The sequence below is a fragment of the Bufo bufo genome, chromosome 8 (assembly GCF_905171765.1).
Source record: "Bufo bufo chromosome 8, aBufBuf1.1, whole genome shotgun sequence".
NCBI lineage: Eukaryota > Metazoa > Chordata > Amphibia > Anura > Bufonidae > Bufo > Bufo bufo.
In genome coordinates, this window is record NC_053396.1 from 195,007,693 (window position 1) to 195,079,781 (window position 72,089).

General features: G+C 43.2%; 2 protein-coding genes across 2 annotated transcripts; both read right to left on the minus strand.

Moving 5' to 3' along the window:
• Positions 1 to 6,850: 6,850 nt before the first annotated feature.
• LOC121009340 (3-galactosyl-N-acetylglucosaminide 4-alpha-L-fucosyltransferase FUT3-like) lies at positions 6,851 to 17,088 on the minus strand. The gene is made up of 2 exons (XM_040442391.1): positions 16,864 to 17,088; positions 6,851 to 8,051 (listed from the first exon to the last, which is right to left on the minus strand). Exon 2 carries the CDS (start codon positions 8,042 to 8,044, stop codon positions 6,944 to 6,946), a length of 1,101 nt encoding a protein of 366 aa, XP_040298325.1. The 5' UTR covers positions 8,045 to 8,051; positions 16,864 to 17,088; the 3' UTR covers positions 6,851 to 6,943.
• A 16,103-nt stretch (positions 17,089 to 33,191) lies between these two features.
• Positions 33,192 to 34,148, minus strand: LOC120978153 (3-galactosyl-N-acetylglucosaminide 4-alpha-L-fucosyltransferase FUT3-like). Its single transcript, XM_040406380.1, has one exon. It carries the CDS (start codon positions 34,146 to 34,148, stop codon positions 33,192 to 33,194), a length of 957 nt encoding a protein of 318 aa, XP_040262314.1.
• Between the last annotated feature and the right edge of the window lie 37,941 nt (positions 34,149 to 72,089).

Consider the following 72,089-nt stretch of genomic DNA (forward strand, 5'->3'; position numbering starts at 1 on the left):
GAGAAATGATGGCACAGTTTTAGTAGACACCTCTGCAAAAGTCGCTGTAAGACAATTTTCTCTACAAAAGTCACTCCACTCATTTATTTGCCTTCCTTGCCAATCAATAGTGGGGTTATGTCTAGTGAGCCAGGGTAACCCCAAAACTAGAGGAGAAGGCAATCCGTTAAGGGCAAAACAAGATATATCCTCCACATGAGTGTCACCTACAGCTAGCCGGATATTGTGAACAATGCCCTTCAGGGATCTCTGTGAGAGTGGAGCAGAGTCAATAGCAAAAACAGGTATATCCTTTTCTAATGTGCAAACCTGAAAACCATGCATGGCTACAAATTGAGTGTCAATAAGATTGAAGGCCGCTCCACTATCGACAAAAATCTCACAAGAAATGACTTTGCTCTCTAGCGCCACCCTGGCAGACAGGAGAAAACGGGAACTGCAGGTCAGAGGAAAAGCATCAATTCCTACATCAACTTTGCCCAAAGTAGCAGATGAAGCAGAATATGATGATTTACCTTTTGAGGTATTTCTCTTATTATTGCTCTTAGTACAGTTCAAGAATCTCCTAGACGGACAAACATTTGCCAAATGAGCTATGCCCCCACAACAAAAACACACCATACTCTGAGGACTAAATCCTCTTTTATCAGGGGCAAGTCGACCTAGCTGCATGGGCTCCTCCTCAGAGGGGAGCGAGACAGGATGAGGCCCCTGCACACTGAATGAGTCCGCACCACTGCCCCTAGACTGACAATGGCTGGACAGAGAGGTCTCGTTTCTTTCTCTTAGACGCCTGTCAAGGCATACCGCCAATGACATGGCAGACTCTAAGGACGTTGGTCTCTCATGGAAAGCAAACGCATCTTTCAATCTCTCTGAGAGACCATGACAGAACTGACTCCGGAGTGCAGCATCATTCCAACCTGAATCAGCTGCCCATCTCCATAATTCAGAACAATAAAGCTCTGCAGACAGTTTGTTCTGGCATAAAACACGTAAGTTAGATTCGGCCAGAGCAACACGATCCGGGTCAACATATATCTGCCCCTGGGCCACAAAAAATCTTTCCACGGATCGAAGGGAGGGATCCCCTGATGCAGCGAAAAAGCCCAAGTCTGAGCATTACCCCTGAGCAGGGAGATGACAATCCTCACCCTCTGCTCCTCCTTACCAGAGGAGTGGGGACACAAGCAAAAATGGAGTTTGCATGCCTCTCTGAAGCTAACAAAATTCTCACTGCCCCCGGAGAACGTTTCCGGAAGTGAGACCTTTGGCTCGCAACAGACTCCATGAGCCGGAGCAGAGCCCAATGCTTGAAGCTGAGACATAGATTGACGGAGATCCGCTACTTCCAAAGAAAGACCCTGCATGCGGTCAACCAGGCCAGAAAGCGGATCCATGTCAAAAAAGGACGGTTTTGGTGGATTATAATGTCACGGCTGTATGTGAGCAACAAGAGCATACACAGTTAATAGAGCTACTGACCGGACCCAAACTAGGGAGGATAAAGGGTGACCCCTGTCAGACCCTCAAAGCTCTCCCTATGCTGCTGAAGCACATGCCCGAATCCAAATGGTGGAACGGGGCATGCCCACGTACCTAAGACTGATGACCACTGTAACCCCTACAATAGTGGAAGGGGCACGGCCACCGGTGCCCTGCTCAGAATATGGAGGGAACCGTGGCCGCCTCAGATCCAGTCAGAAAATAAATGGATACACTACAATGTCTGCACACTTAGCTGAAGGTGCTGCAGCCGCAGAGAAGACGGATCCAAGGACAGCTGGCAATATCCGGAGTGCTTGCTGCAGCAGAACACAGGTCCAGTGAAATGATAGCTAACAAGTGAAGATACTCAAGCAAGAGCTACAACTCAAATGAGAACTATAATCCACAACCTAGAAAGGAGGAGGGGTAATTTAAAGGCAGGGAAATCAAACGCAGGAGGAACAGCTGGGAGGACTCCTCCAAGCTCTAGTAGTGACATCATCACAGGGGTGGAGAAACAGAGCTGTGAGAACGTCTCAAAACTCTGGTAGTGACATCCTCCCCTGTCTGGCGCTGGAGGGGTTAACTTCCTAGCTGGGTGTGGCCACTTGGGTTTTATCCCCTGTGGCTTCCAGGCTGGAGTCAGTTGTACTCCAGCCTTGGTGTGCGCTGGAGTTATGCTCCTGGTCGGAATTTGTCATCTTCCTGTGTGAGGGCCACCTTGTGGGACATCAATGTCTCTCTGATGTCTTCTATGTCATCCCATTTTCTACCTTCCCTTCACTACCCTTGCATATGTTTGGTGATGTTTATGTATGGGTGGTTGTTGTCTTGTCTAGTGGCTGTTACATGTCTGGTCTGTTGGTGTCTGTAGTCCAGCATGTTTGCTAGACATGTTCCCTGTGTCAAAGCCTCCGGAAGGGGGTTTCAGGGTTCCCCGGAGGGGGAACCACAAGTCAGTGTGCAGCTCTGCCAGGGGTCACCATGTATCCTGTCTGAATGGGTCTCCGGTTGTTGTTGCCACGGCAGGTAAGTGCGTGTTGTTTCTGGGCACTTGCCTGCCGATTCAGTAGCTGTGCACTGTCTGTCCCTTCCCTGGCAGCTAGGCCAGTGAGACTCCTGTTCTTCCGTGTCTGGGATGAACAGGTCGTCTCAGCCCTTTCTTTATTTGAGGGATTATCAGGGCGACTAGGTATTTGGGTATGAGCCGTCCTACCATACAGGTCTGCTCATACAGTGAGGAGAAAGGGCCAGGATTAGGAAAGCAATAGGAGGTGACCTGCTCCCTTATCCTATGTCTCAGGCCTAGTTGCTCTTCCCGCTCCACACTGTGACAATACCCCTTTATAATGTGCACCAGTACAAAATATACCCCCTCATAATGTGTGCAAGTACTAAAACTACTCCCTTATAATGTGCACCAGTACAAAAAATGCCCCCTTATAATGTGTGCAAGTACAAAAAGTACCCCCTTGTAATGTGCACCACCAGAACAGAATATTCCCCCATTATAATGTGCACCAGTACAAAAAATATCCCCTTATAATGTGCACCAGTACATAAAATGCCAACTTATAATGTATGCCAGTACAAAATATACCCCCTTATAATGCACAGTACAACCCTCCCCCCCTTATAATCTGCACCACTACAAAAAATTTCCACTTATAATGTGTACCAGTACAAAAAAAACCCTTACATACAAGCTTACCTTTTAGATATGATGTATTGTCTGGAGGTTATATCAGCACTGGAGCATTATAAGAGGAGCGGCTGATATCAGTCACATATGACTGTGGATAGGTCATCAGTATCTGATCGGTGGGGGTCTGGCATCCGGTACCTCTGCTGATCAGCTGTTTGAGAAGGCATCGGTGCTCCTGTGAGCTCTTTGCCCTTCTCTGTTCTTTTCCTAGGCCATGTGACGTCACATTCATTCACATTCACTCAGCCCCATAGAAGTGAAAGGTGCTGAGCATGATGCCAAGCACAGCCGCTATACAATGTACGGTGCTGAGCTTGGTGAGCTGTGAGGAGGCCGTGGTGCTACTGCGATCACTTCAATAAACTTATCTTTTGACTGGGTGGTTCATCTAGGACAGGCATGCTCAACCTGCGGCCCTTCAGCTGTTGCAAAACTACAACTCCCAGCATGCCTGAACACTCTACAGCTATCAGCCTACAGCAGGGCATTGTGGGAGTTGTAGTTTTATAACAGCTGGAGGGCCGCAGGTTGAGCAAGCATGATCTAGGACATGGAATGTCCACGTGTGACTGCTGTCCAAACTACTGACTGTACATAACAGACACAGTTATCAACTAAATGAGTTGCTTAAGGGTGCTGGATCCGGCAATCTGGACGCAAACGGATGCATTTGTGAGACGGATCCGGATGCAGATCCGTCTCACAAATGCATTGCAATACTGAATCCGTCTTTCTGGTTGTCGTCCGGAAAAACGGATCCAGTATTTATTTTTTTCACAGATTTAATGGTCTGCGCATGCGCGGACGGAAAGAACGGATCCGTTTTTCCAGAACACTTGGGGCCAGATCCGGCATTAATGCATTTCAATGGAAATGAATGCCAGATCCGGCATTCCGGCAAGTGTTCAGGATTTTTGGCCGGAGAGAAAACTGCAGCGTTCTGCGGTATTTTCTCCAGCAAAAAAATGCAAGAGAAACTGAACTGATGCATTCTGATGCATACTGAATGGAATGCTCTTCATTCAGAATGCAATAGGATAAAATTGATTATTTTTTTTCCTGGTATTGAGCCCCGAGGACGGAACTCAATACCGGAAAACAAAAACGCTAGTGTGAAAGTACCTTTATGGGAAACAATTTGATATAGTGCAGTGCCCAATACTGTTCTGTTATGCTAAAATGCATAGATTAATGTGCATGAGACTGAAAAATTAACGAGTAATATCTCCAGCTCTAGGGTGGCCCCCCAAAATCAATTCCACTGGTGGGCACTAGGCACCTCAGTCCGACACTGAATCAGTCCCCCATATCAGACACCCATATTAGATCTTTAGATCAGAAACCCATATCAGACCTCAAATCAGAACCCCATATCAGACCTCTAATCAAAACCCCCGATTAGATCCTCAGATCAGACCCCCATATCAGAGACTCAGATCAGCCCCACATATCAGATCTCAGATCAGACCCCATATCAGATTCACAGATCAGCCCCCATATTAAATCTTCAGATAAGACCCTCATATCAGTTCCTCAGATAAGACCCCCATATCAGACTTCAAATCAGACCCCCATATCTGATCTTCCAATCAGACCCCCATTTCAGATCAGACCCTATATCAGACCTCAAGTCAGAACCCTTATCTTCAATGACTGTCCCCCTTTACCGTTATTTAGGAGACCTACCTGCTTTGACCTTCGTTTTTTAGCATTTTTTGGGGATTTGATTTTATCTCTTTTGCCACCCACTGTTCGTTTTGTATTTTTGTAGATTTTATCTCCTTTTTACAGATTTTATGATAGATCGATAGACAGATGGATAGATAGATTTTTTTTCTTTGTGTTTCTAGCCATGGCAGCGTGCACCCGCGCATTGGGATGTGCTGACTAACCCCCTTTTTCTTTGCAGTTTGGACTGGTGGTGTGGCTGACTCCATTTAGTCTTGCACCTCTGACCAGCCTGTCTGCCCCATAGGCTGATTTTAATTAGTGTAAGTATAAAGCTGTAGCCTGCTCTCCCTGCACTTACTGGAAGCCTTTTGGCATCAGGAGAGGTATAGAGTGGACTCTCATTGCATTCATTGGAAGCCGTCTGGCACAAGGAGAGGTATAGGGTGGGCTCAGCATGCATGTTGGTACCTGCATCCCCTAAATTTAATGGAGGCCATTTTGGCACCAAAAATGATAAAAAGCAGAGTGGACCCAGCATGCATGTGGAACCTGCACTCCCTGAATTGTATGGTGGCCGTTATGGCACATAACAGGTAGAATTTAGTGTTAGGTTCCCATCTTACAGAGATCGCCTTGACGTGTGGCAGACAGTCCAAAATAATTGTGTACAAAATGTATTTGCCAAGAATCTAAAATTTACAAAATAAGCGTAGCATTTGCACCAGAATATTTTCTATTGCTGTGGCATGATTTTTTTCTTAGATAGATAGATAGATAGAATGGATGGATAGATCGATATTGCTGTTGCATTGTGTTTTTTGCTTTAGAATATCTAGCCACAGTGACATGTCCTTTTGCATTTATTAAATTGTACAGGTTATGCTGACTTTGTCTTTTGTTTTTGCAGTATGCATGTGGAGGTGCGGCTGCCCTCATGTTGGATTTAGGCTGGGTTCACACCTGAGCGTATTCGATAACCGCTGTTTACAGGCGTTTTTATCGGTCGTTTTTTAGGCGTATTTTGGGGCGTTTTTGTATTTTGGAAACGTGCGTCGTACGCGTGTTCTTGCTATTGACCACAGAGGCGTACAATGAAAAACAGAGCTGTTACGCGCGACAATACGCCCCAAAGAAGCTCCTGTACTTCTTGGGGCGTAGGGCGTTTTACAGCGCGTTCGTACGCGCTGTAAAACACTCAGGTGAGAACCATGCCCATAGGGAAACATTGGTTTTTGCCTGTTGAACATTTACAGCGTGTAGGAACGCGCTGTAAAACGCTCAGGTGTGAACCTAGCCTTACACTCTAACCAGTAGCCACCATTGTTCTCTGATTTCATGTGAAGCCCAGTGGCACAAGGAGGGGAGTCAATCTAGAGTAAGTTCACCTCGCCATGGTAGATGGGCAAATATAATTTTTTATCAAAATGTATTTGCTTAATACCTTGTTTATATTTATATAGTGAGTGCAGCATTAGTAGCATTTATAATCCATGTATTCAGTATTTGCAAAGAGCTGTTACATTGTGTTTTTGCTATTAGATTAATAGAAAGACAGACAGACAGATAGGTGGTGTAAAATCCAGTCCAGAAAGGACCCTTTGGGGCGCACATCCCATTGTTTGAAAAAAAAAGTCTATATATTTCTACTATTAGTAATGGACTTACAAGCTCAGCTTGACTCTGATGACCACACACAGCTAAGAACTGATGACTATCAGGGGTGTAAAGAGAGAAAATGGCCACAATACAGTTACCCTTCACTTTAATTATATTCACTCCTCGTTCCATTGTGAAATTTAATTTTCTGATTGTGAAAATGTAATTAACACTCGTACATCAATTATACGAATTATATATAGAGTCATGACCTAGTGACCGAGAGCTTCTGAACCACCACAGCAGCTGATATAACACTGAGTAGCACCAGTACTCATCCACTGATACTGTAGCTCCTTTAAGGGATTCCTTCCACTTCGATTTTCACATGTCCTTTATCTTTATGGGGTCCTTTAATTTCAACCTACTCATGTTAGAGTAGAGACAGTAGAGATATCTGTTTTCAACTTTCCAGGTCAAAAGTTACACATCTTCCAGAAACCACTTTTCCACACTGTGAAGGACCTGGTAAACGGGACTTTCTCTGATGATTGCACATATTTTGCAGTAGACATATGATGGTCCTCTATTAAAAGCAACACGATATTGAAATCTCCAGTTGAAAAACTTCCTGTACTTCTCATCGTCCTTGTCCAACTCTAGAAGATAGGCTGCCAATTCCTTAGGGCTTGGGAAATCATCGACGTGAATGAAGGCATCTCCAGGGACAAAACGTTCATAGTTCTTCCGAGATGTTCCCAACACAACTGGAACCGCCCATGAGCCAAAAGCATTGGACCACAACTTCTCGGTGATATAATCCTTGTAGACTGAATTCTCAAAGGCGAGGTAGAACTTGTACTGAGATATGGTGGCAAAGAAATCATCCCAGCTCAGTTTCTTGTGCTTTGCTCCATATACATCAATAGTGATGTGATTCTTTAGCTCCTCATAATATGCAATGCGGGGGGCACCAGGGTACCACTTACTGACGACCCAAGAGACCAGCTTGGATTTTTTTGGAATGGTAAAGTTTTGCCCTCTCTTTTTTAATGGCTCCATCTGACCATATGGACAATGTATATCTGAATCGCGCCGGAAGGTCATGGTCATGTTGAATAGGTTATCTAACATTTTCAAGTTCTGGATAATCCGTGGTGGTTCCATATTGTACCAGATCCAACGCTGAAAATTAGGTTTTGGCTCTTGGGGCAAAGAGTTTTTGTCATACATAATATCTGCGTGATGAATGAGGACAGCATCGGCAACACCATATAGACTTCTATCTACTGTCAACTTGCATCCAAATATACCATATTCATGACACTTATCTAAAGGAGATTGATATCCCCAGGGCCACTTCCAAATGAGGACAATAATGTCCTCCTTGTGTTTCTTTGGGGGGGTTGTGCTTTTAACTGCTGTCTCATTTTGGTTCTCTTTTCCTTGACAAATCAACTTTTGAATATTTGTTGACACCCCAGAGGCGATACTTGCTCGTTTCCATACAAAGGATAAGATGAACAGGAAAAGAAAGAGGGCCAATATATTTAGATGTTTGTAGTTGACTGAAGCCAAGATCATCTTTAGTCTGTAAGGAGATGGAGAATCCAAATATTAGTTGTGTAGATTAAAAGGTTTCTGTCATCAGAAATACCTAAATTAAACTGGCTGACATTAACGATGTACTAATGTCAGCTAAACCTAACTAGCCTATTTCTAGTTTTATCTATGCCCCCGTTACTCCTTAGGCTACTTTCACACTTGCGTTAGGTGCGGATCCGTCTGGTATCTGCCCAGACGGATCCGCACCTATAATGCAAACGCTTAGATCCGTTCAGAACAAACGGATGCAAACGGATCCGTTTTGACTTTACATTGAAAGTCAATGGGGGACGGATCCGTTTGAAAATTGAGCCATACTGTGTCAACTTCAAACGGATCCGTCCCCATTGACTTACATTGTAAGTCTGGACGGATCCGTTTGCCTCCGCACGGCCAGGCGGACACCTGAATGCTGCAAGCTGCGTTCAGGTGTCCGCCTGCTGAGCGGAGCGGAGGACAAACGGAGCCAGACTGATGCATTCTGAGCGGATCCGCATCCATTCAGAATGCATTAGGGCTGGACGGATCCGTTCGGGGCCGCTTGTGAGCCCCTTCAAACGGAACTCACAAGCGGAGCCCCGAACGCTAGTGTGAAAGTAGCCTAAATGTAACTTGTATAATATGTAAATTAGCCTCTAGGAGCAGGGGGGTGTTGCTCCTGCTCCTAGAGGCTCTGTTCTCCCACCTCTGTCACCTCTCTCCAAGTCTTGATTGGCAGGCCCAGGCAGCGTTCACGTCTCGCGTCTGCGCAGTGCCGTTCAGTATTTGGCGCAGGCATAGTGAAGGAAGGACGCTCACTGGCTGCCGACTTCCTTACTGCACCTGCGCTGAATACTGAACGGCACTGCGCAGGCGCGAGATTTACCATGCACTCAGGACCAGCAGGAGGATGTGAACGCTGCCTGGGTATGTCAAGACTTGGAGGGAGCTGTGTGTCTCCATGGTAACAGACTACAGATAATCCCTGCAAGTAGTCCGATCTGGCAAATATGCTCTCTTACATCTATCAGCATTGCCAGTTTTGGGTGGATTCGGTTGATATATACCATCTCTAACTCTGACCTCAAACTAAAGATATTACATTTTACATGTTATTGTCAATATATGATTGACCCATTTTGGATCCTCAATTTTGACAATGATGTTTTCATTTTTGCAATAACATTTTTATTGTTTGATCAACATATCCATCTATCTGAAGGCTTGTTTTGTTTGCAGGGTAAAGTCATGGTGTAGAATAGAAAAAAACATTGGGCCAGATTTATCATTAGCTCAAGTCAGAATAATGGAGTGAAAAAGTCGCAAAAAAATGCTCAAACGCTAAAACTGCGCATAAATTTGCGACTTTTTTCTGCTCTGCACTATGCTCGGCAGTTTTCTGAAAGTGGGCGTGTTTTCTTATGTAAATGAATCTCTAGACAGATTTACTATTGGGACTATTTAAAAAGTTGCAAAAAAGTCGCAAAAAAATGCGCAATTTCACTCCAGTGAGGACCATGCTTATCTTATGAGACTTTTTAATAGAACATGTGACTTTTTCGTAAAAACGTGCGACTTTTTCGTAAAGATGTGCGACTTTTGTGAAGCTGCTTACTGACGGATAAACTGCTACCGTCAAACCACATTTATTACAGTCTGAAAGGGCCGATCATAAATCTGACTTGGCTAAAACTGACTTTAGCCATATGTGACAGTGGAGTGAGCTGTCAGAGTAATGATAAATCAGGCCCATTGTCTTTGGAATTCAAATGGATGCCTCATTCATTGAGTCAGCATGTTCATGGTCATGACAAATTTCTACTCTAGTTTTGCTACTCTTTAAATTATTATTTTTTTAAAAATCTTCGTGTCCCATTATTTTAACACCCCTAACTTTTTTTTCTTCCCTTAACTGAGGTGTGTAAGGAAGGAAGTAAAAAGTCTCAAGGGAATGTTCACATTGAGTGCAGTAACACCTGAAGAGTGTGCCGTTCTGCTATATGCGCAGCTGAATATACAATAGAAAGTTTGTTTTACAGCTGTGCACACCTACTATTAACTTTTGAGTTGAGGGTGAGCTTTAATTTTTATCTTTTATTCCATTTTTGGGATCAGTTCTGATACTCCTTTGTACAATACATTGCAATACTACTGTATTGCAATGTATCATGTTGCAGAAGGACGGGTTTATGTAATCAGCGACAGAGGGAGCCCTCCTTCTGTCTAACCACAAAGATGCCATGTTACAGATGTGTCCACACTTAACTGATCACTTATCTCAACATGTCCTGAGATATGTGTCACGAAATGACGTTATATCTAAATTGGATAAATTGCAATACAACGTTCAGACAGCAGGTGGCACTTTTTCACTACAATTCTATATGCCGTATACTATGATTTAGTATAATGTCAGTATACAGTGCTAGTTTAGTATTATATTTATTATATTCAAAATAACACACACCAACCACAGTATTCTGCAGAGATTATTATATACTTTTAACAGTCCCATGTTTCAAATGTACATAATACAATTCAGACACATTGGGTGTTAGTAAATACCACAATTTTTGCATGACATTTAAAATACTTATTGATTATTGATTGTCTGCTGAGCTGTGCATCTAATCATATCATGTGTGATACTGTCTGCTGAGCTGTGTATCTAATCCTATTATGTGTGATACTGACTGATGAGTTGTGTATCTAATCATATCATGTGTGATACTGTCTGCTGAGCTGCGTATCTAATCCTATCATATGTGATACTGCCTGCTAAGCTGCATAGCTAATCCTACCAGTTAAATAGTTATAGAATCCCATTCATGTTGCTATTGGAAAACATAACACAAAACATTCTTAGGCCCCTTGCAGACGAGCGTGTCCGGATTAGGTCCGGATGCGTTGTGTCTGCGATCAGGAAAAATCGTGCGCGTGCGTACGCAATTTCAGTCAGTTTTGACTGCGATTGCGTTGCTCAGTTTTTTCCACGTGAGTGCAATGCGTTTTGCACGCACGTGAGAAAAAACTGACTGTGGTACCCAGACTCGAACCGGACTTCTTCTCTGAAGTTTGGATTTGGGTTTGGTGTTCTGTAGATTTTATTATTTTCCCTTATAACATTGTTATAAGGGAAAATAATAGCATTCTTAATACAGAATGCTTACTAAAATGTGGTTTGAGGGGTTAAAAAAAAATAATAAAAATTAACTCACCTCATCCGCTTGTTCGTGCCGCTACCACCTTCTTCTTTCAGGACCTGCCAAATGACCTTTGATGGTGTAATCGCTCTCACCACGTGGTGACGTCAGCGCAGGCCTTGCTGAATGAAGATAGAAGATTCTATCTTCAATCAGCAGGACCTGTGCTGACGTCACCATGTGGTGAGCGCGATTACATCATCAAAGGTCCTTTGGCAGGTCTTGAAAGAAGAAGAAAGAAGAAGATGCCAGCTGCGCGAACAAGCGGATGAGGTGAGTTAATTTTTATTACTTTTTTTTATCCCCCTTTGTTTCAAAGGTGAAGGAAGCTTTTCACACACTTGGTAATGATATACGGGAGGTTACATCGACTGTTTCATTCTCTGCATTTTGCCTGTGCATAACCTTAAGCATGACAGGAAGATGGTGTCTGAACCAAGGGTTTGGCTTTGTGTCTCATGTTAGCTCTTGTAAAAGAACTGTACAAGAAAGATGGTTTCTCTCAAGGGAACGAATGTCCTCAGTGAACAGTTCAAAGTATTTTCTAAGGAGCATTTAAACTAGGAAAGGGGGGCAAAAGAGTGATAATCCCGCAGTCCGCCTGCCCCCCGGAACAATGCCAGAAGATGCCAGTAGCACATAGGTTAAGAAATGACAAGATCAGAGTCTTGTCTACAAATGCTCGCAGTTTAGGGAATAAGATCAATGAACTTGAGTCTATAATGGCATCTGAGAATACAGATTTAGTGGCTGTTACTGAGACATGGTTCAATGGGAGTAATGACTGGGATATAACAATACCAGGGTTCTCTCTATATAGGAAAGACAGAGAAGGCAAGAAGGGGGAGGGGTGGCCCTGTATGTGAAAGATAGCATCAAATCTAATTTAATACAAGTTAGTGAGACCAATTTAGAGTCAGTTTGGGTTACGTTGCAGCATGATAATCATAAGGTAACTGATATATAGACCACCTGGCCAAGTCAAAGAATTAGATGATCTAATAGTTGAGGAAATAGCTAAAATGACATTGAACGGAGAAGTTATCATTATGGGAGACTTTAATCTTCCTGATGTAAACTGGAAAACCAAAATAGCTAGTTCTGCCAGGAGTACAGATATTCTAAATTCCCTACTGGGATTATCTCTACAGCAAGTAGTTGAGGAGCCAACCCGGAAAGGGGCCATTTTAGATTTAGTATTCACAAATGGGAATTTGGTATCTGATATTACTGTAGGGGAAAGCTTGGGATCTAGTGATCACCAGTCAGTGTGGTTTACTATAAGAAAATGGATTGGAAAGGAATTAGAAATATACAGTAAAGGAAGGATTTATACTTGTGGCTGAAAATCGGCTTTGTTTAACCCTGGTATGTCAGCATTTAGCATTATAGCTTCTCACAAATGTCCCATCATCTAAGTGTCCAGGCCTCATATTTACTGCTTATGTCAAGGCTCTGACTATTCACCATTGTATCCTGCTTTTCTTTGATTAGTCCCTGATAAAGTTAAATCCAGCCCCTCCTCTATTGTTCACACATAGAAGTGTAAATGTAAGGCTTTAGTAAGGATTAGATACACAGCTAAGCAGACAGTATCACACAGGATAGGATTAGATACACAGCTCAGCAGACAGTATCACACTAAATAGGATTAGATATACAGCTCAGCAGGCAGTATCACACATGATAGGATTAGATACACAGCTCAGCAGGCAGTATCACACATGATAGGATTAGATACACAGCTCAGTGGACAGTATCCCACATAATGGGATTAGATACGTATTTTAGCAGACAGTATCACACAAAATAGGATCAGATACACCGCTCAGCAAGCAGTATCACACACAACAGGATTAGATACACATTTTAGCAAAACGTATCACACGATAGGATTAGATACACAGCTCAGCAGAAAGTATCACACATGATAGGATTAGATACACAGCTCAGCAGAAAGTATCACACATGATAGGATTAGATACACAGCTCAGCAGAAAGTATCACACATGATAGGATTAGATACACAGCTCAGCAGACAGTATCACACATGATAGATTTAGATATGCAACTTTGCAGACATTATCACACATGATAGGATTAGATACACAGCTCAGCAGACAGTATCACACTTGATAGATTTAGATATGCAACTTTGCAGACATTATCACACATACTAGGATTAGATACACAACTCAGCAGGCAGTATCACTCAAGGTATAATTACAGAGATACACAGCTCCGCAGACAGTATCACACATGATATGATTAGATACACAACTCATCAGGCAGTATCACACACAATAGGCTTAGATACACGACTCTGCAGACAGTATCACATACAGTATGATAGGATTAGATACACAGCTCAGCAGGCAGTATCACACATAATAGGATTAGATACGCAGCTGAGCAGACAGTATCACACATGATATGATTAGATACACAGCTAAGCAGGCAGTATCACACATGATATTTGGATTCTGGATTTAGTGTTACTTTATTCTCATGTGTTTGACTTTCGCACATTTAATACTCTCAATAGATCTCACCAAATCTAGCTAGGTCTCCCGCTAAATATCTCATATTTGAGGCTAGCTTCTCTGCAGCCTAAGCACAAAGCTAAATGTGGAGCACTCACCACCCAGTGGTTGTGATGTGTGATGCTAACTTCCAGTTTGGAGATCAGGTAAGAAAGGACGCATCTGTACTATTGAGTGTATCTGAAAGGTTAATTTTATCACTGATTCCTGTCACTGCCTTCACATGGACATTTTCCCATGTAGCGATACCAATTATGTTCTTTTTTTATATTTTTATTTTTTTCATATATTTTAAAAACATTGTATATTTTTATTCCACCTAAGGAATTTGAATTCACTGCAATACTTCTAATTTTACCAGTATCGTTTTACAATACCTTTCCAGAAGCTAACATGGCACAATTGCATAGAGGGAGACAAGAATTGGTGGTTAGAGTCACTTTATAAGATGCGGTGTAGTGCCCTGGAGCAGGGGGTACTTTGACGTTTTGACATTTGTTGACATTTGCCTATTTCCTCTATGCAAACTTAAAAATTCTTACAATATTTCACTTGAAAAGGTTAACTTGTACTGTTTAATACTGTGTAAGTGAATTTTACATGTATTTTGTCATATATACCCTGTTCGTTATCAATGTATTTGCAAGGCTCTGTGGAAAGGTTTAATGAACACTAAGAGACTGTTAGAACTTTGAATGAGAAGCTGGTAATTTTCCACAGCTGCCATAGAGTTTAAAAAAGACCATGTTTTGGAGGGGAAAAGGCCAGACGTTGTTTACCACCAAAGCGAGACAGATTGACCTTTTGAATGTCTGGTTTTAGCTGTGTTGTTATGTCTGGAAACTTGTTTTTGTCTGGAAAAACTGCTGTGTCAATTGTCATTGAGTATCATTGAAGCTCTAATGTAAGACTATGAGAGACAGAAAGTGTTACAATGTATCTGTTCTGATACTGTACATGTATCTGTTCTGTGCTGAGCTTCTTCACTCAACCCCTCCCACTAGAAGGTTCTAGTCTAGATAAAACTGTATATAAGGAGAGAGCAGTCAGAGTCTCTAGTGTGCTGCAGTTAGTGAACAATACTTGGACGAGGAGACTCTGCCAGACTACTGAGTGACTAGAAGACACTGCGATGGGGATACTCTGCCACAGACCCTGGATCACCAGCCTTCGACCAGGATACCAGCCTTCTGAAGAGAGAGAGGGACAGCTAGCTCAGGCCTTTCTTCAGCATCAAACCCTTCTTCTGCCAGGGAGGAGACTGGAGAAGCCAGCCCTATGGCTCGTCTGTATTGTTTTGTACCTGAATTCCTCCAGTAAAGAAGCACACTGGTTTACTGCAGATCCTGACTCTCTGGACTTATTTCACATTTCGGGTGCACCACGTCTTACCATCCCTTCCGAAGAGCAGCAACACGTAGTGACACCTGGCTGGTGTCCAGGGTGCCCAGAGTAGCTTTGGGGCCACCCCAACAGTTTTCATAGTTGCTGCAGCTAACGCTGTTGAATCTTTGCATGGCACCGACTTTTACTTGGATACAACAGTCCCTTAATGAGGCCCACAAGACTGTGTGTAACACCATTATTTCCCCAGAAGATCATTTTGTGCCTAGGACCAAGTGTTTCAAACAGTTTGCGTCCAAGTGCCTTGTATTTAAAATCCACTTGGAACAACAACGATACAGTGCCTTTACTTGAGCGAAGCATTGAAATTGCATATGCTTCCATGAACTGAAGCTCTGTCACTTTGGGGGTTTAATTGGTCATACAGTAGTTGTATCTTCTTGCTTGTAGTAGCTGTCTTCATTAGAGAACCCCTTCAAGTTGAACTTTATGCAGTCCTACAGGCTCATACCTAATTTTTGGTGACATATGATGTCAACAGAATACTTACCAGGGCATATACTGTAAGTTTAGACTTTAAAATAAAGGCTTAGGGCTGTCATGAGGGAGTCCATTGCGGGAATCGCGCTCCGTGACATAAAGCTCTCAGTATGATCCTTTGGAAATAAGGTCAAGCAAAGGCACATATCATTATAAATCAGGATAATGCCGTGATCTCCTGCAAGTCCAGAACGGAAGATCACGCTTAGACATGGAGCGCAATTCTCACAATGGACTCGCTCGCGTGAAACAGTCCTTAACAGGTTGCCGACCTAGGACGAGAATGCTTATCCTAACTGGCCGGTACTTAACGCCTTAGGACGAGCATTCTTGTCCTAGGATTAACCGACTGCCCCACACGCGCTGCCGCGATCAGCAGCAGGGGCCCGGCTGATACGGATCCTTATCCATTCAGAATGCATTGGAGCTGAACTGATCCGTTTTTGGCCGCTTGTGAGAGGCCTGAAACGGATCTCACAGACGGACCCAGAAACGGTAGTGTGAAAGTAGCCTAAGTAAAAGCATTCCGAAGTTATCACCACATAAAATTACACATGTCAAGTTTCCAAAAAACTGCCTGGTCCTTAAGGTGAAAAATGGCAAGATCCTTAAGTCTAAATATTTACAGGGCGCCATATTAGAAACTAGCTTTGGGAAATGGGTAGATGGAAGTCCATAGGTGATAATGGCACTGTAAACACATCACCCATAGCCTACTATGGAGCCATACCATACCCCCAAGTTTCTCTAATTGTATATGGAGGCTGGGGTGTAACTACCATAGCGGCAGACCATGCAACTGCCATGGGGCCCAGGGAAAGAGGGGGCCCAGTCTTAGTTGGGATTATCTTCTCTTTTACTGGAAGTGAAAATTTGTTCAGGACTCTACCCTCTAAAGGAACAACTTTTAGCAAATGAGGCAGTGTAAAAATGGCCCAAGGGGCATTGAAACGGGATTAGGCAGAAACCCTTCTGTCCTGTGTGGGGGGCCTGGTTTGATCCTTGCCATGGTGCACTTACTTCTCTATGTAAGCCACTGTATGGAGGCACACAAATATTGCAACTCATGGAGGTATTCTCCACTAGAATCATTTCTAGAGGAGCACACAGTGCAGCACAGAGATTCATACCACAATTTTAGAACGTTATATAAAAATTGCTGCATAAAAACGAGAAGAGACACACTTACCTGGTGATGATCACTTGAACTTATTTTGATTTTCCTCTCGACTTCAAAGATAACTTTATATATCCGTATAAGTTTAGATTCCTCTTCAGTAAACGTCCTTAACAGCATCTAGCCTCTTACCTTCACAGAACTGGATAATGCAATCAAACAAATGTCTTCATGTCCTAGTTAATTATTTATGCTCTCAGAATATAAAGATATTACTAGGGAAGAGACCAACAGGTCGGACAACCTTCAGTAAGCTGGTGAAGGATGGACAGGACTGTTAAGAAGATGTGAGTAAGCTCTGTGAATATTGCTTTATTTAATTAGACTAGCAACGTGGAAAGTCAACTCGCCATGTCAGGGAAGTGACAAAAAAAGTAGTACTAACACATAACAATAGATTATTACAATGATTTATGTGTGAAGGTAATGATGATATATGTAAGAGATCACAATATTAGAGCGAAAGGAGAAGTTTATTAGGCAAACTGTAGAATGAACAGGAGGCTCCAGGACCCTGTTGGGCCACCTCTAGCCTGCATGCAAGATAATATACGGCTTCTAGCCTGGATTCAAGATGACATATGGCCTACAGTCTGGATACAAGATGAGATATGGCCTACAGTCTGAATACAAGATGAGATATGGCCTACAGCCTGGATACAAGATGAGATATGGCCTACAGCCTGGATACAAGATGAGATATGGCCTACAGTCTGGATACAAGATGAGATATGGCCTCTAGCCTGGATACAAAATGAGATATGGTTGGACATGGAGGCATACAGGTTCCATATGGTATCCTGCTGCACATTTGACCACAGCTGTTGCAGGTGGGCCCATAAATCATGCACACTTGTAGGTTACCAAAACTGGTTTCCCAGCTAGCCCTATCAATGCTCAATTAGTGATAAACCTGTTGACTGGGCAGGAGAAGGAAGTGTTGTGCTGCTTCAAGAGTCATCATATACTGAAAACTGCAAAGGTGTAAAAAGTGTATATGCTTTAATATGGAATACTTACATGTGTATGTATATGCACATGGTAACAAAAGGCCATATTAATAACCACCACTAGACAGAGCTGGTGTCACCATCTACATAAATATAGGAGTTAGAACATTCCAGTTCAGTCTAGTTTAATGCAGTCTAACTTGGTTAAGGCTAGGAGAAGAAAGTTCATGTATAGAGTTGATCATCAAGCTCACCTCGGACTTGGTACCACCCAGGACAGAGCCAGAACCCCGACAGAAAGCAAAGCAGATGAGAGAAGGAGGTGTAGGGAAAGACCATTAAAGATAAGTTGTCTGAAAGAGACTTATTGACTCTATGGCACCCATTGTCAGGAGTTGTCTCTGGTGTTTGAGCACACCAAAGCACAGTTTGGCCCACTGTGAACATCTCCACATCCCAAGGTGGATATTGTGGAAATGTGCTGTGAGTAAATCAACCTGTTCCAAGCGTGGAACAGGCAGAAGAACTGCCGCATGCTACCTGAATGCCCCAGCCCCATTAACTACAATGGGGACAGGTGTTTTTTTTGTCTGGCCGATATATGTTTCCTGCTGGAACAGCCTGCCGGATCTCTTTAGCCAATGCCTGTCCTTAGCTGGGCGAAGCTGGCCCCCCTTCAATCGGCACAAACAAAAACTCCAGTGTGTTTCTTTAGTGGTATGTTTGTGCAGTTTTGTGCCGCAAAAATTAACCTTTGTGCTGCTTTTATTTTAAAGATAATAGCAATTGTTTGTTTCAAGATGATGACATCACCAGCCTCCCTACAACAACAAAAAGACATGAAACTTGCTGGATGGTTAGTGCTACGTTTGTGCTGGTTTGTGCCGTTTAAATCTCCATTCTATCTCCTTTCGTTGTCAAGTTATTAACCATTTATTATAAGGTCACCAAAGGTCTCCCAGCCCCCCACCACAGCCAAAAGACACAAAACTGGGCTGGTTGGTTAGTGCTACGTTTGTGCTGGTTTGTGCCGTTTAAATCTCCATTCTATCTCCTTTCGTTGTCAAGTTATTAACCATTTATTGAAAGGTCACCAAAGGTCACCCAGCCCCCCACCACTGCCAAAAAACACGAAACTGGGCTGGTTGGTTAGTGCTACGCTTGTGCTGGTTTGTGCTGTAAAAATTAACATTTGTGCTGCTTTTATTTGTAAGATAATAGAAATTATAATTTTTTTTTTTAAGATGATGACATCACCAGCCCCCCTGCAACAGCCAAAAGACATGAAACCGGGCTGGTTGGTTAGTGCTGCATTTGTGCTGTAAAAAGTATCATTTGTGCTCCATTAACAGAGCTGAAGCATACTCACTTTACACAGGTAGTAAGACAAGTTAATATGGACTGACATCACTTGAGGTAAGAATGATTATAGCTACAGCCCAAAAAATAAATACTAACTATCAAGAAGTAGAAGAGTAAAATGTGTCTTAAACATTTTTATTCTACAAATCATTTTACAAACTGTAGATCATAAAGTTTTCATGAAAATCAATGACAAATGAAGAACAAATAAACCAAAACATAGAGATATCCATATTAAGTTCTGACTTTTTCACAGTCTTTATTAAACGGTAACTGCACGTGTCCATGGGAAGTGCATAAAAAAGATTATCTCAAGCTAAAACATTTGCTACCTACGCTTAACAAATTGTAATTGTGAACTACAAGCAGCTAATAATCCGAAATCACATGCACTCCATACAGCGTACAGACCTTGAGTAAGAGGTTGGTGCTTGAAGTGACTACATGGATGGCGCCGTGTCAGATACAGTCCACAATAAAAGTCACCAGTAGAGTTGAGCAGACACCTGGATGTTCGGGTTCCACGGGTTCTGCCAAACTTCACAAAAAAGTTCGAGTTCGGGACCCGAACTTGACCCAAACTTGACCCCGAACACGAACCCCATTGAAGTCAATGGGGACCCTAACTTTTGAGCACTAAAATGGCTGTAAAAATGTCATGGAAAGGGCTAGAGGGCTGAAAATGGCATCAAAATGTGGTTAAGAGCATGGCAAGTGCTCTGCAAACAAATGTGGATAGGGAAATGACTAAATGACATAAAATACGTAAAAATAAAAAATAATAATCTTGATCTAGGAGGACCAGGTCCATATGGAGTAGGAGGTTGAGGAGGCGGTGGATGTGGCGGTGTAGGTGGAAGCGGCGGTGGAGGAGGTAGCCTACACTGCTTTTTGGTTTTTAATTTATTTATATTTTTTTAAATTAGGGTACACCCCAAAACATTGGGAAATATAACCCCCTGCAGTCGTGCTAAACACACGTTCAGACAATACACTGGCTGAAGGGCAGGCCAGCACCTCCAAGTGGTAAAGGGCAAGCTCAGGCCATGTGCCCAATTTGGAGACCCAGAAGTTGCAGGGCGCAGACCCCTGTCAGTCAGTTCGTGTAGGCGTGTGGACACTTACTGCCCCACCATGTCGCACGTCCCCGTGATGTTCACGATCCAATTTGATATCTGCTCTATCAACTTTCGATGTTCTTTTATGCGCCTACCATAGTGATCACGGTTAGCGGCAAATCAGGGTTCCAGGCCAGAGAGGGAGCGTGAGAAAGGGAGACCACATCCAAGGGAGGATTCATTTTTTCAAATTTAAAATTATAGAGCGGAATTATGGGACAAAGTATTAAAGCGTAAAAGTGGGACAACTTTTTAAAGTTTAAGGATAGAATGAAAGGATGTGGCGCGCATTAATTACTGAAGAATTTATTAAATTTCATTCCCTGTCAACTATGCAGAGCAGGGTTTTCTATCCGGCAAAATTTGAAAAATGTCACCTGACGATGTAATTGACGATTTTTTTTAATTTATGTTCCTGTCACCTATGTAGAGGTGCCCCAGTGACATCCACCATCCATTTGGATATCTTCTTTATCAACTTTCGATGTTCTTTTCTGAGGAAATGTGGGACAAAGTATTGAAGCGCAAATGTTGGCCAAATGAGTAAAGCAGAAATGTGGGACAAATTATTGAATTGCAAATGTGGTACAACTTGTTAAAGTTTAAGCATTGAATGAAAGTAGGTGGCGCGCATCAATTAAAGAAGAATTTCAGAAATTTTATTCCCTGTCACCTATGCAGAGCAGGGGTTTATTCACGTCTAAAATTGTATAATGTCAACCCAAGAATGTAACAGAAAAATTACAGAAATGTATTAACCTGTCTACTTGGTAGAGAAGGGATCTATGACAGAAATAAATTGTTCATTGTCACCCGAAAATGTAAAAGAAAAATGATTGACATTTATTAAGCTGTCAACTAGGTAGAGCAGGGGTATATTACACCCAAAAATTGGTGAATTTCACCCGAAAATGTAACTGACAATTTTTTTTTAACCTGTCTACTAGGTATAGCAGTGGTACATCACACCCAAAAATTGCAGAATTTCACCAGAAAATGTAACTGACAATTTTTTATTTTTTTAACCTGTCTACTAGGTATAGCAGTGGTACATCACACACAAAAAATAATATAAAAAAATGACATAAAATAAATAGGTACAAATAAAAAAAAAAAATATTGGATTTATGAGGTGGAGTTCCATATGGAGTAGGAGTTTGAGGAGGCGGTGGACCTAGCGGTGTAGGTGGAAGCGGCGGTGGAGCGGGACGAGGTAGCCAACGCTGGTTTTTGGTTTTATTATTATTATTTTTTAATTATGGTACACTCCAAAAGAGTGTAAGAGTGTGAAATATCCAAAATACAAGAATGAGCAATTGCGCTGCAGTATAACAATGGCTGCTTAGTGCCGGTATACATGTCTATTCTGCACAAGGTACGGACAAGTCCTGAGGGATCCATGCCTGGTTCATTTTAATGAACGTGAGCTTGTCCACATTGGCTGTGGACAGGCAGCTGCGTTTGTCTGTGATGACGCCCCCTGCCGTGCTAAACACACGTTCAGATAATACACTGGCTACAGGGCAGGCCAGCACCTCCAAGGCGTAAAGGGCAAGCTCAGGCCATGTGCCCAATTTTGGGACCTAGAAGTTGAAGGGGGCAGAACCCTCATTCAGTACGTGTAGGCGTGTGCACACATACTGCTCCACCATGTTGGTGAAATGCTGCCTCCTGCTCCATATCAGCTGGTGGTGCTGGTTGTTGTGGTGTGCTGACAAAGCTTTTCCACATTTCGGCTATGCTAACCCTGCCTTCTGAGGTGCTGGCGGTGCCCCAGCTGCATTGGCGACCTCTGCCTTCACCTTGTGCTTCCACTGTGCCCCCGCTGTCAGGTGGGAATGCCACCAGCAGCGCGTCTACCAGCGTGCGCTTGTACTCGCGCATCTTACGATAATGCTCCAGTGACGGAATTAAGGACGGTACGTTGTCCTTGTAATGGGGATCCAGCAGCATTGCCACCCAGTAATCAGCACAAGTTAGAATGTAGGCAACTCGGTGGTCGTTGCGGAGACACTGCAGCATGTAATCGCTCATGTGTCCCAGGCTGCCCAGAGGCAACGAAAAGCTGTCCTCTGTGGGAGGTGTATCGTCTGTGTCCTCTGTATCCCCCCAGCCACGCACCAGTGATGGCCATGAGCTGGTCTGGGTGCCAACCTGCTGTGAACATGGTTCCTCCTCCTCCATCTCCTCCTCCTCATCCTCCACCTCGTCATCCTCCAGAACTGTGCCCTGGCTGGACAAATGTGTACCTGGCGTTTGTGGGTGCAGGAACCCACCCTCGGAGCCACTTGTGAATGACTGGCCGGAAACCCTATGAAATGATCCCTCTTCCTCCTCCTGTGCCACATCCTCTTCCATCATCGCCAGCGGTGTTTTTTCAAAGAGGCATAGAAGTGGGATAGTTACGCTGAGAACGGCGTTATCGGCACTGGCCATGTTGGTGGAGTACTCGAAACAGCGCAGCAAGGAACACAGGTCATGCATGGAGGCCCAGTCATTGGTGGTGAAGTGGTGCTGTTCCGCCGAGCAACTCACCCGTGTGTGCTGCAGCTGAAACTCCACTATCGCCTGCTGCTGCTCGCACAGTCTGGCCAGCATGTGCAAGGTGGAGTTCCACCTTGTGGGCACGTCCCATATGAGGCGGTGAGTGGGAAGGCCGAAGCTACGCTGCAGCGCTGACAGGCGAGCAGCAGCAGGGTGAGAACATCGAAAGCGCGCACAGACGACCCGCACTTTATGCAGCAGCTCTGACATATCGGGGTAATTTTTAAGGAATCTCTGCACCACCAAATTTAGCACATGCGCCAGGCAAGGGATGTGCGTCAAACCGGCTAGTTCCAGAGCTGCTATGAGATTTCGCCCATTATCGCACACCACCAGGCCGGGCTTGAGGCTCACTGGCACCAACCACTCATCAGTCTGTTGTTCAAGGCCTGTCCAAAGCTCCTGCGCGGTGTGGGGTTTGTCCCCCAAACAGATAAGTTTTAAAACTCCCTGCTGTCGTTTACCCCTTGCTGTGCTGAAGTTGGTGGTGAAGGTGTTACGCTGACCGGATGAGGAGCTGGTAGAGGATGAGGAAGCAGAGTAGGAAAAGGAAGCAACAGGAGGCAAACTGAAGCGCCCTGCAATCCTCGGTGGTGGAAGGACATGCGCCAAACTGCTATCCGCCTCAGGCCCAGCCGCCACTGCATTTACCCAGTGTGCTGTTATAGAGATATAACGTCCCTGACCGTGCTTACTGGTCCACGTATCCATAGTTAGGTAGACCTTTCCACAGATTGCGTTGAGCAGTGCACACCTGATTTTGTCCCCCACTTGGTTGTGCAGCCAGAGAAAAGATGGCTTGCCTGGAAAAGTAGTGGCAGCTGGGCACGACGTACTGTGGGACAGCCACCGCCATAAGGCTTTTAAAACTCTCCATCTCCACCAAATGGAATGACAGCATTTCAGAGGCCAGTAATTTTGAAATGCTGGCATTCAGGGCCAGGGATCGCGGGTGGGTAGGGGGGTACTTCCTCTTCCGCTCCAATGTTTGGGAGATGGATAGCTGAACGCTTCCGTGGGACATTGTGCAGATGCTTGGTGACCCAGGTGGTGGTGTTGCTGGCAGATCCTCTGTTTGCGGGGGGGCAGTTGCCACTGTCACTCCAGAGGTGGATGAAGAGGCCGAGACTGCAGCAGAAAAGGAAGCAGGAGGAGCCAGAGACCTTTCTTGGTTTTTGAGGTGTCTACTCCACTGCAGCTCGTGCTTTGCACTTAAATGCCTGGTCATGCTCTGATTGCACAGATTGCAAACCACTCGTGTCTTGTCGTCAGCACATTGTCTGAAGAACTGCCACGCCAGGGAACTCCTTGGAGCTGGCTTTGGTGTGCATTGGCAGTAGCAGGCATACTGTCTAGGGGACGGCCGCTCCGCTTTTTCACCCTGCTCCCTTTTCTGCTGTGCTGGTGGCTCTGTGCGACCACCGCCTCTTCCTCCGAACTAGAAAGGTCACTCGCATGACTTTGATTCCATGTGGGGTCGAGGACCTCATCGTCCTCCACATCATCTTCCACCCAGTCTTCACCCCTCTCCACCTTGTCGGTCTGCACACTGCAGAAAGCCACAGCAGTTGGCACCTGTGTTTCGTCATCATCAGAGACATGCTGCGGTGGTCCTCCCATGTACTCATCTTGAAACATAAGTGGTTGGGCATCGGTGCACTCAATCTCTTCCATTTCTGGGGCAGGGCTAGGTGGATGGCCCTGGGAAACCCTGCTAGCAGAGTCATCAAAAAGCAGAAGAGACTGCTGCATGACTTGGGGCTCAGACTGCTTTGCTGATTTGCAAGGGGGTGAGGTGAAAGACTGATGGACATCGGCTGCAGGTGCCAACTCTGATCTTTCAGCAGGAGACTGGGTGGGAGACAATGTGAAGGAACTGGAGGCACTGTCAGCAACCTAATCTACTATCGCCTGTACTTGTTCTGGCCTCACCATTCGTAGAGCCGCATTAGGCCTGACCAAATAACGCTGAAGGTTCTGTCGCCTACTCGCACCTGAGGAAGGTGTTTCACTTGTAGCTGGCACAGATCGACCACGTCCTCTCCCTGCAACAGGAGCTCCACCAGCAGCACCACGACTGGGGCCACGTCCCTTATTTGACGCTCTCCTCATTCTCCGCAAATTTAGGATCTTGCCCAAAATGGGTGTTTTTTTGATTACAGAATATAACAGCACTATCTAACGCTTGTATTTCACACTGACAGATGCAGCAAAGGCCTCAAATTTAGTATTTTTCCCAAAATGGGTGTTTATTTAAACCCAGAAAATTATTGCAATATTTCAAGCGTGTATTCCACACTGACAAATGCTGCAAAGGCACCAGATGTAGGATATTGCCAAAAATAGGTGTTTTTTTAAACCCAGAATATTATTGCAGTATTTCAAGCTTGTATTTCACACTGACAGATGCAGCAAAGGCCGCACATTTTGTATTTCGCCCAAAATGGGTGTTTTTTTTAATAACAGAATATAACAGCAGTATCTAACGCTTGTATTTCACACTGACAGATGCAGCAAAGGCCTCAAATTTAGTATTTTGCCCAAAATGGGTGTTTTTTTAAACCCAGAAAATTATTGCAATATTTCAAGCTTGTATTTTTCACTGACAAATACAGCATAGGCCCCAGATGTAGGGTATTGCCAAAAATGGGTGTTTTTTTAAATCTAGAAAATTATTGCAGTATTTCAAGCTTGTATTTCACACTGACAGATGCAGCAAACGGCGCAAATTTTGTATTTCGCCCAAAATTGGTGTTTTTTTTATAACAGAATATAACAGCAGTGTATAATGCTTGTATTTCACACTGACAGATGCAGCAAACGCTGCAAATTGAGTATTTTGCCAAAAATCTTTTTTTTTTAACCCAGATTATTGCAGTATTTCAAGCTTGTATTTCACACTAACAAATGCAGCATAGGCCCCAGATGTAGGGTATTGCCAAAAGTTGGTGATTTTTTTAAACCCAGAATATAATTGCAGTATTTCAAGCTTCTATTTGACTGTCACAAATGCACATATGCTGTGCTAGTGCACTGAACTTGCATAAAATGGCCGCCGACGCCCACCTAATTAACAGACGGATAAAAGTAATTTTTCTGTGTCACTGGGCCCAGGGCAGGGTAAAAAAAATTGTGCACTGCACCCACAAATCAAAATCTATGTAGATCGCTGAGTTAACAAACACTTCTGATTAAAGATTCTTTCCTATTCTCTCCCTCACAGCAGCAGCATCCTCTCCCTACACTAATAAGAGCAGAGTGACGTTCAGCGCTACATGACTCCAGCTTATATAGAGGCTGAGTCACATGCTGCACTGGTCAATCACAGCCATGCCATGTGATGGCATGGCTGTGATGGCTTCTAAGGGCACACGAGTTAAACGCTTGTTGATCTGTAATCTATCAAGCCTTCCTCCAACACTATCCTTCTGGCTCGCAAAAATTGACTGTACGGTAGGGATTCCAATGTCTTCCTATGGTGCGCGCTGTCAAAACACAACATATTGTTACGAACAGATCGGTCTCCAATTTCCCATCCTTGATATAAACCAATGTATCCAGGAACTGTATGCTTTATACACACAGCTCTGCACTATATACTTTATACACACATAGCTCTGCACTATATACTTTATACACACAGCTCTGCACTGTATGCTTTATACACACAGCTCTGCACTGTATGCTTTATACACACACAGCTCTGCACTGTATGCTTTATACACACTGCTCTGCACTGTATGCTTTATACACACAGCTCTGCACTGTATGCTTTATACACACTGCTCTGCACTGTAAGCTTTATACATAGAGCTCTACATTGTATGTTTTATACACATATCTCTGCACTGTATGCTTTATACACATAGCTCTGCACTATATCCTTTATACACACACTGCTCTGCACTGTATGCTTTATACACACAGCTCTGCACTGTATGCTTTATACACATATAGTTCTGCACTGTATGCTTTATACACACAGTTCTGCACTGTATCCTTTATACACATAGTTCTGCACTGTATGCTTTATACACACATAGCTCTGCACTGTATGCTTTATACACACAGCTCTGCACTGTATCCTTTATACACATAGCTCTGCACTATATGCTTTATACACACATAGCTCTGCACTGTATGCTTTATACACACAACTCTGCACTGTATGCTTTATACACATAGCTCTGCACTGTATGCTTTATACACACAGCTCTGCACTGTATGCTTTATACACACAGCTCTGCACTGTATGCTTTATACACACAGCTCTGCACTGTATCCTTTATACACATAGCTCTGCACTATATGCTTTATACACACATAGCTCTGCACTGTATGCTTTATACACACAACTCTGCACTGTATGCTTTATACACATAGCTCTGCACTGTATGCTTTATACACACAGCTCTGCACTGTATGCTTTATACACACAGCTCTGCACTGTATGCTTTATACACACAGCTCTGCACTGTATCCTTTATACACATAGCTCTGCACTGTATGCTTTATACACATAGCTCTGCACTGTATCCTTTATACACATAGCTCTGCACTGTATGCTTTATACACACAGCTCTGCACTGTATGCTTTATACACACATAGCTCTGCACTGTATGTTTTATACACACAACTCTGCACTGTATGCTTTATACACATAGCTCTGCACTGTATGCTTTATACACACAGCTCTGCACTGTATGCTTACACATGCAGCCCTCAATATCATTCTGGTAACAGATATGTATTTCTATGTCTTGTGGCTGCTTACATGTATTTTTCATGTATTCCCCCATTAGATGGAAGTATTAGAGGTTTAACTAGACAATTATGATATATACTGTATTTTCAATATGCCGAAAATATAGTATTTCAGTTGGTAATACCTCTAAGTTTTGTTTCCAGCCCTTGGAATTGGTTTAGACTGACAATGTGGCCCCCAACCAGAAAAGCTTGTGCACCCCTGCTTTATTCCAATTCAATTCTTTATTAAATTCTTGTAGAAAACATGAGCAAACAGTAGAAATGGACGGTTTTGCTTTACAAAAGAAACCAATCATCTTTTCTGCTATGAATAAGGATGATTTGTTTCAATCAAAACACTTAAGAGTCTTTTTCTACTGTTTACACGTTTTCTAGAAGCAACACCAAAATATAGCAACAACCGGAGACATGTGTAAAGGCCGATTCATTGGCCTGTATTTGTGGGAGGGGCTTGGCCACCTACTTCAACGGCCGGCACCCTCCCACATGCGTACGACGTGCAGAGTTCTCCCTCCCACCCACCCCTTTCTCCTGTTACTCTCAAAGGGGATGCCCTCTTTCAGGCGTCCCTCCACGACGCGGTTACGGCACAACTCTGACCGCTTAGGGATAGGGTATCCTAGGTAGGATAGGTACGTACTTGGTTGCCACGACCACAAATAAATCCTATAGCAATCTTTCAAATGGGCGCTCCCTGCCCCAAGTGTCCCCTTTTTGAAAACCAAGTTATGGTCACCCTAATTATTGTGCAATACCATTTCCTACCTTTGTACAGAAGAACTGAGACGTGAAATGTGATCCGTGTGATTTTCTCGTTCTATCCCCAAGATTAATATCCGTCCTTTTTTCTTCAAGCTAAATGTGAACTGAAGTAAAATATGGTATCCTATAAGGTCTGATTATATGGTGATGTGGACTACAGGGAGCAAACTACTTGTCTTCTATCAATCTATCCAATGGAGTATAGACCATGGGTCGATAGTGAATATCTCACACATTGTATATGTCTATGGTGGGCTATACCATACCTCTAAGTTTAGGATGTAGACGTTTCTCCTATTTCTGCACGATGGCTGTGCTTTACACTTGCTTGCAGTTGGTGTGGCAAGGGTGGAAGTCTACTCAGAGAACAGAACCAGGAAATGAAGCTGGTAATAAATCCTAATTGTCATAAAAGAAATTGTAGAGCAAAAAAATAAGCTCATAAATTGTACTTTCGCACGGTAGACCTCGCTTTAGCTTGATTGACGCACAACTTCCTCAGCAAACTGAAGCTTGTCTTACCTTTATAACCTACAAAGAGAGTTGAGCAGATAATGTCACCCACGTCAACAGCCTAACAATACATCACAGGTCCTAACCATAGTGGTTCGTATTCGCATTATGGAACAGAGTTATAACGGAATATAACGGAATTTAAGGACCGAATGCAACAAGAAACCCCAATTTTACCAACTCGAACGTTAGTAAGTATGATGTATCGGTCTGGGTATATTCGGATCCTTTTTCCAATCATTTTTCCCCACAGTTTGAATAATTGTCATCAATACGACATTGTGCTGTCCACAGACATAGGGGGCCATCAAGTAGCAATTATTGGTAATGGTCTATTGTTTAATTCCTTTACATCTCTGTCCAAAAGGAAGTGACAAGCATTCTGGGAAGAAAGAGGGCAGTCTCCTCCATGTCTGCACAGAAAGAGGACCTGTGCTTTCTAGTCCATCCCTTTGTTGGAGTACAGCCGGTAAGCTGCTGGATATGTTGTATATCAGCAGCCATAAGAGAACTGTTAGGACAGTTCTGACCCTGTTACATGGAGTTGTAATGTATCGCTGCGTAATTGTGTAGCTCGGCCTAAACACATATTCAGCCATTACAGTTCTATTCTGTGTTTGTATTGCCATATACTGTTCATATTGTATTAGAAGCTGTTATCTTTCACGTTTCTCTACTGTCCTGTTTCTCTACTTAGAACATGTTAGCCACCTGTATGTTATTCATTAGTGTTGAGTGAAGCAAAGCATTCGAAATGGAATTCGGTCCGAAGTTTAGGAAAACTTTGATTCAAAAGGAATCCAATTTTTCTCACACTTCATAGTGTAATGAATCAAGTTTTTCTAAAATGGCGGCAGCACGTGTTACAAAAGGAAACTAAGTATAGAGGAGACAAACCCAGGAATGCAAGATCACCCATAATGCTGTGCAGCCAGCCAATCCGCAGATAGTCATCCCCTGTGATGTCACATCCCTATAAAACCCTCATCCTGTGCAGTCTCTGCCATTGTCCTGTGAGCTGAGCGTAGTGAGAGACTTGGCAAGCGCTCATGCGCTAGGGACAGTGTTGCTGAAAACGATTAATAGAAGAATATTGGAGAGGGAAAGAGCAGGAAGAGTGCAGGGAGACTGTAGGGAGACTATAGGGAGAGTGCAGGGAGACTGCGGGGAGACTACAGGGAGAGTGCAGGGAGACTGCGGGGAGACTACAGGGAGAGTGCAGGGAGACTGTAGGGAGACTACAGGGAGAGTGCAGGGAGACTGTAGGGAGACTACAGGGAGAGTGCAGGGAGACTGCAAGGAGACTACAGGGAGACTGCGGGGAAACTACAGGGAGACTACAGGGAGAGTGCAGGGAGACTGTAGGGAGACTACAGGGAGAGTGCAGGGAGACTGCAAGGAGACTACAGGGAGACTGCGGGGAAACTACAGGGAGACTACAGGGAGAGTGCAGGGAGACTGCGGGGAGACTACAGGGAGACTACAGGGAGAGTGCAGGGAGACTTATTCTGCATTTTATTTATTTATAACTACATTTAATTATTCCTACATCAGCCTTAAACGAAGATATTATTATTCCAGTTCAAGCGTGCCAACCAATACCACCCAGTCTGCACACCTTAGAGGGGCCAGGTCTTAATGATGACCATCCTCATCTTATGCTGGCTTTACTTCTTCCAATTCGTCCTTTAAAGTCTACGTGTTCTAGAAAAGTCAGCAAGATGCAAGGAGAGGAGGAGCTGGATGTTCCTGATGACATATTCTCATTAATATTAGATGATGTGGAAAAGGAAGCAAAGCAGATGGCAGAAGAACGGCTCCCACCTGTAGGGCAGGAGAGCGCTGGGATTGGAGAAGTAGGTACAGACCCTGATTAAAGGTGCCGCATGGCCATTAACAATGCAGACTGTCTATACAGTGGGGTCTTCATTATTACATGAAAGGCAGCCGCAGGTTATTTGGCCTCATGATTCTTCACCGCAACTCGCCAACTGCACAGCCACTCTGTGTGGCCATAGCCTAAGACAGAGCTGCCTGGGTATACCTGGTTTATAGCGATTCAATATGAATTAATGCAGAAGAATCTAATTTCTTTGTGAAGTTGCCAAATGGAATTTTTCAAAACTTTGCTCATCTCTATTATTCATAATTGCACTTTATGTAATGCTGTAGTCTAATGGTGTCTATATTCTTATTTATTCATCAGTTTTACCAGTCTCTTTTATTGGCTAGTAGGAAGGTGTTTACCTGCCTGTCATGCTCCGCATAAACCCCGGGGGTATGTGAAGTGGGGGCAGGATAGTCCCCTATTAAACAAGGGGATATGCTACGATTTTTATGACCGCATAAAAGATGCAAACATTGGCAAAATGTGATTTGATTTTGGGCCAAGTTTACATGAAATAGTAATCAGGAACAACCTTCGTACAAACGAACATTTAGCAAGTCAATGCCCCATGTAAACGGACCTTTAGGAACGGTGGATTACCTTCCCTATTACATGTACTTGGTGCTAGCATTGCTCCTGGTGGGTCAAGATCATAAGAACTTAGGAGAAACACAATCTTATCTTTAATAAGTAAGCAGCTTTACATGATGTGTATTGTGTAGTTTTCTGGTGACAACAAATTCAGTCAGAGCCATAGAGAAGTAAACTTTAGTCAATGGCCAACCATGCAACCTTTGGAAAGGCAGAGCATAGCCACAAGAGACACTGAAAAGACACTCAATATATGTACTGTACTATATACAGTGGATATAAAAAGTCTACACACCCCTGTTAAAATGTCAGGTTTCTGTAATGTAAAAAAATGAGACAAAGATAAATAATTTCAGAACTTTTTCCACCTTTAATGTGACCTATAAACTGTACAACTCAATTGAAAAACAAACTGAAATCTTTTAGGTAGAGGGAAGAAAAAATTATAATAATATGGTTGCATAAGTGTGCACACCCTTAAACTAATACTTTGTTGAAGCACCTTTTGTTTTTATTACAGCACTCAGTCTTTTTGGGTATGAGTCTATTAGCATGGCACATTTTAACTTGCCAAGATTTGCCCACTCTTTGTAAAAACACTCCAAATCTGTCAGATTGCGAGGGCATCTCCTGTGCACAGCCCTCTTCAGATCACCCCACAGATTTTCAATCAGATTCAGGTCTGGGCTCTGGCTGGGCCATTCCAAAACTTGAATCTTCTTCTGTTGAAGCCATTCCTATGTTGATTTGGATGTATGCTTTGGGTCGCTGTCATGCTGAAAGCCTGAAGGTTTTGTGCCAATATTGACTGGTATTCAGACCATAACACCTTTTCCCACATGCTTTTGGGAGACTTCAGATGTGTTTTTCCACATCTTTCTACGTAAGAAAAGGCTTTCGTCTTGCCATCCTATCCCATAGCCCAGACATATGAAGAATACGGGAGATTGTTGTCACATGTACCACACAGCCAGGACTTGCTAGATATTCCTACAGCTCCTTTAATGTTGCTGTAGGCCTCTTGGTAGCCTCCCAGACCAGTTTTCTTCTAGTTTTTTCATCAATTTTGGAGGGACGTCCAGTTCTTGGTAATGTCACTGTTGTGCCATATTTTCTCCACTTGATGATGACTGTCTTCACTGTGTTCCATGGTAGATCTAATGCCTTGGAAATTATTTTGTACCCTTTTCCTGACTGATACCTTTTAACAATGAGAACCCTCTGATGCTTTGGAAGCTCTCTGTGGACCATGGTTTTTGCTGTGGGATGCGACTAAGAAAATTTCAGGAAAGACCAACTTGAGCAGCTGAATTTTTTTTGGGGTTAATCAGAGGCACTTTAAATGATGGCAGCTGTATGCTGACTCCTATTTAACAGGATTTTAAATGTGATTGCTTAATTCTGAACACAGCTACATCCCCAGTTATAAGAGGGTGTGCACACTTATGCAACCACATTATTTAAGTTTATTTTTCTTCCCCCCACCTAAAAGATTTCAGTTTATTTTTCAATTGAGTGGTACAGTTTATAGGTCACATTAAAGGTGGAAAAAGTTCTGACATTTTAAGAGGGGTATGTAAACTTTTTATATCCACTGTATAACATTCATCGACTGTGCTGGTTGAATCATCTTAATGTTTGTCTCACCATAATTTTTTCATACAGGATATGCTGTTAAATAGAACTTGAAAGCATCAATATTTCTGTTACTATTGAGCAGCATTTACATCACTGGTCCCACCTCAAAACTACTACAGAAATAATATCTATGATGTTCTTTGAATCTCTATGTCATGTCTTGTCCCACTAGATCCTACATTGGCCATAACGCAGTGTTGCCCATCTTACAGAAACCAATTTGCCACACTACGTATGACCTGATATCTTGGACCCTGTTGTATTGTCTCACAAGCTTTACAGTAAGAATATTGCCATCCCTTCCAAGGGCTCACCCTATGTCGGGATCTCCAGTTGAAATACTTTCTATATTTCTCATCATCCTTTTCTAATTCAAGAAGATAGGCAGCTAGTTCCTTTGCAGTTGGAAAGTCATCAGAATGTGTGAAGGCATCTCCAGGTATATACTGTTCATAGTTTTCACGAGAGGCACCCAGTACAACTGGAACTGTCCATGAACCCAGAGCGTTAACCCCTAGTTTTTCTGTGATATAATCTGGATTGACAGAATTCTCGAATGCCAAGTAGAATTTGTACTGAGAAATCGTTGAATGAAACTCCTCTCTGCTCAGTTTCATATGTCTGGCCCCATAAATATCAACAGATATGTGCTTTTTCAGCTCTTCATAATAAGCGATACGACGTATACCAGGGTACCATTTGCTCACCACCCAAGATACCAACTTAGACTTTGCTGGAATAATGAAGTTTTGACGTTCCTCTAATGATTCAATATGGCCATATGGATTATAAATATCTGAATCGTGACCGAACGTCATTGTCAAGTTGAACAAATTATCCAGCATGTCCAGGTTTGAGATAATTAGTGGTGGCTCCAAGTTGAGCCATATCCAACGTTGATAAGGACTTCTTGGCTGTTGAGGCAATGAATTTCTATTGCCCATAACATCTGCATGGTGGATGATGACTGCATCAGCCGCACTATACAAACCTCTATCTGCAGACAGCTTACACCCCTTAATTCTATACTCTGTCTCACACTTATCTAATGGAAAGCTGTCCACCCATGGCCAGTTCCAAACCAGGAGAAGAGTTTCTTTTGGTGGAGAAATGATTGGTGGGCTGGTTGTTGTGACATTTTGGACCTCTTTATGTAGCATCATTGTTGTATCTGGACATCTTTGACATTTGAAATAATGGTCAATGTGTGGAATATGATGAATAAGAAGACAGATATGAAGATCGGATATTGATTGTCCATTGCAGATACACTTTTTTCCTGTAATGAGAAATTAGAAGCGACATTGTTAGATTTCAATCATGTTTCATGCAAACTGACATATAAAATAAAATAAAATTAACAAAATTAGTTAAATAGCATGTCCAGCTGTGCAACTAGAATCTAAATATTAATGGATAGAACATTGGGTTTATGTACTGAGGTAGCAGAGTTAACAGTCACACTTGGTGAGTTATCACAGCTAGTTAATGCATTATGACTGTGACTGTTAACTTTGCTGCATCTATATGAGTATTTAGACCCATAGTTCAATACTTTTATGCCAATGAGGATAATATGTTAGAGGAGCATTAAATCTTGAAATTTATGGTATATCCACAGATACGAGTACATGCAATTTCCATGTGAGGAAACCCTAGCTATCTTGGAGACAGGCAAAGTTTTTTATCCATACAAATGTTGCATATTTGCCAGGTAGTGTATGTTTTTCACTGGATATCACTGTATGAAATACGGGGTCTTGCTTCTGCTTAGGTGTCTTACTCTCTTAGACTTCAAGCACCCATCTTCCAACCCGTCTGGGTCCACTCTGTAGCTTCATCTCACTAGATGTCTAGCAGCTCGGATGGCTCTCCACTCGGTTTCTGTCCCAGACTCTACCTAGAGTCCTCCAGAATTCACCTCTCGGAGGCTGCCAGACTCAAGGTCGCTGGTGTGGCTCTGTTTTCATAGTCTGTTCCCATTTGGCTGTAGCTATGTCTCTGGCTAACGGCCATAGCTAAATAGAATGTCTCCTTTTTTCTGGCTTTCTCAGTTTCTCTAAGGTGTCAAAACCCAAACTTTTTATTTGCAAAGGCCCTTTGCATAGTTGCTGGGGTACATGTTATGACTCCCAAATATCTCAGTCACTGCAGGATTCTAGAATAGTACCCTCCACCAACTTTACCCTTCTGGGATGGAAAATGTGAGCAGTGCTCCCGGTGTCATCCCTTTACTAAAGGCGGAAGGCCAACCCCCAGGGCACAAAGGCCACTGTAGTCTGTAACCATGGCATAATATAGGTCTGAATAGGGTCCATAGGCGCAAACCAGTAGACTTGTAATCAATGATAAAATACTCAACTGGCTTTTAGCTGTCAGACAGCACCTCCCACATATTGTGGAACCACTGGAAGAATTTATCAGTATATTCACTTTGGCCTATTATTGAATTCAGATTTTCATTATCAACATGTTTTTACATGTAGTTTTTTTTGTATTTTATGTGACTATTCATATACAAGAAAGTCTGAAATATGGCCACTAGAGTAACCCCAATAGGCTGACATTCCCGGTTTTCTTCAGAATTCTTTTCAGCTTTACTGTGTAGACTGGGGCATTGTCAGCAGTGCCATCTCATTATCTGTATGGGTAGTAGATTCAATCAGATTACAGCTTTATTGTGATGCTGGAGTCCTAGATAAGTCATTACGGCAATACTATACACACAGTAAGCCTCTGTGTGCAATTCCACTGCCACTCGCTCTTTTATGTATGTCCAGGAGACTGTATTAGATGATGGACACTTTACTGACTTTTCATTGCACCTGGCATAACGTGCACACATCCTGTTGTACTATCTACTGTATACTGAAAACTAGTTTTGAGCGAATTGAAGTCCATGTACTTCGATCCGAATTTCAGGGAAAATTCGATTAGCGGATAAGCTAAATTTCCTCTTGCTTCGTGGTAGCGAATTGATTTTCCCTTAAATAGTGTAAAAAAGAAAAAAAAGAAATCATACTTACCTCATCCATTTGCTCATAAAGGGCTAGCCGCCATCTTGATTGAAGATCTCGCATGAAATCCCGTGCACAGTGACGTATGAGTTCACCACGCTGGCCGACTTGATGACGTCATCACAGGCCGCATGAGATTTCACACTTTATCTTCAATCAAGATGGTGGGGCTGGCCCATAGCGAGCAAATGAATGAGGTAAGTGTGATTTAATTTATATATATTTTTTATTTTACACTATTACTGTCAGATGCCGGGTTCAGCTTTGAAAGCAGCATCTGAGGGGTACAATGATGGGGAGTGGCAAAATTGCTACTCCCTGTCATTGCACCCACTACTTACAAAGAAATGTGCTTCCTGACAAAATAATTAGTCACAAAGCAAATTTTTTGGACATTTTTAAAATTTGGCGAAGCAACCGAATTAAATTTTTTAATACTTCGCTCATCTCCACTGAAAATGTAAAAAGAAAATGTGTAAATGGTTACCGTTAAGGGAAGTTTTCAAAAATAAATGATACTGTATAACATTTTTGGTTGAACTTCAGCGAGGGAGCACAGTGGAGCATCGCAGGCCAGGAAAACAAGGACCGGGGAGCCAGGTAAGTGAGAAGCAGGTAAGTAAGCTTCTCTTTACAGGTCCAGCCAAGTGTGTGTAGGGGGGGGGGGGGAGCGTCAGACAGCCCCATTAAATACAGGATACATTCCCTTTAAATCCTAAGCCTATAGAAGAAAGGGAAAGGAAATGTAAAAATATAGGATGTAACTGTATGCATTTTTTATAGCGAAAATATTATGTCAAGAAAAAAGTGACTCATAAAAAGATTCAAAGATCACATCAAACAAGTTCTATAAAGAGGCATAAAAAGCAGTTAAATGTATAACTATGAAGATAAGAAATGGCGTGAGAGCAATGGATCGCGAAGTCCTCGATTCATCAGCGGGATTTCTTTCCATTATAGACTGGTGAGTGAGCCATATAGAAGAAAGCATGACAACTGTGCAAAAATCCCATAAATAATGAAAAGCGAGTGATAGAACTGCTATGCAAAGTGATATATCCCCTATATGGTATAAATGAGTTCTCCAAGCCTTGAAGGGGTATTCAGTTAGACAAAGTCATTCCCTATCCAATGGATAAGGGTTAACTCTTAGGCTGATGAGAATATGACTGTTGGGACCCTCACCAACCATGGGAACTCCCAAAATAAATGGTAGACAGGTTGAGCACTGACGCTACAGTCATCTCTATGGGTCTGCTGGAAATAACCAAACGTTGTACTCTACTATCTCCCACAGTCCCAAAGAATCCAAAGGAAGTGTCAGTGTGCACGCTCAACCTGCCACTTTATTAATTTTGGGGTACAGGGCCGCATTCCAACTGCGGGGACCACCTCTGATCTAAAAGTTAACCCCTATCCTGTGGATCAGAGGTAACGTCCCCTAACCAGAATACTTCTTTAATGGAACAGATTTGTAGGAAGAATTGGTGATTTGTATAAGTTTGTTCAAATAGCTATCCTCTATAAAAAAAGAGGGTGTCCCAAGCTTAGGACCCCACTTTGTCATGTCCATTAGTGATGAGCGAACAATTCTAAATGAATCAAATTCATTATAAATTAAAATAAATAAATAAATGATTCTAGCAAAACGAAAATATTTGCAATTCATTTTGGGTGAATTTCTCAGAATGGCCGGAGAGGGCACCATTTTACAGTCAGAAGACTGTAGGCATCTGCCACCAAAAATGGAAAATTTTTGCACCATTTTAAGAAAAAAATATAAAATCTGACAATGCAGTGTGTTGTTACTGGCTGTTTGTTCCCACCGGCTATCCTCCATTTACCCATAGCCCTATATGTCGCTGTCACTGTATGCTTTATACACACAGCTCTGCATTGTATGCTTTATACACACCTCTACACTGTATTCTTTATACACACACAGCTCTGCACTGTATGCTTTATACACATAGCTCTGCACTATATGCTTTATACACACATAGCTCTGCACTATATGCTTTATACACACATAGCTCTGCACTGTATGCTTTATACACACACCTCTGCACTGTATGCTTTATACACACCTCTACACTGTATGCTTTATTCACACATAGCTCTGCACTGTGTGCTTTATACACACATAGCTCTGCACTGTATGCTTTATACACACACCTCTGCACTGTATGCTTTATACACACACAGCTCTGCACTGTATGCTTTATACACACACCTCTGCACTGTATGCTTTATACACACACAGCTCTGCACTGTATGCTTTATACACACAGCTCGGCACTGTATTCTTTATACATACACACCTCTGTACTGTATGCTTTATACACATAACTCTGCACTGTATGCTTTATACACATAGCTCTGCACTGTATGCTTTATACACACATAGCTCTGCACTGTATGCTTTATACACATAGCTCTGCACTGTATGCTTTATACACACATAGCTCTACACTGTATGCTTTATACACACACACCTCTGCACTGTATGCTTTATACACACAGCTCTGCACTGTATGCTTTATACACACAGCTCTGCACTGTATGCTTTATACACACAGCTCTGCACTGTATTCTTTATACATACACAGCTCTGCACTGTATGCTTTATACACACATAGCACTGCACTATATGCTTTATACACACATAGCTCTGCACTGTATGCTTTATACACACAGCTCTGTACTGTATGCTTTATACACATATAGCTCTGCACTGTATGCTTTATACACACTGCTCTGCACTGTATGCTTTATACACACATAGCTCTGCACTGTATGCTTTATACACACAGCTCTGCACTGTATTCTTTATACACACAGCTCTGCACTGTATGCTTTATACACACATAGCTCTGCACTGTATGCTTTATACACACAGCTCTGCACTGCATGCTTTATACACATAGCTCTGCACTGCATGCTTTATACACATAGCTCTGCACTGTATGCTTTATACACACAGCTCTGTACTGTATGCTTTATACACATATAGCTCTGCACTGTATGCTTTATACACACTGCTCTGCACTGTATGCTTTATACACACATAGCTCTGCACTGTATGCTTTATACACACAGCTCTGCACTGCATGCTTTATACACACAGCTCTGTACTGTATGCTTTATACACATATAGCTCTGCACTGTATGCTTTATACACACTGCTCTGCACTGTATGCTTTATACACACATAGCTCTGCACTGTATGCTTTATACACACAGCTCTGCACTGTATGCTTTATACACATATAGCTCTGCACTGTATGCTTTATACACACTGCTCTGCACTGTATGCTTTATACACACAGCTCTGCACTGTATGCTTTATACACACAGCTCTGCACTGTATGCTTTATTCACACATAGCTCTGCACTGTGTGCTTTATACACACATAGCTCTGCACTGTATGCTTTATACACACACCTCTGCACTGTATGCTTTATACACACCTCTACACTATGCTTTATTCACACATAGCTCTGCACTGTGTGCTTTATACACACATAGCTCTGCACTGTATGCTTTATACACACACCTCTGCACTGTATGCTTTATACACACACAGCTCTGCACTGTATGCTTTATACACACATAGCTCTGTACTGTATGCTTTATACACACACCTCTGCACTGTATGCTTTATACACACACAGCTCTGCACTGTATGCTTTATACACACAGCTCTGCACTGTATGCTTTATACACACAGCTCGGCACTGTATTCTTTATACATACACAGCTCTGCACTGTATGCTTTATACACACATAGCTCTGCACTGTATGCTTTATACACATAGCTCTGCACTGTATGCTTTATACACACCTCTGCACTGTATGCTTTATACACACAGCTCTGCACTGTATGCTTTATACACACAGCTCTGCACTGTATGCTTTATACACACAGCTCTGCACTGTATTCTTTATACATACACAGCTCTGCACTGTATGCTTTATACACACATAGCACTGCACTATATGCTTTATACACACATAGCTCTGCACTGTATGCTTTATACACACAGCTCTGTACTGTATGCTTTATACACATATAGCTCTGCACTGTATGCTTTATACACACTGCTCTGCACTGTATGCTTTATACACACATAGCTCTGCACTGTATGCTTTATACACACAGCTCTGCACTGTATTCTTTATACACACAGCTCTGCACTGTATGCTTTATACACACATAGCTCTGCACTGTATGCTTTATACACACAGCTCTGCACTGCATGCTTTATACACATAGCTCTGCACTGCATGCTTTATACACATAGCTCTGCACTGTATGCTTTATACACACAGCTCTGTACTGTATGCTTTATACACATATAGCTCTGCACTGTATGCTTTATACACACTGCTCTGCACTGTATGCTTTATACACACATAGCTCTGCACTGTATGCTTTATACACACAGCTCTGCACTGCATGCTTTATACACACAGCTCTGTACTGTATGCTTTATACACATATAGCTCTGCACTGTATGCTTTATACACACTGCTCTGCACTGTATGCTTTATACACACAGCTCTGCACTGTATGCTTTATACACATATAGCTCTGCACTGTATGCTTTATACACACTGCTCTGCACTGTATGCTTTATACACACTGCTCTGCACTGTATGCTTTATACACACAGCTCTGCACTGTATGCTTTATACACATAGCTCTGCACTGTATGCTTTATACACATAGCTCTGCACTGTATGCTTTATACACACACAGCTCTGCACTGTATGCTTTAGACACATATCTCTGCACTGTATGATTTATACACATATAGCTCTGCACTGTATGCTTTATACACACAGCTCTGCACTGTATTCTTTATACACACACAGCTCTGCACTGTATGCTTTATACACACACCTCTGCACTGCATGCTTTATACACATAGCTCTGCACTGCATGCTTTATACACATATCTCTGCACTGTATGCTTTATACACATAGCTCTGCACTGTATGCTTTATACACACACTGCTCTGCACTGTATGCTTTATACACACAGCTCTACACTGTATGCTTTATACACACAGCTCTGCACTGTATCCTTTATACATACATAGCTCTGTACTGTATGCTTTATACACACACAGCTCTGCACTGTATGCTTTATTTTTTTTTTCTATATAGCTTAATCTTCAACATTATTAAATTTAAAATTTTTACCCCAAACCCCCCCCCCTTTCGATACGTCTCCTATCCCCTCCATCAACAAATACGGAAAAAGGGATAACGGTGGGGTGAAGGCAGGAAGACTTAAGACTTCCAAATCCCCCATACCTTATTCCATTTCTCCTCAGTATTTCTTTGTTTATATTAGATTCTTTCATACTTCTTAATCTTATTGACCAAATTTAACCATATATACACTAGAAGTATTTCGTGAAAACCATCCTAGTGTAATTAAAAGGCTTGCCAAGAAGAGTATTTTAGTCAAAAGGAATCTTTTATACTTATCACAAATAATTTGGGAAAAATCGCCCAAGATCCAACATTCCACTGTTTATGGAATCACTATTTTCAGTTTTTGGGTAATAATTTTTGCTATTGCCTCCCAATATTCTGTTAGTTGTGTACAAAACCAAAACATGTGTAAATAGTCAGCCCCAAGTGCATCGCATCGTGGACAATTAGACGTATTTCTCAACCCACATTTATTAAGCCATACTGGTGGGACATAGACTCTATGTATAATATTAAATTGAACTAAAATATGATTAAAATTATGTGACACTAATCTTAAATTAGTAATTATTTCCCCCCAATTATCTGGTTGGATCCTTGAAACTAATTCCCAAGCCTTTTTTTCCAGGGGAACGTAAACTTTTGAAAAGTGCTTCAAGAAGCGATTTATAAAGTTGAGAAATTTTAAACTTCTGCCCCAAATTTCCCATCAAATCATTCACAAGTGTACAGGTATCTATCTGTAACAAACATTTCCCCTTTATACTAGAAAGTGCTGAACGTAACTGTAAATATCTAAACCAAGATAAATTAATTAGATGTAGAATTGAGCGGACACCTGGATGTTCGGGTTCGGCAGGTTCGACCGAACTTAAAAAAAAAGTTCGGGTTCAGTACCCGAACTTGACCCGAACTTGACCCCGAACCCGAACCCCATTGAAGTCAATGGGGATCCGAACTTTTGGCCACTAAAATGGCTCTAAAATAGCCCTGGAAACAGCTAGAGCAGGGGTACTCAACTGGCGGACCGCGGTCCAAATACGGACCGCGGCTGCCAGTTGTCCAGGCCCCGGCCATCCTTCAGAGCGCTCCTCCTCTCCTGCACACTGTACCGTGCAGGAGGAGGAGCTTACCGGCGCACTTCCGCCTGTCACACAGCGCAGTGAGACAGGGCTTCCTCCACATGTAGCGCTCCTCCTCCTGCACACTCTGGTACGTGCAGGAGGAGGAGCTTACTGGCGCACTTCTTCCTGCCCCAGGGGCTTTCATCCGGCACCTGCCCGTGGAGGGAGCTTTCTCCCGCAGTGCGCTCACAGGTCCCTCCTCCCCTGCGGCAGCAGGTAAGGGAGCTTCAAGCTCCAAAGGACACTTACATGCTGCTGGAGAGGGGAGGGACATCACCACTGCCACCAATGAAATAAATGTCACATTTGGGAAGGAAGGGGGGTGTGGAGAGGGAGGGCTACTGAGAGGCGGGAACACGTCACTGACTGCAGGAAAGGACTCCAGTCAGTGTCGTGTTCCCATCTCTCCTGGGCCATCTTCTTTAGGTAACCTGATTAAATAAAGTGATAAAGCCCCATCAAACCATGATAGTTTTGTTCCGCATCCAATTCCCATTATTGGGGCATTGGATGTGGACCCCTTAGTTTCAATGGAGCGGAAAAAGATGCAGACAGCACACAGTGTGCTGTCTGCATCTCTTGTGGCCCCATTGTAATTAAGGGGCCGCATCCAATCCCCCAATAATGGGAATTGGATGCGGAACAAAACTATCATATGTCTGTTCTGTGGCTTGGGTTGCCACCCGGCCAGTAGTTCACCAGCAAGGCTGGTATTTTAGTTCCCTAGCCGATGCCAGAATTTTCCTGTAAGGACTGTTGGGGTACTTTCACACTTGCGGCAGGACGGATCCGACAGGCTGTTCACCCTGTCAGATCCCTCCTGCCGCTCCCCATTGATTAGCGGGAGTGGAGCTACGGCGAAGCATGGCAGTGCACGGCGTGAGGCCGCCAGACAAAAAAGTCGGACATGTAGTACTTTTAGTCTGGCGGCCTCTCACCGTGCTGCACCGTAGCTCTGCCCCCATCCCCATTATAGTCGATGGGCACAGAGCAGCGGCACGGCGAAGTAGTGGCAAGATGGATCTGACAGGGTGAGCAGCCTGTCGGATCCGTCCTGCTGCAAGTTTGAAAGTATCCTTACTAATGAGCGCTTCCATCATGGAACGCCCATCAGTACAGCCGTTACCTCCACCGCTTCTTGTGCTAGTAAAAAAATAAATACAATTACGGTACCTCCATCTCCATTTGCTGACGCTGTGGAGAACACTCCCTCCTGACTAGAAGCTCAGGACAGGACCTACAAGACGTCATCACGTTGGAGCACCGGTCCTGAGCTTGCAGTCAGCAGCGAATGTTCACCGCAGCCAGGTGAATGCTAATTTTATTTTTTGCAAAAGCAGAGAAGGGGGGGGGGGCACTAATGGGGGCATTACTCTTACTGGGGGCACTAATGGGGGCATTATTCTTACTGGGGGCATTATTCTTACTGGGGCACTAATGTGACCATTATTAATTCTGGCACTTACCCGGGGCGCTCCACTATAACGTCAGAGCGCCCCACGCGCATGGATCACATGATCACATGGCATCTTTACTGTTGGCGTTCAGCTCGGACCTTCACCTGACTGCAGATCCAGGTATGTGGACCTTTAATAAAACTAGTTGAGTACCCCTGAGCTAGAGGGCTGCAAAAGGCAGCAAAATGTGCTTAAGAGCATGGCAAATGCTCTGCAAACAAATGTGGATAGGGAAATGAATTAAAAAAACATAAAAGACCTTAAAAAAATAAAAATTAGGAATGATGTAGGAGGAAGAGATTGAGGAGGCGGTGAATGGGTGGATGTGGCGGTGTAGGCTCACGTGGCGGACTAGGTGAAAGTGGTGGCGAAGGAGGAATAGGTAGCCACTACAGATGTGCTATTTTTCATTTTTACATAGGGGTATCCCCCAAAATATTGGGACATATAAAAAAAAAAAAGGAATAAGTGCACTTGAGTACAAGGATGGATGGTTGAGGCTGTTAGAACTGTCTATTCTACACAAGGTACAGACAAGTCTCACAGGTAAGTAAGCTTCTCTTTACAGGTCCAGACAAGTGTGTGTGTGTAGGGGTCAGACAGCCCCATTAAATACAGGATACATTCCCTTTAAATCCTAAGCCTACAGAAGAAAGTGAAAGGAAATGTAAAAATATAGGATGTAACTGTATGCATTTTTTATAGCAAAAATATTATGTCAAGAAAAAAGTGACTCATAAAAAGATTCAAAGATCACATCAAAGATCATCTATAAAGAGGCATAAAAAGCAGTTAAATGTATAACTATGAAGATAAGAAATGGCGTGAGAGCAAGGAAGCTGGATAGCGAAGTCCTCGATTGATCAGCGGGATTTCTTCCCATTAAAGACTGGTAAGTGAGCCATCTAGAAGAAAGCATGACAACTGTCCCAAAAAATCCCATAAATAATGAAAAGCGAGTGATAGAACTGCTATACAAAGTGATATATCCCCTATATGGTATAAATGAGTTCTCCAAGCCTTGAAGGGGTATTCAGTTAGACAAAGTCATCCCCTATCTAATGGATAAGGGTTAACTCTTAGGCTGATGAGAATATGACTGTTGGGACCCCCAACCATGAGAACTCCCAAAATAAATGGTAGACAGGTTGAGCACTGACGCTACAGTCATCTCTATGGGTCTGCTGGAAATAACCAAACGTTGTACTCTACTATCTCCCACAGTCCCAAAGAATCCAAAGGAAGTGTCAGTGTGCACGCTCAACCTGCCACTTTATTAGTTTTTGGGGTACAGGGCCGCATTCCAACTGCGGGGACCACCACTGATCTAAAAGTTAACCCCTATCCTGTGGATCAGAGGTAACTTCCCCTAACCAGAATACTTCCTTAATGGAACAGATTTGTAGGAAGAATTGGTGATTTGTATAAGTTTGTTCAAATAGCTATCCTCTATAAAAAAGAGGGTGTCCCAAGCTTAGGACCCCACTTTGTCATGTCCATTAGTGATGAGCGAACAATTCTAAATGAATCAAATTCATTATAAATTTCCAAAAGAAAAAAATATAAAATCTGACAATGCAGTGTGTTGTTACTGGCTGTTTGTTTCCACCGGCTATCCTCTGTTTACCCATAGCTCTATATGTCACTGTCACTGTATGCTTTACACACACCTCTACACTGTATGCTTTATACACACAGCTCTGCACTGTATGCTTTATACACACAGCTCTGCACTGTATGCTTTATACACACAGCTTTGCACTGTATGCTTTATACACACACAGCTCTGCACTGTATGCTTTATACACATATAGCTCTGCACTGTATGCTTTATACACATAGCTCTGCACGGTATGCTTTATACACATATAGCTCTGCACTGTATGCTTTATACACATAGCTCTGCACGGTATGCTTTATACACATAGCTCTGCACTGTATGCTTTATACAGACAGCTCTGCACTGTATGCTTTATACACACACCTCTGCGCTGTATGCTTTATACACATATAGCTCTGCACTGTATGCTTTATACACATAGCTCTGCACGGTATGCTTTATACACATAGCTCTGCACTGTATGCTTTATACAGACAGCTCTGCACTGTATGCTTTATACACACACCTCTGCACTGTATGCTTTATACAAACACCTCTGCACTGTATGCTTTATACACACAGCTCTGCACTATATGCTTTATACACACATAGCTCTGCACTGTATGCTTTATACACATAGCTCTGTACTGTATGCTTTATACACACATAGCTCTGCACTGTATGCTTTATACACACAGCTCTGCACTGTATTCTTTATACACACACAGCTCTGCACTGTATTCTTTATACACACACAGCTCTGCACTGTATGCTTTATACACATATAGCTCTGCACTGTATGCTTTAGACACATATCTCTGCACTGTATGATTTATACACATATAGCTCTGCACTGTATGCTTTATACACACAGCTCTGCACTGTATTCTTTATACACACACACCTCTGCACTATATGCTTTATACACACACCTCTGCGCTGTATGCTTTATACACACAGCTCTGCACTATATGCTTTATACACACAGCTCTGCACTATATGCTTTATACACACATAGCTCTGCACTGTATGCTTTATACACATAGCTCTGCACTGTATGCTTTATACACACAGCTCTGCACTGTATGCTTTATACACATATCTCTGCACTGTATGCTTTATACACACAGCTCTGCACTGTATGCTTTATACACACAGCTCTGCACTGTATGCTTTATACACACAGCTTTGCACTGTATGCTTTATACACATAGCTCTGCACTGTATTCTTTATACACACACAGCTCTGCACTGTATGCTTTATACACATATAGCTCTGCACTGTATGCTTTATACACATAGCTCTGCACGGTATGCTTTATACACATAGCTCTGCACTGTATGCTTTATACAGACAGCTCTGCACTGTATGCTTTATACACACACCTCTGCACTGTATGCTTTATACAAACACCTCTGCACTGTATGCTTTATACACACAGCTCTGCACTATATGCTTTATACACACATAGCTCTGCACTGTATGCTTTATACACATAGCTCTGTACTGTATGCTTTATACACACATAGCTCTGCACTGTATGCTTTATACACACAGCTCTGCACTGTATTCTTTATACACACACAGCTCTGCACTGTATTCTTTATACACACACAGCTCTGCACTGTATGCTTTATACACATATAGCTCTGCACTGTATGCTTTAGACACATATCTCTGCACTGTATGATTTATACACATATAGCTCTGCACTGTATGCTTTATACACACAGCTCTGCACTGTATTCTTTATACACACACACCTCTGCACTATATGCTTTATACACACACCTCTGCGCTGTATGCTTTATACACACAGCTCTGCACTATATGCTTTATACACACAGCTCTGCACTATATGCTTTATACACACATAGCTCTGCACTGTATGCTTTATACACATAGCTCTGCACTGTATGCTTTATACACACAGCTCTGCACTGTATGCTTTATACACATATCTCTGCACTGTATGCTTTATACACACAGCTCTGCACTGTATGCTTTATACACACAGCTCTGCACTGTATGCTTTATACACACAGCTTTGCACTGTATGCTTTATACACATAGCTCTGCACTGTATTCTTTATACACACACAGCTCTGCACTGTATGCTTTATACACATATAGCTCTGCACTGTATGCTTTATACACATAGCTCTGCACTGTATGCTTTATACACATAGCTCTGCACTGTATGCTTTATACACACACAGCTCTGCACTGTATTCTTTATACACACACAGCTCTGCACTGTATTCTTTATACACACACAGCTCTGCACTGTATGCTTTATACACACAGCTCTGCACTGTATGCTTTATACACACAACTCTGCACTGTATGCTTTATACACATATAGCTCTGCACTGTATGCTTTATACACACAGCTCTGCACTGTATGCTTTATACACATAGCTCTGCACTGTATGCTTTATACACATAGCTCTGCACTGTATTCTTTATACACACACAGCTCTGCACTGTATGCTTTATACACATATAGCTCTGCACTGTATGCTTTATACACATAGCTCTGCACTGTATGCTTTATACACATAGCTCTGCACTGTATGCTTTATACACACACAGCTCTGCACTGTATTCTTTATACACACACAGCTCTGCACTGTATTCTTTATACACACACAGCTCTGCACTGTATGCTTTATACACACAGCTCTGCACTGTATGCTTTATACACACAACTCTGCACTGTATGCTTTATACACATATAGCTCTGCACTGTATGCTTTATACACACAGCTCTGCACTGTATGCTTTATACACATAGCTCTGCACTGTATGCTTTATACACATAGCTCTGCACTGTATGCTTTAGACACATATCTCTGCACTGTATGATTTATACACATATAGCTCTGCACTGTATGCTTTATGCACACAGCTCTGCACTGTATGCTTTATACACACAGCTCTGCACTATATGCTTTATACACACATAGCTCTGCACTGTATGCTTTATACACATAGCTCTGTACTGTATGCTTTATACACACATAGCTCTGCACTGTATGCTTTATACACACAGCTCTGCACTGTATGCTTTATACACACAGCTCTGCACTGCATGCTTTATACACATAGCTCTGCACTGTATGCTTTATTTTTTTTCTATATAGCTTAATCTTCAACATTATTAAATTTAAAATTTTTACTCCAAACCCCCCCCCCCCTTTCGATACGTCTCCTATCCCCTCCATCAACCAATACGGAAAAAGGGATAACGGTGGGGTGAAGGCAGGAAGACTTAAGACTTCCAAATCCCCCATACCTTATTCCATTTCTCCTCAGTATTTCTTTGTTTATATTAGATTCTTTCATACTTCTTAATCTTATTGACCAAATTTAACCATATATACACTAGAAGTATTTCGTGAAAATCACCCTAGTGTAATTAAAAGGCTTGCCAAGAAGAGTATTTTAGTCAAAAGGAATCTTTTATTCTTATCACAAATAATTTGGGAAAAATCGCCCAAGATCCAACATTCCACTGTATATGGAATCACTATTTTCAGTTTTTGGGTAATAATTTTTGCTATTGCTTCCCAATATTCTGTTAGTTGTGTACAAAACCAAAACATGTGTAAATAGTCAGCCCCAAGTGCATCGCATCGTGGACAATTAGACGTATTTCTCAACCCACATTTATTAAGCCATACTGGTGGGACATAGACTCTATGTATAATATTAAATTGAACTAAAATATGATTAAAATTATGTGACACTAATCTTAAATTAGTAATTATTTCCCCCCAATTATCTGGTTGGATCCTTGAAACTAATTCCCAAGCCTTTTTTTTCCAGGGGAACGTAAACTTTTGAAAAGTGCTTCAAGAAGCGATTTATAAAGTTGAGAAATTTTAAACTTCTGCCCCAAATTTCCCATCAAATCATTCACAAGTGTACAGGTATCTATCTGTAACAAACATTTCCCCTTTATACTAGAAAGTGCTGAACGTAACTGTAAATATCTAAACCAAGATAAATTTATTATATTTAGAGTTGAGCGGACACCTAGGTGTTCGGGTTCGGCAGGTTCAACCGAACTTAAAAAAAAAAAAAAGTTCGGGTTCAGGACCCGAACTTGACCCCGAACCCGAACCCCATTGAAGTCAATGGGGATCCAAACTTTTGGCCACTAAAATGGCTGTAAAATAGCCCTGGAAAGAGCTAGAGGGCTGCAAAAGGCAGCAAAATGTGCTTAAGAGCATGGCAAATGCTCTGCAAACAAATGTGGATAGGGAAATGAATAAGAAAAACATAAAAGACCTTAAAAAAAAAATATTAGGAATGATGTAGGAGGAAGAGATTGAGGAGGCGGTGAATGGGTGGATGTGGCGGTGTAGGCTCACGTGGCGGACTAGGTGAAAGCCGTGGCGAAGGAGGAATAGGTAGCCACTACAGATGTGTTATTTTGCATTTTTACATAGGGGTATCCCCCAAAATATTGGGACATATAAAAAAAAAAAAAAGGAATAAGTGCACTTGAGTACAAGAATGTATGTTTGATGGTGGTATAAATGTCTATTCTGCACAAGGTACGGACAAGTCTTGTGGGATCCATGCCTGGATCATTTTAATGAACGTCAGCTTGTCCACGTTGGCTGTGGACAGGCGGCTGCGTCTGTCTGTAATGACGCCAGCACCTCCAAAGCATACGGGGCAAGCTCTGGCCATGTGGACAATTTGGAGACCCAAAAGTTGAATGGGGCAGAACCATCAGTCAGTACGTGTAGTCGTGTGCACAGGTACTGTTCCACCATGTTGTTCAAATGCTGCCTCCTGCTAACACGCTCCATATCAGCAGTTGGGGCCGGTTGTTGCGGCGAGGTGACAAAGCTTTTCCACATGTCGGCCATGCTAACCTTGCCTTCTGAGGTGCTGGTGCTGACACAGCTGCGTTGGCGACCTCTTCCTCCTCCCCTGCCTTCGCCTTGTGCTTCCACTTGTCCCCGACGTCAGTTGGGAATGCTCTCAGGAGCGCGTCTACCAGCATGCGCCTGTAGTCGCGCATCTTCCGAACACGCTCCAGTGAGGGAATTAAGGACGGCACATTGTCTTTGTACCGGGGATCCAGCAGGGTGGCCACCCAGTAGTCAGCACACGTTAAAATGTGGGCAACTCTGCTGTCGTTGCGCAGGCACTGCAACATGTAGTCGCTCATGTGTGCCAGGCTGCCCAGAGGTAAGGACAAGCTGTCCTCTGTGGGAGGGGTATCGTCTGCGTCCTCCGTATCCCCCCAGCCACGCACCAGTGATGGGCCCGAGCTGCGTTGGATGCCACCCCGCTTTGAACATGCTTCATCCTCCTCCTCCTCATCATCCTCCTCCTCCTCCAGTAGTGGGCCGTGGCTGGCCAAATTTGTACCTGGCCTCTGCTGTTGCAAAAATCCTCTTTCTGAGCCACTTCTAAAAGATTGGCCTGAAAGTGTTAGAGATGACCCCTCTTCCTCCTCCTCGTCCTGGGCCACATCCTCTTCCATCATCGCCCTAAGTGTTTTCTCAAGGAGACATAGAAGTGGTATTGTAACGCTGATAACGGCGTCATCGCCACTGGCCATGTTGGTGGAGCAGGGCCGATCCTAGGGTCACAGGCGCCTGGGTGCAGAAATATTTCTGGCGCCCCCACATGGGCGTGGTTATCTTACTAACTCCTCCCCTTTACAATGTTTCTATGGCAACAACTTCAGCCCCACGAATCGGCGGCTCGGCTGCTCGGCTTAAAAAAAAAAAAAAGTCAAAAAAAAAAAAGTCCCGGCGGCTCGCTCGGCCAGGGCCGGACTGGGGATAAAAACCAGCCCTGGAAAAAGTTGCACACCAGCCCCACAGCATTGCGTCATTATTTACTTGTTTATAATAGGAGAAAGCATTCATTTTAAAACACGTGTGTAAACACGAATATGAACTTTGCCCCACGATAGCTCTTTTGTAGAACCCCCATAAAAACTTACAGTTACTTGACTTGGCCCTTGGGGATCTCGGACGCCACTTCAACACTTTGGCCGGGGGCTCGGCGGAGCTGATGTGCTTTAACCTAATGAGAAAGATTTCATAATAAGGATTTGGAGAAAGGGCAGAGGGATAGCAGAGCAGGGAGAGGCTGGTGCTGCTACTAGGGGGTCATACCATGGGGGAGTAATAAAGCCCACCATAATGCCCCCCCAGTAGTAATAATTCTCCTTATAATATGCAAAACATTTGTAATGCCCCCAGTTGAGCTAATGTTCCCATAATGTGCCAATATAAAATACCCCTTCTCAGTGCCCCCGTAGATGACCCCCATAGTGCCCCCCCCTTCCCCATAGTACCCACCATAATGTGTCCCAGTATAAAATGCCCCTATACAGAGCCCCCATATAAAATATCTTCTTTTTTAGCCTCAGTAGATGCCCCTATAGTGCCCCCCAATAATCTGCAGTAAGATGTGCCCCCATAGATGCCCCCAATCATGTGCCAGTAATAAGAGCCCCCCCACCATCATGTGCCAGTAGCCAGAGCCCCCCCATATCATGTCAGTAGCCAGAGCCCCCCCATATCATGTGTCAGTAGCCAGAGCCCCCCATATCATGTGCCAGTAGCCAGAGTGCCCCCAATCATGTGCCAGAAATAAGAGCCCCCCACCATCATGTGCCAGTAGCCAGAGCCCCCCATATCATATGCCAGTAGCCAGAGCCCCCCATATCATGTGCCAGTAGCCCCCCTTATGTGCCAGTAGCCCCCCTATGTGCCAGTAGCCCTCCTTATCATGTGCCAGTAGCCCCCCTTATCATGTGCCAGTAGCCCCCTTATCATGTGCCAGTAGCCCCCCTTATCATGTGCCAGTAGCCCCCCATATCATGTGCCAGTAGCCAGAGCCCCCCCCCCATATCATGTGCCAGTAGCCAGAGCCCCCTCCACCATCATGTGCCAGTAGCCAGAGCCCCCCCATATCATGTGTCAGTAGCCAGAGCCCCCCCATATCATGTGTCAGTAGCCAGAGCCCCCCATATCATGTGCCAGTAGCCAGAGTGCCCCCAATCATGTGCCAGAAATAAGAGCCCCCCCACCATCATGTGCCAGTAGCCAGAGCCCCCCATATCATGTGCCAGTAGCCAGAGCCCCCCATATCATGTGCCAGTAGCCCCCCTTATGTGCCAGTAGCCCCCCTATGTGCCAGTAGCCCCCTTATCATGTGCCAGTAGACCCCCTTATCATGTGCCAGTAGCCCCCTTATCATGTGCCAGTAGCCCCCCTTATCATGTGCCAGTAGCCCCCCATATCATGTGCCAGTAGCCAGAGCCCCCCCTTATCATGTGCCAGTAGCCAGAGCCACCCCCCCCATATCATGTGCCAGTAGCCAGATCCCCCCCATTATCATGTGCCAGTAGCCAGAGTGCCCCCATATCATGTGCCAGTAGCCAGAGTGCCCCCATATCATGTGCCAGTAGCCCCCCATATCATGTGCCAGTAGCCCCCCTTATCATGTGCCAGCCCAGTAGTCCCCCCTTATCATGTGCCAGCCCAGTAGTCCCCCCTTATCATGTGCCAGCCCAGTAGTCCCCCCTTATCATGTGCCAGCCCAGTAGCCCCCCTTATCATGTGCCAGCCCAGCCCAGTAGTCCCCCCTTATGTGCCAGCCCAGTAGCCCCCCTTATCATGCGCCAGTAGCCCCCCTTATCATGTGCCAGTAGACCCCCTTATCATGTGCCAGTAGCCCCCTTATCATGTGCCAGTAGCCCCCCTTATCATGTGCCAGTAGCCCCCCATATCATGTGCCAGTAGTCAGAGCCCCCCCCTTATCATGTGCCAGTAGCCAGAGCCACCCCCCCATATCATGTGCCAGTAGCCAGATCCCCCCCATTATCATGTGCCAGTAGCCAGAGTGCCCCCATATCATGTGCCAGTAGCCAGAGTGCCCCCATATCATGTGCCAGTAGCCCCCCATATCATGTGCCAGTAGCCCCCGTTATCATGTGCCAGCCCAGTAGTCCCCCCTTATCATGTGCCAGCCCAGTAGTCCCCCCTTATCATGTGCCAGCCCAGTAGCCCCCCTTATCATGTGCCAGCCCAGCCCAGTAGCCCCCCTTATCATGTGCCAGCCCAGTATTGTACCTATATAAAAAAATAAAAAAAAATAATACACTTATACTTACCTCCAGCAATGCGATGCGATGCAGGCCGCCTCTTCCGTCTGTGTCCCTCGCTATACGGCTCAGGCGACGCGATGATGTCATCGCGCCGCCTGCACCGGCTTCTGATAGGCTGCCAGCACTAAGCCGGCAGCCTATCAGAGGAACAGGAGGGGACACACCTCTCCCTCCTCTGCCGCAGCACAGGCATCTGTATTGCCGTCCTGAGGACGGCAATACAGATGACTATGGAGATGAGCGCTTCCGCAATGGAGGCGCTCATCTCCTGCTCTGCCCTGCCGCCGGCCGCGGCCGCCCCCACTTGTCACCAGGGCCGCGGCCTTGCGGCACTCAGGCTTGCCGGCCCACCGGGAAATTTCCCGCTATCCCGGCAGGCCAGTCCGGCCCTGCGCTCGGCGCCTTTCGGGTGACAGCGCTGGGGTGCGGGGCACCCACTGCACCCCGTGTAGGATCGGCCCTGTGGTGGAGTACTCGAAACAGCGCAACAGGGCACACAGGTCTCGCATGGAGGCCCAGTCATTGGTGGTGAAGTGGTGCTGTTCCGCAGTGCGACTGACCCGTGCGTGCTGCAGCTGAAACTCCACTATGGCCTGCTGCTGCTCGCACAGTCTCTCCAGCATGTGCAAGGTGGAGTTCCACCTGGTGGGCACATCGCACGTCGCACAGACAGCCCGCACTTTATGCAGCAGCTCTGACATGTCGGGGTAGTTGTGAATGAATTCCTGCACCACCAAATTCAGCACATGCACCAGGCAAGGGATGTGCGTCAAACTGGCTAGTCCCAGAGCTGCAACGAGATTCCGCCCATTATCGCACACCACCAGGCCGGGCTTGAGGCTCACCGGTCTGTTGTTCTATACCCCGCCACAACTCCTGCGCGGTGTGGGGCCTGTCCCCCAAACACATCCGTTTCAGAACGGCGTGCTGACGTTTACCGGATGAGGAGGTGGTAGAAGAGAAGGAGGAAGCCGAGTAGGAAGAGGAGGCGACAGGAGGCAAAGAATGATGCCCTGCGATCCTTGGCGGCGGAAGGACGTGCGCCAAACAGCTCTCCGCCTGGGGCCCAGCCGCCACTACATTTACCCAGTGTGCAGTTAGGGAGATATAGCGTCCCTGGCCGTGCTTACTGGTCCACGTATCTGTGGTTAGGTGGACCTTGCCACAGATGGCTTTGCGCAGTGCACACTTGATTTTATCCGATACTTGGTTGTGCAGGGAAGGCACGGCTCTCTTGGAGAAGTAGTGGCGGCTGGGAACGACGTACTGTGGGACAGCAAGCGACATGAGCTGTTTGAAGCTGTCTGTGTCCACCAGCCTAAATGACAGCATTTCAAAGGCCAGTAGTTTAGAAATGCTGGCATTCAGGGCCAGGGATCGAGGGTGGCTAGGTGGGAATTTACACTTTCTCTCAAAGGTTTGTGAGATGGAGAGCTGAACGCTGCCGTGTGATATGGTGGAGATGCTTGGTGACGGAGGTGGTGTTGTTGGTGGCACATCCTCTGTTTGCTGGGCGGCAGGTGCCAACGTTCCTCCAGAGGCAGAGGAAGAGGCCGAAGCAGCAGCAGAAGAGGGAGAAGGAGGGGCCTGAGCCCTTTCTTGGTTTTGAAGGTGCTTACTCCACTGCAGCCCGTGTCTCGCATGTACAGATGTGTCATCGCTACCGCTCCTTTATTTCGCAATTCGTTACTAACTAAATGAGATTTTATCTCCTCCAGTCTATCAATACACACCAATGCCAGTAGATGGCGGTGTTGAGTTAAAGTTAATATCACTATCCGGCTCCTGATACAGCCCGTAGTCATCCCGACACTATACAAGAGCCGGGCGATGGCACCTCAACATTAAATCATTAAAATAAAATGGTCCTGTACCCCACTGCACCCGACTGTACTGTCCTGTGCCCCACTGCACCTGACTATACTGTCCTGTACCACACTGTATCTTCTACAGTGCAGCAACACTGCAGCCAGTAAGCCAATAAAATAGTAACAGGACAGTGGGGCGTTCTCACAAAAACCTTTGTTCAATTCTATTTAATAAATATCAAAAAATCGCAGCATACCGGTATGATATGAATATGGAAGATTCAGCCAATGATATGAGAGTTCCCACGGTCATGTGAACCAATCACCGTCAAGTTCCCACGCTATTAAGGTTAATTGGTTATGGCAGGTAGTCAAAATATGTGATTTTTTGATATTTATTAAATAGAACTGAACCAAGGTTTTTGTGAGAACACACTCCGATATCTCCGCTGTTAACAAGCCGGTATCAGAAAAATGTGGGCTGGATCGGGTCATATCTCATGTCCATAGCAAAACCTGTATATGGAGTACCCCTTTTAAAAAAAAGGGGTTACTCCATCTTTCATTGCAGCATTTTATTACATTTATGCGGTTGGTGGGCGTTTTCCATATATATACATATATATATATATATATATACACTGCTCAAAAAAATAAAGGGAACACTTAAACAACACAATGTAACTCCAAGTCAATCACACTTCTGTGAAATCAAACTGTCCACTTAGGAAGCAACACTGAGTGACAATCAATTTCACATGCTGTTGTGCAAATGGGATAGACAACAGGTGGAAATTATAGGCAATTAGCAAGACACCCCCAATAAAGGAGTGGTTCTGCAGGTGGTGACCACAGACCACTTCTCAGTTCCTATGCTTCCTGGCTGATGTTTTGGTCACTTTTGAATGCTGGCAGTGCTATCACTCTAGTGGTAGCATGAGACGGAGTGTCTACAACCCACACAAGTGGCTCAGGTAGTGCAGCTTATCCAGGATGGCACATCAATGCGAGCTGTGGCAAGAAGGTTTGCTGTGTCTGTCAGCGTAGTGTCCAGAGCATGGAGGCACTACCAGGACACAGGCCAGTACATCAGAAGATGTGGAGGAGGCCGTAGGAGGGCAACAACCCAGCAGCAGGACCGCTACCTCCGCCTTTCTGCAAGGAGGAACAGGAGGAGCACTGCCAGAGCCCTGCAAAATGACCTCCAGCAGGCCACAAATGTGCATGTGTCTGCTCAAACGGTCAGAAACAGACTCCATGAGGGTGATATGAGGGCCTGACGTCCACAGGTGGGGGTTGTGCTTACAGCCCAACACCGTGCAGGACGTTTGGCATTTGCCAGAGAACACCAAGATTGGCAAATTCGCCACTGGCGCCCTGTGCTCTTCACAGATGAAAGCAGGTTCACACTGAGCACATGTGACAGACGTGACAGAGTCTGGAGACGCCGTGGAGAACGTTCTGCTGCCTGCAACATCCTCCAGCATGACCGGTTTGGCATTGGGTCAGTAATGGTGTGGGGTGGCATTTCTTTGGAGGGCCGCACAGCCCTCCATGTGCTCGCCAGAGGTAGCCTGACTGCCATTAGGTACCGAGATGAGATCCTCAGACCCCTTGTGAGACCATATGCTGGTGCGGTTGGCCCTGGGTTCCTCCTAATGCAAGACAATGCTAGACCTCATGTGGCTGGAGTGTGTCAGCAGTTCCTGCAAGACGAAGGCATTGATGCTATGGACTGGCCCACCCGTTCCCCAGACCTGAATCCAATTGAGCACATCTGGGACATCATGTCTCGCTCTATCCACCAACGTCACGTTGCACCACAGACTGTCCAGGAGTTGGCAGATGCTTTAGTCCAGGTCTGGGAGGAGATCCCTCAGGAGACCGTCCGCCACCTCATCAGGAGCATGCACAGGCGTTGTAGGGAGGTCATACAGGCACGTGGAGGCCACACACACACACTACTGAGCCTCATTTTGACTTGTTTTAAGGACATTACATCAAAGTTGGATCAGCCTGTAGTGTGTTTTTCCACTTTAATTTTGAGTGTGACTCCAAATCCAGACCTCCATGGGTTGAAAAATTTGATTTCCATTTTTTTATTTTTGTGTGATTTTGTTGTCAGCACATTCAACTATGTAAAGAACAAAGTATTTCAGAAGAATATTTAATTAACTCAGATCTAGGATGTGTTATTTTTGTGTTCCCTTTATTTTTTTGAGCAGTGTATATATATATATATATATATATATATATATATCTTGTATTAGCATTTTCCCCTGTCCCCTATATTTATTTTAGGGGACAATAAAAGAAAAAGAAAAAAAATGACAGCATCTCGGCTTTAAACATAAAGGGGACTGCCATTTTCTTTCCTGACTGGTCCTTATATACCCCGGAGGGGTGTTTTCATTGGTTGCAGGAGTCACATGCCCTCCTCTGGCCATTCACATTAATACAACTAGGTTCCATTCAAAGAATACTAAGGAGGGCATGTGACTCCTGCAACCAATGAAAACCCAGCAGTCTATCTGTGCGTGGCCAGCTTTGCGAGCCCTACACACATATCGGCGGTTCACCAGAGTCAGGCGCAGGCAGTGTAGTCAGCGATACTGAGGTATAATACTGCAATGTACATCATTATTCGATCCTTTTGTATGTACTTGCAACCTTAATGTATCGCACTGACCACTGCGTGCTTCCACTCCATTAGCTGAGATTAGCTTATACTGCTATATTAACCCTATCTTCTGCCAGTAATTCCCGTCGCGGCTGTTTACTAATTCCCTATATACCTATCCACTATTCACACACCGATTCTAACTTGCCCTAAGCTGCTTCGTTAGCTACAATGAAACTCCTTGCTGCAAAACTCTCTAAAAGTTAAGCGTTACACTGTAACACCCCTCCCGACATGTTTCGCCACTATGTGGCTTCGTCAGGGGAAGTGGGGTACTAGTAGGAGTGGAAGCGCGCAGTGGTCAGTGCGATACCTCAGTATCGCTGACTACACTGCCTGTGCCTGACTCAGCTGATATGTGTGTAGGGCTCGCAAAGCTGGCCACGCACAGATAGACTGCTGGGTTGATCGAATATAGTAAAATACCCATATCCCTGCCAGACTCAATTTTGGCACAGTAAGATAATGCAATATATCTATCCTCACTAACTATTGACATCAACCTGTCTGCCACAGAAATATAAATATAACACCTGAATAGGTGTCTATAATTACTGAATATGGGGACAGGATCCCTTGGTTGCCGCTGGTAATTACTAGCAGCTACTAGTTCAGTAGATATAAAACCCCGCTGCACAATGACAATTTTAAACATATTTTTTTCTATTACACTTTTGTTTTAAGAATGATGCAATAAAGATATAATATTAGATAGAGACCCCTAAAGGGATTTGGTTTAGTCTATTGACCGTGGTATACATTGTTTACTGTATATGGTGTTACTTTACACCCTACCCCCCACTCTCAGTATGGCTACAATAGGATCTAAGGCCCCTTTCGCATGGGCGAGGAGGGGCTGGAGGGGTTAAAAATAGGGCTGGAGGGGTTAAAAATTAATAAAAAATAATTTAACTCAACTTATTCCACTTGTTCGCGCAGCCCGGCTTCTCTTCTGTCTTCTTCTTTGAGGAATAGGACCTTTGATGACGTCACTGCGCTCATCACATGGTCCATCACATGATCTGTTACCATGGTGATGGATCATGTGGCGGACCATGTGCACAGCACAGAAGAAGACAGAAGAGAAGACGAGCTGCGCGAACAAGTGGATTAAGGTGAGTTAAATTTTTATTTTTTTTATTTTTTACTCCTCCAGCCCTATTGGACTATGCATTCTGTATTAAGAATGCTATTATTTTCCCTTATAACCATGTTATAAGGGAAAATAATAATGATCGGGTCTCCATCCCGATCGTCTCCTAGAAACCGTGAGTGAAAATCGCATCCGCATCCGCACATTTTCACGCAACCCCATTCACTTCTATGGGGCCTGCGTTGCTTGGAAAACGCACAAAGAGGAGCATGCTGCAATTTTCACACAACGCACAAGTGATGCGTGAAAATCACTGCTTATCTGCACAGCCACAGTACTTTCTTTAGCAGAACAAAGGCTCTTTACAGGAACTGACTAAAATTCGATTTGCTAATATAAGCTTAAGTCCTCAGAAGTGTTTTATGTTATATTTATATCCAGTGCAGCAGTATATTGTGTATATACATAGTTCCACTACCAATCGCAATGCATTACTTCATAGAAATGTAAAAACTGATATTATTGATAACTAGCAATGCATTTTTTGCAAATATAAAAAGATATTACAAGATATATTATAATATAAATAATAATAATATCATTATATGTATATATATATACAGTACAGACCAAAAGTTTGGACACACCTTCTCATTCAAAGAGTTTTCTTTATTTTCATGACTATGAAGGCATCAAAACTATGAATTAACACATGTGGAATTATATACATAACAAACAAGTGTGAAACAACTGAAAATATGTCATATTCTAGGTTCTTCAAAGTAGCCACCTTTTGCTTTGATTACTGCTTTGCACACTCTTGGCATTCTCTTGATGAGCTTCAAGAGGTAGTCCCCTGAAATGGTCTTCCAACAGTCTTGAAGGAGTTCCCAGAGATGCTTAGCACTTGTTGGCCCTTTTGCCTTCACTCTGCGGTCCAGCTCACCCAAAACCATCTCGATTGGGTTCAGGTCCGGTGACTGTGGAGGCCAGGTCATCTGGCGCAGCACCCCATCACTCTCCTTCATGGTCAAATAGCCCTTACTTTCAGAGTTTTCCCAATTTTTCTGCTGACTGACTGACTTTCATTTCTTAAAGTAATGATGGCCACTGGTTTCTCTTTACTTAGCTGCTTTTGTCTTGCCATAATACAAATTCTAACAGTCTATTCAGTAGGACTATCAGCTGTGTATCCACCTGACTTCTCCTCAACGCAACTGATGGTCCCAACCCCATTTATAAGGCAAGAAATCCCACTTATTAAACCTGACAGGGCACACCTGTGAAGTGAAAACCATTTCAGGGGACTACCTCTTGAAGCTCATCAAGAGAATGCCAAGAGTGTGCAAAGCAGTAATCAAAGCAAAGGGTGGCTACTTTGAAGAACCTAGAATATGACATATTTTCAGTTGTTTCACACTTGTTTGTTATGTATATAATTCCACATGTGTTAATTCATAGTTTTGATGCCTTCAGTGTGAATCTACAATTTTCATAGTCATGAAAATAAAGAAAACTCTTTGAATGAGAAGGTGTGTCCAAACTTTTGGTCTGTACTGTATATATATACATATATATAAATATATATATATATATATATATATATATATATTTATATACACGCACAAACATATATATATATACATACATGCATGTATACACAGACACACACACACATATATACACATATATGCACACATATATCTACACATATATATTAAAATTTACTACTGAAAAATGTACTTTACTGGGGCTCTGAAATAAACTGTAAATAACCGATCTCACCACTTCATCCCCTGAGCAAATAATTGAATGCTAGTAGAAAGGGGATTAAAAGGTTAATCGACAGGAGGCCAGTGGGGCGTTGCTCAACACCTAATGTCATTGTATTTAATTAATATAAAAAAAAAATGGCAGCATCTCTGTATCCTAATAACAGTAATCTGCCATTTTCTTCACTGCCAGGTCTTTTTATAGCTGGAGCGCTCAATACAGAATATTCAACCAATTACATTCTAGTTCATAATTAAAAATCAAATTATTCATTTTTATTCATAAAAATACTGTACATCTAATTCATTGGGAAAATAAATAATTTAAAGGAAATGTCGGCACCTGTACTGTACTGCAGATATTCTATAGTACTGTAAACTGATCGCCAGTCCAAATTTGCCCCATTTTCAGGATTCATTTATGAATAATTAAAACAACCAGAAGCGCAGTGAAAGGCATCAGCAGTGAAAGAGTCTCCAGCAGGAAAATAACCTGCACTTTCAGCCATCTGCAGACAATACCCCCCTTCCCCCAAACAGGGAGTTCCTTTTGTCTCCGGGCTTTCAGTGAATGGGAGGGCAGGGCATCAGTGTGTAGAGAGATAGTGTGCGATCTAATTCACAGACAGCAAGATCCCTGTAGGGGGAGGGAGATGCAACCCTATTCAGAGCCCCAGTAAAGTTCATTTGATATACAGTACAGACCAAAAGAGTTTTCTTTATTTTCATGACTATGAAGGCATCAAAACTATGAATTAACACATGTGGAATTATATACATAACAAACAAGTGTGAAACAACTGAAAATATGTCATATTCTAGGTTCTTCAAAGTAGCCACCTTTTGCTTTGATTACTGCTTTGCACACTCTTGGTATTCTCTTGATGAGCTTCAAGAGGTAGTCCCCTGAAATGGTCTTCCAACAGTCTTGAAGGAGTTCCCAGAGATGCTTAGCACTTGTTGGCCCTTTTGCCTTCACTCTGCGGTCCAGCTCACCCCAAACCATCTCGATTGGGTTCAGGTCCGGTGACTGTGGAGGCCAGGTCATCTGGCGCAGCACCCCATCACTCTCCTTCATGGTCAAATAGCCCTTACTTTCAAAGTTTTCCCAATTTCTCGGCTGACTGACTGACCTTCATTTCTTAAAGTAATGATGGCCACTCGTTTTTCTTTACTTAGCTGCTTTTTTCTTGCCATAATACAAATTCTAACAGTCTATTCAGTAGGACTATCAGCTGTGTATCCACCTGACTTCTCCTAAACGCCACTGATGGTCCCAACCCCATTTATAAGGCAAGAAATCCCACTTATTAAACCTGACAGGGCACACCTGTGAAGTGAAAACCATTTCAGGGGACTACCTCTTGAAGCTCATCAAGAGAATGCCAAGAGTGTGCAAAGCAGTAATCAAAGCAAAAGGTGGCTACTTTGAAGAACCTAGAATATGACATATTTTCAGTTGTTTCACACTTGTTTGTTATGTATATAATTCCACATGTATATAATTCATAGTTTTGATGCATTCAGTGTGAATCTACAATTTTCATAGTCATGAAAATAAAGAAAACTCTTTGAATGAGAAGGTGTGTCCAAACTTTTGGTCTGTACTGTACATGTATGCATATATATGTATATATGTGTGTGTGTCTGTGTATACATGTATCTATATATATATATATATATATATATATATTATATGTTTATAATTACATGTATCTATTCAGGTATCTATTGCTCTCCAAGAAAAAAAAAGGGAGTAATGCATACAGTACTTTCTTTAGCAGACCAAAGGCTCTTTACAGGAACTGACTAACATTCGATTTGCTAATATAAGCTTAAGTCCTCAGAAGTGTTTTATGTTATATTTATATCCAGTGCAGGAGTATATTGTGTATATACACTCACCTAAAGAATTATTAGGAACACCATACTAATACGGTGTTGGACCCCCTTTTGCCTTCAGAACTGCCTTAATTCTACGTGGCATTGATTCAACAAGGTGCTGATAGCATTCTTTAGAAATGTTGGCCCATATTGATAGGATAGCATCTTGCAGTTGATGGAGATTTGAGGGATGCACATCCAGGGCACGAAGCTCCCGTTCCACCACATCCCAAAGATTCTCTATTGGGTTGAGATATGGTGACTGTGGGGGCAATTTTAGTACAGTAAACTCATTGTCATGTTCAAGAAACCAATTTGAAATGATTCGAGCTTTGTGACATGGTGCATTATCCTGCTGAAAGTAGCCATCAGAGGATGGATATATGTTCTCATTCTGTTTACGCCAAATTCGGACTCTACCATTTGAATGTCTCAACAGAAATCGAGACTCATCAGACCAGGCAACATTTTTCCAGTCTTCAACAGTCCAATTTTGGTGAGCTCGTGCAAATTGTAGCCTCTTTTTCCTATTTGTAGTGGAGATGAGTGGTACCCGGTGGGGTCTTCTGCTGTTGTAGCCCATCCGCCTCAAAGTTGTGCGTGTTGTGGCTTCACAAATGCTTTGCTGCATACCTCGGTTGTAACGAGTGGTTATTTCAGTCAAAGTTGCTCTTCTATCAGCTTGAATCAGTCGGCCCATTCTCCTCTGACCTCTAGCATCCACAAGGCATTTTCGCCCACAGGACTGCCGCATACTGGATGTTTTTCCCTTTTCACACCATTCTTTGTAAACCCTAGAAATGGTTGTGCGTGAAAATCCCAGTAACTGAGCAGATTGTGAAATACTCAGACCGGCCCGTCTGGAACCAACAACCATGCCACGCTCAAAATTGCTTAAATCACCTTTCTTTCCCATTCTGACATTCAGTTTGGAGTTCAGGAGATTGTCTTGACCAGGACCACAACCCTAAATGCATTGAAGCAACTGCCATGTGATTGGTTGACTAGATAATTGCATTAATGAGAAATAGAACAGGTGTTCCTAATAATTCTTTAGGTGAGTGTATATAGTTCCACTACCAATCGCAATCCATGACTTCATAGAAATGTAAAAACTGATATTATTGATAACTGGCAATGCATTTTTTGCAAATATAAAAATATATTACAAGTTATATTATAATATGTGTATATATACAGTTGCAAGAAAAAGTATGTGAACCCTTTGGAATGATATGGATTTCTGCACAAATTGGTCATAAAATGTGATCTGATCTTCATCTAAGTCACAACAATAGACAATCACAGTCTGCTTAAACTAATAACACACAAAGAATTAAATGTTACCATGTTTTTATTGAACACACCATGTAAACATTCACAGTGCAGGTGGAAAAAGTATGTGAACCCTTGGATTTAATAACTGGTTGAACCTCCTTTGGCAGCAATAACTTCAACCAAACGTTTCCTGTAGTTGCAGATCAGACGTGCACAACGGTCAGGAGTAATTCTTGACCATTCCTCTTTACAGAACTGTTTCCGTTTAGCAATATTCATGGGATGTCTGGTGTGAATCGCTTTCTTGAGGTCATGCCACAGGATCTCAATCGAGTTGAGGTCAGGACTCTGACTGGGCCACTCCAGAAGGTGTATTTTCTTCTGTTTAAGCCATTCTGTTGTTGATTTACTTCTATGCTTTGGGTCGTTGTCCTGTTGCAACACCCATCTTCTGTTGAGCTTCAGCTGATGGACAGATGGCCTTAAGTTCTCCTGCAAAATGTCTTGATAAACTTGGGAATTTATTTTTCCTTCGATGATAGCAATCCGTCCAGGCCCTGATGCAGCAAAGCAGCCCCAAACCATGATGCCCCCACCACCATACTTCACAGTTGGGATGAGGTTTTGATGTTGGTGTGCTGTGCCTCTTTTTCTCCACACATAATGTTGTGTGTTTCTTCCAAACAACTCAACTTTGGTTTCATCTGTCCACAGAATATTTTGCCAGTACTGCTGTGGAACATCTAGGTGCTCTTGTACAAACTGTAAACGTGCAGCAATGTTTTTTTTGGACAGCAGTGGCTCCCTCTGTGGTATCCTCCAATGAAATCCATTCTTGTTTAGTGTTTTACGCATCGTAGATTCGCTAACAGGGATGTTAGCATATGCCAGAGACTTTTGTAAGTCTTTAGCTGACACTCTAGGATTCTTCTTCACCTCATTGAGCAGTCTGCGCTGTGCTCTTGCAGTGATCTTTACAGGACGGCCACTACTAGGGAGAGTAGCAGCAGTGCTGAACTTTCTCCATTTATAGACAATTTGTCTTACCGTGGACTAATGAACAGCAAGGCTTTTGGAGATACTTTTATAACCCTTTCCAGCCTTATGCAAGTCAACAATTCTTATCAGGCAATGCTTCTTGTGAAAAGCAAACCCAGAATTGGTGTGTGTTTTTTATGGGGCAGGGCAGCTGTAACCAACAACTCCAATCTCATCTCATTGATTGGACTCCAGCTGGCTGACACCTCACTCCAATTAGCTCTTGGAGATGTCATTAGTCTAGGGGTTCACATACTTTTTCCACCTGCACTGTGAATGTTTACATGGTGTGTTCAATAAAAACATAGTAACATTTAATTATTTGTGTGTTATTAGTTTAAGCAGACTGTGATTGTCTATTGTTGTGACTTAGATGAAGATCAGATCACATTTTATGACCAATTTGTACAGAAATCCATATCATTCCAAAGGGTTCACATACTTTTTCTTGCAACTGTATATATATAGGCTTGAGGAAGGCTCGTGATTAGAGCCGAAACGTTGCACCACTGGTGTGAATAAAGGGTTCACTGCTTTTATCCTTGGAGTGCCGCTCATTTTTCCGACATTATCCATTAGGGAAATCAGTCCATTCCCTTTGGGACGTGCACCCACCTCTCCCTCTGGAGCCAGTGCCGCCATTTTTCTCTCTATATATAAATATATATATATTTATATACACGCACAAACATATATATACATACATGCATGTATACACAGACACACACACATATATACACATATATGCACACATGTATATACACATATATATATATATATATTACATTTTACTACTGAAAAATGCTAGTAGAAAGGGGATTAAAAGGTTAATTGACAGGAGGCCAGTGGGGCGCTGCTCAACACCTAATGTCATTGTATTTAATTAATATAAAGAAAATGGCAGCCTCTCTGTATCCTAATAACAGTAATCTGCCATTTTCTTCACTGCCAGGTCTTTTTATAGCACGGTCATGGGAACCAATCACAGGCCGGTTCTCACGGAAATGAAGGTTAAATACCTTGTTAACCAATATGACATAATTGTTTTGACAAGCTGTCATCACCAATTTAGCTGGATTGCCAGAGAACCGGCCTGTGATTGGTTCCCATGACCGTGGGATCTAGAATGTGATTGGCTAAATATTCTGTATTGAGCGCTCCAGCTATAAAAAGACCTGGCAGTGAAGAAAATGGCAGATTACTGTTATTAGGATACAGAGATGCTGCCATTTTTTTTAATATTAATTAAATACAATGACATTAGGTGTTGAGCAGCGCCCCACTGGCCTCCTGTCGATTAACCTTTTAATCCCCTTTCAACTGGCATTCAATTATTTGCTATGGGGATGAAGTGGTGAGATCGGTTATTACAGTTCTGTATGGTACTTTCTATGGTTCAGTTCAGCGCCTCTGTTTTTTTAATTATTCATAATTAAAAATCAAATTATTCATTTTTATTCATAAAAATACGAGGATTGTGTTTGCAGTGATCTACCAGCGCTGCACCGACTTTCCCCGTGAGTAGTGTGTGTCTGCCAGCCTTAGGATGTGCTGTCATTAGTCCTCTTTATGATGTGCAGTGTGTGAGGCTGGTGGTCACAGGTCATGGCTCTGCCAGTTCTCCAGGGCACAGGATTCCTGCTGGAGACCCTTTCACTGCTGGTGCCCTGGAGCGCACAGCATCAGTGTGTACAGAGATGCTGCGCGCTCCCATTGCTCTGATGTTTGCAGCGCATCCAAATGTCCATGAGATGTGAAAGCTGTACTCCCCTTTGTATGGTTCCATTCAGCGCTTCTGGTTGTTTTAATTATTCATAAATTAATTCTGAAAATGGGGCAAATTTGGACTGGCGATCAGTTTACAGTACTTTATGCGGGACTTCTGTAATGGAATAAGCGTTGCCACCTACAGTACTCCTATCTCCACAGCGAAACTTTGATATTTACTGTATAGCGCACGGGAACTAACTAACTGACTGTAGTTCCATGCACCATCTGGTGTTCACAAACCAACATTGCACCCTGAATTTTCTCAATGGCTATTTACGCCATTCGGGTTTGCTAATTGAATTGGAAATCGCTTTGCGCTGCCGCAATTCTGAAGGGAGCGCTAGCGATTCTATATCTGTAGATGCCTGGTCATGCAGGTTGTGCTAAGGTTCAGAACGTTAATGCCTCACTTCAGGCTCTGATGGCACAGCGTGCAAACCACTCGGGTCTTGTCAGCACATTGTGTGAAGAAGTGCCATGCCAGGGAACTCCTTGAAGCTGCCTTTGGTGTGCTCGGTCCCTGGTGACGGTGGCCAGTAGCAGGTGAACTGTTTTGGCGATGGCTGCTCTGCTTTTGCACCCTGCTCCCTCTTTTGCTACGCTGTTGGCTCAGTCTCACCACTGCCTCTTCCTCCGAACTCTGAAAGTCAGTGGCACGACCTTCATTCCATGTGGGGTCTAGGACCTCATCGTCCCCTGCATCGTCTTCCACCAAGTCTTCCTCCCTGACCTCCTTTTCGGTCTGCACACTGCAGAAAGATGCAACAGTTGGCACCTGTGTTTCGTCATCATCAGAGACATGCTGAGGTGGTATTCCCATGTCCTCATCATCAGGAAACATAAGTGGTTGTGCGTTAGTGCATTCTATGTCTTCCACCCCTGGGGAAGGGCTAGGTGGATGCCCTCTGGAAACCCTGCCAGCAGAGTCTTCAAACTACATAAGAGACTGCTGCATGACTTGAGGCTCAGACAGAATCCCCGATATGCACGGGGGTGATGTGACAGACTGATGGGCATGGGTTTCAGGCGCCACCTGTGCACTTTCTGCAGAAGACTGGGTGGGAGATAATGTGAACGTGCTGGATCTACTGTCGGCCACCCAATTGACTAGCGCATGTACTTGCTCAGGCCTTACCATCCTTAGAACGGCATTAGGCCCGACCAAATATCGCTGTAGATTCTGGCGGCTACTGGGACCTGAGGTAGTAGGTTCAGTAGGACGTGTAGCTGTGGCAGAACGGCCACGTCCTCTGACTCCTCTCCCTGCACCAGAGGCTCCACCAAAACCACCACCACGACCATGACCGCGTCCCTTATTAGATGTTTGCCTCATAGTTAGCGTTCACCAAGCAAAGTAAAAAGTGGTTGTCTGTTAAAAATAATTAACCGCCAATAAAAACTCTGATGTAGGGTATTGCACTCAATTTCTTTTTTTTAAACTCTATATGACAGCCGTATTTCTGGCCTAAATGTGACACTCACTTATGCACGTCTAATCCCAGATGTGCAGTATATCAGAGGGTTTTTTCACCCCAGTAACCAAAAAGCCGTATTTCTGGCCTAAATGTGACACTCATTTATGCACGTCTAATCCAAGATGTGCAGTATATCAGAGGGTTTTTTCACCCCAGTAACCAAAAAGCCGTATTTCTGGCCTAAATGTGACACTCACTTATGCACGTCTAATCCCAGATGTGCAGTATATCAGAGGGTTTTTTCACCCCTGTAAGCAAAAAGCTGTATTTCTGGCCTAAATGTGACAGTCACTTATGCACATCTAATCCCAGATGTGCAGTATATCAGAGGGTTTTTTCACCCCAGTAAGCAAAAAGCCGTATTTCTGGCCTAAATGTGACACTCACTTATGCATGTCTAATCCCAGATGTGCAGTATATGAGAGGGTTTTTTCACCCCAGTAACCAAAAAGCCGTATTTCTCGCCTAAATGTGACACTCACTTATGCACGTGTAATCCCAGATGTGCAGTATATCAGAGGGTTTTTTCACCCCAGTAAGCAAAAAGCTGTATTTCTGGCCTAAATGTGACACTCACTTATGCACGTCTAATCCTAGATGTGCACTATATGAAACAGATGGGTTTTTTTCACCCCAGTATGCCCCAGTATGAGAAAGCCGTATTTGTGGCCTAAATTTCACAGTCACTTATGCATGTCTAATCCCAGATGTGCAGTATATCAGAGGGTTTTTTCACCCCAGTAAGCAAAAAGCAGTATTTCTGGCCTAAATGTGACACTCACTTATGCACGTCTAATCCTAGATGTGCACTATATTAACCACCTCAGCCCCTATAGCTTAAACACCCTTAAAGACCAGGCCACTTTTTACACTTCTGACCTACCCTACTTCACCGTTTATTGCTCGGTCATGCAACTTACCACCCAAATGAATTTTACCTCCTTTTCTTCTCACTAATAGAGCTTTCATTTGGTGGTATTTCATTGCTGCTGACATTTTTACTTTTTTTGTTATTAATCGAAATTTAACGATTTTTTTTGCAAAAAAATGACATTTTTCACGTTCAGTTGTAAAATTTTGCAAAAAAAACGACATCCATATATAAATTTTTCTCTAAATTTATTGTTCTACATGTCTTTGATAAAAAAAAAATGTTTTGGTAAAAAAAAAATGGTTTGGGTAAAAGTTATAGCGTTTACAAACTATGGTACAAAAATGTGAATTTCCGCTTTTTGAAGCAGCTCTGACTTTCTGAGCACCTGTCATGTTTCCTGAGGTTCTACAATGCCCAGACAGTACAAACACCCCACAAATGACCCCATTTCGGAAAGTAGACACCCTAAGGTATTCGCTGATGGGCATAGTGAGTTCATAGAACTTTTTATTTTTTGTCACAAGTTTTTTTTCTTACAAAGTCTCATATTCCACTAACTTGTGACAAAAAATAAAAACTTCTATGAACTCACTATGCCCATCAGCGAATACCTTGGGGTGTCTTCTTTCCAAAATGGGGTCACTTGTGGGGTAGTTATACTGCCCTGGCATTCTAGGGGCCCAAATGTGTGGTAAGTAGTTTGAAATCAAAATGTGTAAAAAATGACCGGTGAAATCCGAAAGGTGCCCTTTGGAATGTGGGCCCCTTTGCCCACCTAGGCTGCAAAAGTGTCACACATGTGGTATCGCCGTACTCAGGAGAAGTTGGGCAATGTGTTTTGGGGTGTCATTTTACATATACCCATGCTGGGTGAGATAAATATCTTGGTCAAATGCCAACTTTGTATAAAAAAATGGGAAAAGTTGTCTTTTGCCAAGATATTTCTCTCACCCAGCATGGGTATATTTAAAATGACACCCCAAAACACATTCCCCAACTTCTCCTGAGTACGGAGATACCACATGTGTGACACTTTTTTGCAGCCTAGGTGGGCAAAGGGGCCCATATTCCAAAGAGCACCTTTCGGATTTCACCGGTCATTTTTTACACATTTTGATTTCAAACTTCTTACCACACATTTGGGCCCCTAGAATGCCAGGGCAGTATAACTACCCCACAAGTGACCCCATTTTGGAAAGAAGACACCCCAAGGTATTTCGTGATGGGTGTAGTGAGTTCATGGAAGTTTTTATTTTTTGTCACAAGTTAGTGGAATTCGAGACTTTGTAAGGAAAAAAAAATAAAAATAAATATCATCATTTTCCGCTAACTTGTGACAAAAAATATAAAATTCTAGGAACTCGCCATGCCCCTCACGGAATACCTTGGGGTGTCTTCTTTCCAAAATGGGGTCACTTGTGGGGTAGTTATACTGCCCTGGCATTTTCCAGGGGCCCTAATGTGTGGTAAGTAGGTAAATGACCTGTGAAATCCGAAAGGTGCTCTTTGGAATGTGGGCCCCTTTGCCCACCTAGGCTGCAAAAAAGTGTCACACATGTGGTATCTCCGTACTCAGGAGAAGTTGGGCAATGTGTTTTGGGGTGTCATTTTACATATACCCATGCTGGGTGAGATAAATATCTTGGTCAAATGCCAACTTTGTATAAAAAAATGGGAAAAGTTGTCTTTTGCCAAGATATTTCTCTCACCCAGCATGGGTATATTTAAAATGACACCCCAAAACACATTCCCCAACTTCTCCTGAGTACGGAGATACCACATGTGTGACACTTTTTTGCAGCCTAGGTGGGCAAAGGGGCCCATATTCCAAAGAGCACCTTTCGGATTTCACCGGTCATTTTTTACACATTTTGATTTCAAACTTCTTACCACACATTTGGGCCCCTAGAATGCCAGGGCAGTATAACTACCCCACAAGTGACCCCATTTTGGAAAGAACAAAACATACAAAATTCTACCTCTTTTCGTAGTACCACTACTGGGGAAATTTTTAATATCAAGCAATCAATGGACTGTGGGTCAAATAATGTGATCTACGTGCTGGAATGCCAATGTGGATTACAGTACGGTGGTCGCACCACACAGACGTTACGGAATAGGTTGAACAAACATCGTTTAAACACTAAGAAGAAATTTATGCAGCATAGTGTATCAAGACACATTACGGATAAACATCAGGGTCTTTTTTCAAGTATTTCTGTCATACCTATAGAGAAAATCTATGCCGATACCCGGAACATTACACAAACAATCAAAAGACGTGAAATGTTCTGGATTTATAAACTTAATAGCCTGAGTCCTCAGGGCTTAAATGAGGCATTTGAAATTAATCTATAAACTGATGATATCAATTCACTCATTATTGAAAATTTGAGAAATAGATCCTTTTCTCTATTAGATTTAGACCCTAATCATACAACTGTAGTTTTGAACTCTCCTTCTTTTTTTAAATAAATTTTTGCCGATAGATTAACAAGTCTACAACAACATCACTAATATGACATATTTTGGTGGTGGCTGTTGATCATCAGGTACTTCAGGATGGTGGCGACATGCGTGTATTTTCAATCGCACGCATACGCCCACTCACATCCCCTAGATCCTGCATTATTAATGGTAATATGTTATTGGTTGGATTGGACAGTGTTCCACCCACATACATGTTCATTTTTAAAGGTTTTTATTCCAATTCTTTCTACCAGAAGGATTGTCTTATCTAGTTTTTTTTACACAAGTGGCTAAATTTATTTATTTATTTAATTCCATTTTAAAGGTGCGCACGTAGTGCAATTGTTTTATATACCTTGCATCATTTATATATAAAATTATGCA

What these genes read in the sequence shown, in the direction of transcription:
- LOC121009340 (XM_040442391.1), bottom strand. Translation starts at nt 8,044, where the DNA reads ATGATCTTGGCTTCAGTCAACTACAAACATCTAAATATATTGGCCCTC.
- LOC120978153 (XM_040406380.1), bottom strand. Translation starts at nt 34,148, where the DNA reads ATGATGCTACATAAAGAGGTCCAAAATGTCACAACAACCAGCCCACCA.